The sequence below is a fragment of the Canis lupus genome, chromosome 24 (genome assembly GCF_048164855.1).
Source record: "Canis lupus baileyi chromosome 24, mCanLup2.hap1, whole genome shotgun sequence".
Taxonomy (NCBI): Eukaryota; Metazoa; Chordata; class Mammalia; order Carnivora; family Canidae; genus Canis; species Canis lupus.
This window is the reverse complement of record NC_132861.1, coordinates 37,450,402-37,522,490: the sequence shown is the minus strand read 5'-3', so window position 1 is coordinate 37,522,490 and position 72,089 is coordinate 37,450,402. Positions and strand designations below refer to the sequence as shown.

General features: G+C 44.0%; 1 long non-coding RNA gene across 2 annotated transcripts; it reads right to left on the bottom strand.

Annotated features, from left to right (window-relative positions):
- Positions 1-22,948: 22,948 nt before the first annotated feature.
- LOC140616502 (uncharacterized) lies at positions 22,949-64,719 on the bottom strand. 2 transcript variants are annotated; one of them, XR_012016972.1, is made up of 3 exons: positions 64,613-64,719; positions 63,850-63,964; positions 22,949-23,127 (listed from the first exon to the last, which is right to left on the bottom strand). It is a non-coding gene; the product is annotated as an uncharacterized lncRNA (long non-coding RNA). The 2 variants fall into 2 exon arrangements; XR_012016973.1 differs by lacking the exon at positions 22,949-23,127 and adding an exon at positions 53,923-54,180.
- Between the last annotated feature and the right edge of the window lie 7,370 nt (positions 64,720-72,089).

Genomic DNA, 72,089 nt, shown 5'->3' with positions numbered 1-72,089 from the left:
GATCGAGCCCTACATCAGGCTCCCTGCTCAACAGGGAGTCTGCTTCTCCCTCTCCCTCTACCCCTCCCTCTGCTTGTGTGATCTCACTCTCTGTCTCCCTCAAATAAATAAATAAAATCTTTTTTCAAAAAAAGACTCCCCTAGTTCCTGTCCTGCATCTCCCTGAGCCCATCTCTGGACAATAAACCACAGTCCACAGGTAGAGCCCTTTACTGAGTGCCATTTTAAGAGCTCTAAATTACTAAGGTTTGTGATAATAAGGACCATGATCTAACTGCCTTACCTATATTGAATAATTTAATCCTCAGAGGAAAGTATTATCATGATTCCCACTGTCCTTGTTTTAGATGAGGAAACTGAGAAACAAAGGATATAAGTTACAACTGAGGTCTCAGGCTAGTAAGTAGTAGACCTTGACCAGCCTTGACCATGCTGACTATGCCCCAAAACCCAACCAAAGCCAGCTCTCACCCTGTACCCACATTACAGTTCCTGAGCTTCTGACTTCTTCTGCATACCATATTTCTACGTTACAGTGCACGTTGAATAGTTGAATGCCATCCTTATTCCCTATAGCTGGAACTCTGTCTTTGTAACATGTCCAGGATCTCTGTTCCTACAAAACAGGATTGGAGTCTGCCCAATGGGGGCAGTTTCCTGTGGTCATTCTTGTACTAATCCCTCGCCAAACTGGAACTACTCCAGGCTAGAGTTGGGTCTAATGCATCTTCATTTGCAGGGGCTACTTCAGCATAGCCCAGAGCAGGTGCTCAGGTAAGGCAGCTCAAATGGCTTCTGCCTTGGTGGCACCACCATGTGTGAGCTTGCCCTAATGCTAGGGGCTCACCTGAGCCACCACCTGGAATCGACTGAGTATGAAAGCACTTTATATCCAAGCAGCAGGCTGAGTATGGCATGGGGGTCAGACACCCCTAGTTGTGAATCCTGTCTCTTCTATTTCATCTGTTCTTTCATGATTTCTCTTTTCTGGAGGTAAAATATATATATGAGATGCATGGGCCTTAAGTACACAACTCAACAAGCATTGCCAAATTCATACAGTCATGTTGACCAGCACCCCAATCAAGATAGAGAACATCTCCACCCCAGAAATTTCCCTCATGTCCTTTTCCAGTCTATCCCCATAGGCAACCACAGTTCTGAGCTTTATCACTATAGATGTTTGACCCTACTCCTGGATGTCATATAAATGGCATCCTTTTGCCAGACTTTTCTCCCTCAACATATTGTTTTTTGAGTATTATCTTTAATATTTATTTCTTTTTTTATTGCTGACTGATACTCCATTGCCTATGGGGAGATCATGCACCATTCATTTTATGATCTTGAGAAAGTTATAGAATTTCTCATGCATTCATTCATTCATTCATTCACTTAACCAGAACTTACCCTCTGCCTCAATTTACCTTCTCTAAGATCACGCCGATGATACCTGCTATTGCCTGAAGTGTTTAGTCGAGATCAGAGAGACAGTAGTGAACTCAGCAGCCAGGCAGCTAACATTCCAATCCTGGTTTCAGCCCTCATGCCCTGTATGACCTTGGACCAAGTACTTAATTTCTCTGTGCTCTGTTCTCTCCTCCATAAAAGGATTGACTGAGGATTAACCGACATAGTTAAGTTTCGTAAAGTTCTTAAAACAGTGCCTGGAAAGCAGTAAGTGCCATGTAAGAGCTCGCGATTATCACCAAATATCCAACAGGCCCTAGTACAGAGCGAGCACTCATTAAATCACAGCTGCTGTGTTCGCTATTATTATGTGAGTCTTCACAGAGACACGAGAAAGTGGGTGCACTATCACTACAGTAGTCAGCGCTGTGGGAAAGGAATCGAGTCCCTCAGCCACTATGACAAATCCACAAAGCTCTACCTGAACTGAGGTGACCAACCTGTTCTGGGACTTGTCCAGCTAGCACTGAAAATCCCAGGAATCTTCCTTAGTCTTGGGCAAACTGGACAGTTGGTCACCCTAATCCAAGCTTCAGTCTTCTTATCTGTTAAATGGGTGTTATATACAGTGCTGCTTTCCTCAGAGAATTACAGAAAAAGCCAATGAAAAGTCTGCAGAAAAAAAAAAATCTGTAGAAGTGCCATACAAAAGCAGTGGGGTGTTTGCTTGTTTGTTTCTGGGAGCACTAGAAAGCACACTGACCTTGGGCTCAACTTCAAATTCAGAACTTAAATTCAATCTTGAATTTGAGTCATGGCTTCTCTACTTCCAAGCCTAGTGGTGCCAAGTCCTGTCTGTCCTCCAGGATACAACTTCCTCATCTGTAAAATGGGAATTTGTCATAATCAGCCCCCGGGGCTGGTGTGAGGTCTTATATAGGGAAGCACTGTCTGCATGGAAACGGTGCAAATTAAATGTCAGTTAATGTGGTATGGGGGCTCTGTGTCCCAGGAAGCTACTCCGAACTGCCACCCTCTCAGCTCTAGTCCTACTGACCCTGCTGCCTGACCCCAGGCCTCTCTGGAGCTGCCTTCCTGTCAGCCCAGCAGACCCTCACCCTTGTCCCTGATTTCTTGGTGTCTGTGCAGCCCCCGACCCTGATGGCCTCGGGAGGTGGACAACCTAGGGCTCGGCCTGGCAGCGCTCCCACACGCTCCTCTACCAGACCGAGCTCAGGCAAACGACTGCTGGAATCACAGGGCCTCAGTGGTAATCAGCACACCAGGCCTGAGGTAATGGAATAACCCTGATGCAATTATATATTGATTGCAAGTATTATGGCTGTTGCTGATTGCTTCTTATTGATACAAATCCACTGGGCTGCCTATTTGGATAAAGCCAAGTGAGAACAAGGAGAGACGGGGGAGGAAGGAGAAAGAGGGAGAGAGAGGGAGGAGGGATGAAGAGAAGAGGGAAGAAGAGGAGGAGGAGGGATGGGATGGAGAGAGGGAGGAGGGATGAAGAGAGGAGGGAAGAAGAGGAGGAGGGACTACCTCCCAGTGGCTACCGTTGGTTGAGTAGCAGAGCCACGAGGTGGCCCTCAGCCTCAGCCCCCTCCCCACCACTTTTCATTTTTACCCAGTCCCCTCCCCTACCCAGTCCCCTTTCCATTCTTACACAGTTCCCTAACTCCAGGATACCTCCCTGCCTAATAAGCACACCCAGGGAGAAGCTTTGACACCCTGTTTCAGAGAACCAGAGAGGAAGGTCAGGAAGGATGGCTACTCCTGTTCCACAGCCACAGTGAGCCCAGTAGAAAAGAAATTCAAAGGCAGCCAGTCACCGGGGACACGGCCAAACCAGGGTCAGGGAGGCAGGAGGGGCCGCAATGCGCAGGAGTCAGAGACCTGCTAACACATGTGTTCTCAGTGGAGGGTGAACGGCCCAGCACCCTGCCTTCTTGTTTCAGCTCCTATGCCGGAAGTAAGTGCCCTTTCCAAAGTCCATGTAGTGCCATGGTGTTTGCATTTCTGTGCTTTCTGGTGGTGATTTCTGTTTAAAACGGCCCCCGAGTGCAGTACTGAAATGCTGTCTAGTGTTTCTAAGTGTAAGAAGGCTGGAATGTGCCTCATGGAGAAATCCTGTGTGTTAGAGAAGCTTCATTCAGGCATGATTTTTAGTGCTGTTGGCAGGGAGTTTGATGTTAATGAGCCAACAATATGTAATTCTTAAGGTGTCTTTAAACAGAAACATACCTCAAATAACATTATGTAGTGATCAGTTGATTAGAATGTGAGCGGAAGTTGGCAGGAGCCTTACCCTGTACCTCTTTAGAAGCAATGGTCAGCATTCACTGAGCCAGTGTTCACAGCGACTTTATGGTACGTAACAACCAAAGCTGGCAAGAGTCAGCTGTGCATGCACACGTAACAAAGGAAAAGAAAACCAGCATCACCCTGTCTGGCTCTAATATCAAACGTAGAGAAAGCCTTGAGCCTTCTGGTAGGTTACTGACTCCAGAACGTGAACAGCTCTGTCCCTGGCTTTCCAAAGCTAATAACTGAAGATTCGTCATCATCTTCTGCAATAGGATAATCGTGTAAGAAAACTGTGTGTGTGTGTGTGTGTGTGTGTGTGTGTGTCCATATGGAAGAGACTAACCATAAACTTGGTAACTTTGGAAAATCTTGTGCCTTCTTTCCTCTACAGAAGTGTCATAATTTGCTGTTGACAAGTCAGTCCTTTTAAAACTTTCTCTGCGGAGATCCCTGGGTGGCTCAGCGGTTTAGCGCCTGCCTTCGGCCCAGGGCGTGATCCTGGAATCTCAGGATCGAGTCCAACATCAGGCTCCCTGCATGGTGCCTGCTTCTCCTTCTGCCTATGTCTCTGCCTCTCTCTCTCTCTCTCTCTCTCTCTCTCTCTGTGTGTGTGTCTCTCATGAATAAATAAATAAAATCTTTTAAAAAAATAAATGGTTATAAAAAAAATAAAAATAAAACTTTCTCCGCAAGTAAACTTCCTTTCTTCTCAAATGCTTTAAATGCTGTGTCTCGGAGTCTTCCTTTGATTCTGACTAGCTTAGAGGAGTCCACATCAGTGATATCTGACCAGGTCTCAGACAGTAGTCACCCAGCACCCGTGGGCTGAGAGAGCCACAGGCTGGCACACTCTTCATTTTGTTCACACAGCACCCAGGGTGATGTCTTGCCCAGAGTAGGGGCTTATTATGCAGAAACCTGTCCTAGTCAAGGTCCTTGGTCACAAGCTACAGAAGCTAAACCGATTAACTCAAACACTGGGAGGTTGCCTGGATGTGGAGAGTAGTACGGGTCATCAGGACTGAGGATGACGGTGAGTTCTGAGTCAAGGAAACACCATGAAAAGGGAACAGCAAAGTTAACAGCCCAGTTTGGGACAAGTTGCATGTGAGATGCCTGTGGCTGTTCACTGGGTTCTCTGCAAACTCCAACACTCTATGTATTTGGAAAGGATTCTATTAATACTATTGATGCTATCGCTATTATTAAATATTAATGAAATTTCCATCCTCGAAGAACCTAAGACAGAATCACTCCACTGAACTGAGAACAAACTGCCTTTGTCAATAGAAAAGAAAGTGAAGATCCAATTTTTAATCCTCTTTCCCTCCCTTTGCCCTGGCTGTCAGTCACAAGGAGAATGGCCAGGCATTTAGGGCAAGGCTGCCCATACAGAATGGATAGCCACCAACAGTTTTCAGATGGGTAACTAAAAGCCAATCATACATGTAAATCAATAATCAAATTCAAAGCTGTTGTGTTTTAAGGCTCCATCTACATTGGGGGACCATCTGGTGATCATAAAGAGAAAGTAGCATTTGCTTGGATGATGCCAGGGGCCAAGGAAGCAGAAGTCCTGAGAATCTGTGCTTCCTCTGACCTCTTGACATGTCAACCTAGAGCCTCACACATGCCAGTTTCCACGGCTCACATTTGGTGGGTTCCAGCCTAGCAATATGGTATGGTTGTCTAGATAGAACACCTTAATTGGCCAGGATCGCCCTGAGGAAAATAGTGTAAATACTCATCCTGCTCAAACTGTGTGCCTGGAGTTCTGATGCAGAAAACAGGCTTCCCCCCAGTCACTGAAGAGAAAGTATCAGGAGTCAGAAGACCTGAGATCAGAGTTCTGGTTCTACTATTCCCTGGCCTTCAGCACATTTTAAATTTTTCTTAAATTGAGCCTTGCTTCCCTCATCTATAAAATGAGGCCAGTACTACCTTTCTGTGTTACAGGAGGGCTGTAAGAATTAAATGGGGGTAGAGATGTGTGTAAGAAAGCACCATATGTGTATTGCTTATCTCAGCCAGTGATTGTTGATGCCTGACACCTTCTTTACCCAGAGAACACCCTTCAGCTTCCCATAAAATTAAACCCTCCAGTAGTAACATTTTTGACAAGTACATGCACTGAACCCTCCCAGTGCAATCGTCACCGGGCTTCCCACTGCATGCCTCCCACACCACACAGGCACGCACGCTGGAGTGCGTCACTGAAGACAGTATGGCAATATAATAAATGAGGAGGGGAAGTCCCAGAAGTGCTAACATCCCACATTCCCTGCCCCCAAAGAGAGAAAATAGCAGAAGAGTGAGTGGCAAAAGGAGACTTTGCCACTTCCCTGCTCTTGTTTCAGGAGAAATGATGTTTCCCCGTTTTAGAGCTGTTTCTGGGACAAAAGAACTTATTAAATTGCTTGTAGTTTTATTTTCCTGTTAATTCTGTTAGTGTAGCCTACAGCCTGAGAGTAAGCAGAGTGTCCTTAATGAAGCCAGTAAATAAATTCAAAAAGGGGTCTGATTTCCTAGGGAAGTGCAATGATGCTCTATAAATTCAAGATGTTGCTTTGCCCTGTCCTGGCTGCTGTGGCCCCCACTTCCTTGCTGGAGGGTCGTTTCGGTACATCAGGCCATCAGTGATTTACCAGAGGATGGAGGTAATCCCCCAACTTTTCACTGAGTCCAGGCCCAGCAGCATTTATTGAGTACCTCCCACATATGGGAAGTTCCAAGATTAATGAAAGCTTATGTGCATGAAAGGACTCAGTACACAGTAGGTACTCAATAAAGACTTGTTTTCTTCCTTCTTGGCTGTCTTTTGTCTGTCTTTTGTCTGCTGGATCAAGAGTTTCACTGGCATCTGTACACACTCTCTCCATAGGCTAAACACTGAACAAATCAGCTTTAAAAAAAAAAATTACCTCCATTTATTTTGCAAGAGACTTGCTGACAAGACACCCAGCAGCATCTAAAATTCCATCTCGACAAAGAGGGCAGGGACAAGGCAGCCAGGAGCTCTATTTTCTGACTCTGGGCTTCCCACTGCATTCCTCCCACACCACACAGGCACACACATCGGAGCACATGTGCACCACTGCGATAAGGAGACGCTCAAACGCCACAATTCATCACCCTGGCCCCGGATGGAAGAAGAGTGTGCGTGCGAGCGTGCATGCACATGTGTCACACTCCCACATGCACATGCACCTGGAGGGCCTTTGTAGCTGGCCTGACAATGGAGCGAAGGCACAGAGCTTACAAAGGGGGAGGAAAACGCAGGGAAGTAAAGAAAGGCGCGCCTTTGAAGGCGCCCCTTTGGTTGCCTCCCTTTGGTTTTGGCTGCACGAGTGGGGCCAGTTAACCAGTTAACAGCATGATGAAGGACTGCAAAAAAAGGAGAGAAGCTTCCAGCCTTAGCCCTAATGCAGAAGGAACAAACATTAATCATCACAATCCCTGTGGGAGCTGGGGTTGTTCCCTAATGTGTTTTGGGAGGGAATTCATGAAGTCAGTGGATCAGGATGAGGATGCTAATGTCCCTTCCCAGAGTCCTCAGGGACCTTTGTGCTCACTAACCTCAGCTTGTCAGAGTCAACCTCACAAGGCACACATGTATGCACACATACAGACACACACTCTCTAACCCCCACCTTGGCTTTCCTCCTAGAGTCAATCACTCCTCTTTTGGAGGTTCCTGGGAAAATTGAAATTAAATGAATCCACATTTATGGAGACCTATTTGGGCCAGGCATTTCCATTTGGTTACTTAGTGTAAGCCTCTCAAGAAAGAGTACTAGGAAAATATTTTTCTAGTTATTACCAGATATCTGTACCATTTGTACAGATGCAAAAATCTAAGACGCAGAGAGGTTATATGGTTTTGGGTTTGGTTTCAGGCATACACAGCTGGTAAGTGGTAGATGGAAAATTCTAGTCTAGATTTGTTTGTTTGTTTGTTTGTTTGTTTGATCAAGTACTATGTTTCCCTTTCACAGCACAACTGGTATCCTCTTTCTGCCCCAGATTCCTGGATCCCATAGGATACAGTAGTTCTGAGGTGAGGTCCAGGAATCTGCATTTTATTACAGGCTTTTTTCATTTTTCTTGCTTTAACAGATCTGTTGAGGTGTAACTGAACTACAATAAACTAATTATGTTTGACATGAACACTTTGACACGTTCTGACATTCATAAACACCTATGAAACCATGGCACCATCAAGAGAGTGACTATATCAAACACCCAACATCCAGTCTCTCACAGCCCTCGTAATCCTTCTCCCCTCACCCCCACCCTGCCCTACCCTGTTTCCCCCATCTCCAGACCACCACAGACTTACTTTCTGTCACTATAGACTAGTTTGTATTTTCTGGATTTTACATTGATTGATCATATAGTATGTACTCTTTTTTGCCTGACTTCTATCACTGAGCGTGATTATTTTGAGATTTATTTATGTTGTGTGTATCAATGCATCATTTATATCGCATTGTAGATTCCATCTTAAGGATATACCACAATGTGTCCACCGATTTGCCTCTTAGTGAATATTTGGGATGCTTCCAGTTTGAGGCTCTTACAAATAAAGTTTCTATGCGCATTCACACTTAAGCTCGCAAACCATAATAATAAGAAAATATGTACAAACTTGTCAAATCACTCTGTTGGACATCCAAAATTAATGTAATACTGTGTCAACAATATTTCAATAAAAAGTAAAAAGAAGGTAAAGGGTTTTACAACAAAGAAAAAGAAAATAAACAACCCAGTCTAAAAATTGGGGAAATATTTGAATAGACATGTCACCAAAAAAGATATACAGATGGGAAATAATCATATGGGAAGATGCTCAACATCATTTGTCATTAGAGAAATTCAAATAGAAACCACAATGAGATATCACTCACACTTATTAGAATGACTGGAATTAAAAAGACTAATCATTCCAAGTGTTGGTGAGAATGAAGAACAAGTGGAACATTCATATACTGCTGATGGGAACATAAACTTACATAACCACTTTGGAAAACAGGTGGGTAAGTTCTCAAAACATTAAATGTACACCTACCATATGACCCAGGCACTTCACTCTTAGGTACCTACCCAAGAGAAATGAAAGCACATACCTGTTGGTGAATGTTCATAGCAACTTTACTTATAATAACAATTTAATTTTTAAAAGGATCCCAGGGGTAACTGGGTGGCTCAGTCAGTTAAGCATCTGACTTTTGATTTTGGCTCAGGTCATGATCTCAGGGTTGTGAGATTAAACCCCACACTGGGCTCTGGGCTGGGCATGGAGCCTGCTTAAGAGTCTCTCTTTCCCTCTCCCTCTATCCTTCCCACTCCTTCTCGCCTCTCTCTTTCTCTCTAAAATAAATAAATAAATAAACAAATAAATAAAAGGATTCCAGATGATTCTAAAAATGAGTCAGGTTTGGGAACCATTATGCCACAGGTTTTGGATGAACATAATTGCTCTGGAAAATTCTCATATTCTTCAAATAATTATATAAATGGAGAACATAGTTGAATTAAGAAGTCAACTACTTGGCAGAGAAATGCCTTTTAATGAACCTATGTGATGTTGAGCAAGTCATTCACCTATTTAGTTCTCCATTTTATTTGTTTGAACCATGGAGGGAGTTTCAATGACTCCCAGACTCCAGGAATCTATGCATCTGTGATCTCAAAGAACTCCAAAAAACCTACTCACTCTCCTTGAAAGAGTGGAATTAATTCCATAGACCAGTTTATGGGCCATAGCTTTCCCCTATTGGGAGCACCCGTACACCTCTCTGGTAGGTATTCAGTTGCACAAGTAGGTATGTAAGTATACACACACACTTACTTTTTAAATTTAAAAAGTTAATGTCTTCAAGATTGAGAGTACTACAATTGTCATTAAACTATTCCATACACAAAGGCTTTATGCTGCCTTGCAGCCAGTATGAGGCTGTATTTTACTTATATGGATCCTTTTTGTCTGGAATTATTTTCTCATTTGGAAAAACCCACAAAATGCAAGGCTGAGGACAGAGAATCGTCAGCCTCCCTTATTTGGAAATAGATTTGTTGTTTGCAGTCAGTACCCATACCTGGGGCAGTTTGGATCAAAAACAGTTTTCAAGCCTTCGTTTATTACCACTCTTTAAAGCATTCACCCTTTGATCAAGAGCCTGGGGATTCCATGCTTTGCCCCCTCAAAATGTGTTCCTACCCCCAAGATCCCAGTGCTGTTTTTGTTTCTTTTGAAAGCCCTGTTTACTTCGGAAATTCAGCAATTGCTCCCGAAGTTCCTTTGATGTCTATTGAATTTAATATATTTCATTGCATTATGGAAAAGCTATTTCAGCTTTTGGTATCAGCATCTTCTTGATGTGCCGAGGGGTCTTTTTGTTGGGTTTTGTGTGTGTGGTTGTTGATTTGCGTGGTTGAATTTTTTTAGAATGATTGAAGATTTTTGTTCTTTTTTTATTTTATTTTTAAAGTCTAGCCAAAGGGTAAGCAAGCAATGAGACTGACAGCTCCTAGAAACTAGGATTTCCCATTGAGTCAAGGGACAGATGACAAAAAGAAATATTTTTTTCTTCTCCCTGTTTTCCATAATTTCATTGTCCCACTACTGCCTCTACAATAAATTTACAAAAGCCACCCATTAGGAACACTGTATCCATCTATCCATAATTAATCAAGCACCTACTATGTGCTAGCTAGTATAGCAAGTGTTGTGCTAGGTATAAAAGTCAAGTAGCTTCAAGTATAATTGAGAAATAAGGCGTATATATCTGTATTGGGTTGAACAATGTCTCCACAAAATTCATGTCCACATGGAACTTATGATGTGACATTATTTGGAAATAGGTTCTTATAGATGCAGCCAATTTAAGAAGTCATATTGGATTGGGGGGGTGGGGGCTAACCCAATGACTGGTATCTTTTTTTTAAGATTTTATTTATTTATCCATGAGAGACACAGAAAGAGAGGCAGAGACATAAGCAGAGGGAGAATTAGGCTTCTCATGGGAAACCTAGTGCAGGAATCCATCCCAAGACCCCGGTATCACACCTTGAACAGAAGACAGATGCTCAACTGCTGAGCCACCCAGGCATCCTAGTGACTGGCATCTCTACAAAAAAGAGGGAAATTTAGACACGGACATACACAGAGGGAAAACAACCATATGAAGAAAAAGGCAGAGGTTGAAGTGATGTTGCCACAAACCAAAGAATGCCAAGTATTGCTGACCACCATCAGAAGCTAGAAGAGTCAGCAAATTCTTCTCTAGAGACTTTGAAGGAAGCACCACTCTGCTGATACCCTGATTTTGGTCTTTTAGTTTCCAGAACTGTGAAAAAAATAATTCCTGTTGGTTTAAACCATCTAGTTTGTAGAAATTTGCTATAGAAGCCTTATGAAACTAATATAAAACTCAATATACAATTAATAGCAGATACCCATGTATTATCAGACACTAATCTAAGAGCTTTCACATATTTAATTTTTGTAATCTTATGAGGTGGATACAATTATTATCTCATATTTAGTATAATCACATGATTTATTACTCAAAAAAAGACACTTGACAGTGAAAGGGGGCACTATTAATAATTACACTAGGACAATAGGGATTAGCCAATACTAACAGGAATGTATGGCCATCCTACCCACACTACAAATGAAAAAACTGAAGCACAGAAAAGTTAAGTAATTCACTCAAGGACACATATCTAGTAGATGACAGAGACAGATTGAAATCCAGAGCACTTGACCACCACTCAATGCCATATTGAATTCGCTCAGCCTTCTGGAATCTAGCCATAAGAACAAAGATTCACCCTAATATATGCCTCAGGCACAGATCTCACATTGTATAGGCAGGCCTAGATGTCCAACAACCACTGGCCCAGGTGTCCAAGACCTAAGAAAAATGAAGAAGATTCTCTCTGTTCCAGTATACAGGGTCATAGGAATAGAAGTTAAAAGAAGTTAAAAGTTACAACTTCAATGGTGTCATTCAATTGCCATGTCCTAGGAGCAAGTTCATTCCCCTCCTGCATCCTTGTCCTCTTCTGGTCTACTGTGAGGCTATTCTACTTGCAGCATTGCCCGGATGATCCCAACAATAACCAGCTCTCCAAAGTCTCCCCTCTGCTCAAGACCCAAACATTAACAGGAAATTGCAAAGCAATATGAACTGTTAAAAGAGAGAGAGAACATGCCCCTGTTGCCTGTAGACAGACTCTAGAGTTTTATGGCTCCTAAGCCAGGTGGTTTGGGTGATCTGGAGGTAAGCCTGGCCTTTAAGTGTAGAAGTGTAGAAGCCGTATGCAGGCACTTCCCCTTCCTAAACAGCAAAAAGTGGGGATTGTTTGAACTAAGGCTACATTCTGGGCTCTTCACTACTTCTGAATCCTGAACTCCAAGTTAGAAGGAGGTCTTGGTGCCCCCACATCCTCCCTGGGATCACCTGCAGAGCCCTGTCCTGATGCCCTGGCCTACCTCCTTAGTTCTGAGCCTATGGTATAGGCTGAACCAAGCTTGACTTGGCTCAGTCCACTTAGATCTGGCGCTTGGACCACTGTGGCCAGCCCTTCTTTGTGGATTTGCTCTGCTTGGCCTCTCCCCATGGGAGTTAGCAGTAGGCTCATGATCAGGGCTGACCAGCTTATGACCACCACCACAACCCATTAGTCACCACATCATGTCAAACTTACCTCCCAAGTAACTCTGAGTCCATATTCCCCATCATCCCCTCACATGGGCTACCGCTTCCCAACTTGTCTGGCTCCATTCTCTTCTGTGCTTTGTCTCTTTGTTTTTCCTCACGAATTCCCTTCTCACCACATCAGGAGCCATGGCTCTGAAACACACATTTGACTGAATCATTCCTCATGTGTTAGCCTTTAGTGTATTCCCAGTATAAAGACCAAACTGCCTTGCGTGGAATTCAAGGTTGCACCACTTGGATCCAAACTAGTCACATCTTCCCAGGAACACCAGCCTCCTGCTTCCTCAAAGCACCCCTGGTGTTTCAGACACATGGAATTAAGCACTGCACCCCAAACACAGTGGACATTTGGCACTTCATTTTTCACTGCCAAGAATGTCCTCCCTCCCTTTGATTAACCCAAATTCCTCTGGCCCCTAAGGCACACCTCAGGTAGCATATCCTGTATTAGTCCTGGTCGTTCCCTGTTCCTACACTCAGTCTCCATCAGAACCAGTCCCTCACTGCCCGGGGATCCCCATGCCCTTTGATAAGGCTTATTTCACTGCCCTCCTAAATTGGTAGTGCTGTTCTTACAGCCTTTGTCTGACCCCACAGAGAGGAGCTTTCCATGTATGCATCCCCCACAGTGCCAGTCCCATGTGTAGCACCTGAAATAGGCTCTCTGCATGTGCATGGATATGACCTTTGAGCCAAAAGAGCAAAGCACAACCCCTCAACTGGCCTCCTCCACCCATGACTGGTCCTGAGCCCCAGTGTCATAAGAACCCTCCATGGGGTTAGAACCAGAGGCAGCAGATGCAGACTGCAGCAGGGCACAGGAAAGACTCACAAAGCCTTTGAAGGAACCTGCTTAGAGGGGAGCCAAGGATGCTATTAAGCCCCAAGACAGAGAAAGAAAGAATAAGAAAGAACCTGCTTTGCTTTGTGCTTGTGCCCCCTCCTTTGAAAGCTTTTCCCTGCCAGCAGCCAGCCGAGCAAGCTGCAGTCTTTGCTGCGGAGTCAGTGCTGGAAGGCTCAGTTTTTCTCCTACTCCTCCCTCTCTCCAGTGCCCCAGCCCTCTTGTATTTGTTGCAATTTGGCTGCCAAGCCTTTTTCAAATACACATCATTAATTCCGCTATGCAGCACAAGTAGGATCAGGCATTTGAAAGAGAAAAGAAATATGGAATTCAGAAGCTGGGGCAGCCACATGCAAAGACCATCGGGGAACTCAAACCAAAGAGAGCCTTTATTTTTTTGTGTTTTGTTTTGTTTTTCAACAGACATAAGGTCACTGCAAGCAGCAGCCATTAGTCTAATTAGACCCTCGGAATAAGAGGGGAGAGAGCAATCCAGTGGGAAAGACGGAGAGGAGGGGGCAAAGACAGTAATTGAAGCCAAATAATGAATATTAAACTCTTGTAAGTAATGTTTAATTAACTTATTCTACGATTGAGGCTTTTTGCAAATATTACCATGGGATTCAAAGTAGTACATTAAGTGCCTGGAAAATCACTAAGCAGAGAACACAGGCTGCCTTGTCGTCCACCCTGTGATTCCTTTTTATCCGCATCACTCCATGGGCTGATGGCCAAAGGAAGGGACAGAAATACATGTGCCCGAGTCCCTGAGTTTGCCCCCGACACGCACACAGCTTCCCCAGCACACTTCATGGCACTGGAGCCTAGCAACATGTTACAGTGGGAACATTCTAATTGTCAAAAGGTTTCAACAGAAGTGAAAAAGACAAGCCAAAACTTGAGAGATGACCTTTGCAAGCCATACAACCAACTGATAATTAGTTTTCAGAATATCTAAAGGCCTACTTACAGAAAGAGATGAATGAACCGATATAAAAATGGGCAACAGATATGACATACAGTTCGTAGAAGAAAAAGATCCATTTTAAAATATGAAAAAAAGAACAATAAAAAAGATCAAATTCACTAGATATCAGAAAAATGTACAATCCTAAGTGCGGCCATGTCAGGCCCATCAGATTAACAATAATAACAAAAAATTAACATCTGACTATACTGCTAGTGAGGATGCAGAGGTTTAGGAACATACACACAACACATACTGGCTACATTGGAGAGGAATCTGGCACCATACCTAGAATCCCAGAAATTGACTACCAAGTATTTACCCTAGATTCTTAGAAATGTGTATAAAAATATTCAATGCAAAAAAAAAATATTCAATGCAGCATTATTTATAAAGCTAAAATCAGAAGCAACCTAATGTTCATCAACAAGAGAATGAACATATAAATTGAGGTATGTTCAATGAAAAACTATTCGGGAATACAAACAAATTAATATGTGATGAATAAATCTCTTAAACGTAATTCAGAGTAAAAATAAAACTGAAACAAAATTTTTAAAAGTAGAATGATACAAATGTTATGGTACAATTTACATAAAATTTTAAAAATATATAGAGCATAATATATTTTTTAAAGATTTTATTTATTTATTTGCAAGAGACACAGAGAGAGAGAAAGTCAGAGGGAGAAGCAGGCTCCATGCAGGGAGCCTGATGTGGGACTCGATCCCGGGTCTCCAGGATCAGGCCCTGGGCTGAAGGTGGTGCTAAACCGCTGAGCATAATATTTAGAGACACATATATGTGTATTAAAAATGAAATGCATGAGAATGACAAACACCAAAGTCAAAGCAGATATTTACCCCGGAGCAGAGGGTAGGGAGATGCAAGGAGAATGGCACACAGGGGAACTTTTCATTGTGAGTGTTGACTACACAGGCCTTTGTTATATTAATCTATAAACCTTTTTCATATCTTTGGTATTTAATAATATATATTTTTAAATTGGTAACAATCCTATTTTCAAGCAGAAATAAACATGCCTCAGTAAGATCCTAAGCTTTTCAAAGGAGGGACAATCAGGTAGGATTAGGAACCAAAATGCAAGGCACATTTGGAGCACAGACCAGATGAGGGGCTTCAGGAGCCATGAAATGTTGGTCTTGCTGAAACCTCCACCCAGAGAGGACCAGAATCTCAAGTGGGCCAGGGTATGGGGCCACACCCAGTCTTGGAGCTGTCACAAAGCCAGAACAGGAGAGTCAGCATGCTGGCCCACTCATCAGTCCTAACAAACAAAAGGACCCCAGGGTGGGTGATATAACCCATAGGCAGAGAATAATAAATCGGGTATTTCTTGCTGATTGATTTGAGGTTAAATTTTAACCCTTCTTGCCATTTTATATTTAATAGACTATCCAAATTCAGCTTCCCCAGAGTAGCTGGGCGTTTTCTGAGGGAACACAGAGGCCTTATTTTTTTGTTAAGAGTTTGAGAATACCCAGTCATGGAGACTCCTATCTTTGAGCAGAAGAGGTGCTGAAGACACAAAAACTGTCAGTAGAAATATTTAAACCCCTTTTAGTTGAATTTGGACCTGGAGAAGTCTTGTGGAGGACTCACAGTTAACTGCAAAGCACAGTCATGATGAACACATCTTTAACTGGACTTTGAACAGGCATAGCGTAGTATTCTTTTATTGAAGTATAATTGATATGCAATACTATATTAATTTCAAGTCCACAACATGGTGATGCAACACTTATATGCATTGAGAAGTGATCACAACTATAAATCTAGTTAACGTCTAGTTGTCACTAACTGTATAATTGTGGCCATACAAGCTGTTACATACTATTACCCATTTTCCCTATGCTGTACATTGTATCCCCATGTCTTATTTACTTTATTACTGGACTGTTATAAAATTATATAAAAACTATAACTAATTTTTAATTTTCTCATATTTCACCCATCCCTATCCCCTCCTCCCCACCCCCCACAAGATTGCTCTCTGTATAAGTCTGTTTCTGTTTGTTTTGATGTTTGGCTGCTTGGTTGGTTGGTGAGGTTTTTAGATTCCACGTATCAGTGAAATCATATAGTATTTGTCTTTTCTCTGACTTATTTCATTTAGCGTAATACCCTCTAGGTCCATCCATGTTGTCACAAATGGCAAGACCTGGGATCCCTGGGTGGCGCAGCGGTTTGGCGCCTGCCTTTGGCCCAGGGCGCGATCCTGGAGACCCGGGATCGAATCCCACATCAGGCTCCCGGTGCATGGAGCCTGCTTCTCCCTCTGCCTGTGTCTCTGCCTCTCTCTCTCTGTGTGACTATCATAAATAAATAAAAAAAAAAATAAAAAAAAAAAAATAAATAAAAAAAAATAAAAAAAAAACAAATGGCAAGACCTCATTCTTTCTTAAGGTTGAGGGATATGCCATTGTATATATACCACATTTTCTTTATCTATTCGTCTATCAGTGGATACATACGTTGCTTCCATTATCTTGACTATTGTAAATAATGTCTCAATGAACACAAGGGTGCATATGTCTTTTCAAATTAGTATTTTCATTTTCTTCAGATAAATATCCAAAAGTGGAATTGCTGGATCACCTCTTTTTAAATTTTTGAGGAGCCTCTATACTGTTCTTCCCAGTGGCTGCACAGTTTCGCATTCCTACCAACAGTGTACGAGGGTTTCCTTTACTCCACATCCTTGTCTTCACTTGTTATAGCCTTTCTGACAGTGTGAAGTGATAATTTCACTGTGGTTTTGATTTGCATCTCCCTGATAATGAGTGATAGTGACCATCTTTTCATGTGCACATTGACATCTGTATATCTTCCCTGAGGAAGCCTCTATTCAGGTCTCCTGCTCGTTGGTTAATTGGATTGTTTGGGTTTTTTGATATTGAATTGTGCAAGTTCTTTATATATTTTTATTAACCCATTATTGGCTATATCTTCTCCCATTCAGTAGGTTGCCTTTTCATTTTTGCTGATGATTTCCCTCACTGTAATTTATTCAACTATCCCCAATGATAGGCACTCCCCTTGAAACAATTTTGCATATACACTCTTACTCACCAGTGCTTTTATTTCTATGAGATAGATTCCCAGAAGTGGGACTGCTGGATAAAAAGGAATATGCATTTTTTAAATTTCACTAGCTATTGCCAGGTTGTTTTCCAAAAAGACTGCAACAGTTTACATTTCCTCCAGCAGTGTATGTAAATACTCTCTGCCCTGCATCCCCTCCAATAGTAGATATTCTTGGTCTTCTTAATATTTGCCAGTCTGTTAGGTGTAAAGTGATAACTCAAAATACTACTTTAATTTGCATTTTTCTGACTTCTAGTAAGTTTGAGCATTTCTCGTTTTTTAAGATGTACTTATTTATTCATTTATTTATTTTAAAGAGGGGGGCCACCTGGGTGACTCAGTCAGTTGAGCATCAGCCTTTGGCTCAGGTCATGACCCTGGGGTCCTGGGATCAAGTCCTGCATCAGGCTCCCTGCTCAGAAGGGACCCTACCTTTTCCTCTCCTGCTCCCCTTGACTGTGCTCTCTCTCTCTCTCTGTCAAATAAATAAAATATTTAAAAGAGAGAGAGAGAGAGAGATAGTGGGGGGGGGGGGAGTGGAAAAGGGAAAGGGAAAGAGAATCTCAAGCAGACTCCCTGCTGAGCATGGAGCCCAGTGCAGGGCTTGATCTCACAACCCTGAGATCATGACCTGAACTGAAATCAAGACTAGGATGACTAACTGACTGACCCAGCCAGGCACCCCAACTTTGAGCATTTCTTAATGTGTTTACTGGCCATTAAGATTTGCTCTTTTGCAAGCTACCTATTCATGCCTTATGCCTATTTTTCTGTTTTATTGTCTTTTTCATTGATTTTTTTTAAAGATTGATTGATTGATTGATTGATTTGAGACATAGAGAGAGAAAGAGCACAAGCAGGGGGATGGGAAGGGACAGGGGGTAGGGAGAAGCAGCGCCCCATTGAGCTGGAATGTCTCCTCAGATGCCTACATTCTAAAGCCCCAGAACCAGGTCAAGGTAATAAATGTGCCTGTGGGGCAGCCCGGGTGGCTTACCGGTTTAGTGCCACCTTTGGCCCTGGGATGTGATCCTGGAGACCCGGGATTGAGTCCCACATCAGGCTCCCTGCATGGAGCCTGCTTCTCTCTCTGCCTGTGTCTCTGCCTCTCTCTCTGTGTGTCTGTCATGAATAAATAAATAAAATCTTTATTAAAAAATTTAAAAAATAAATAAATAAATGTGCCTGTGTGGACATCTGTGAGGACAGATGCCTGCATGGCCATAAGTCTTGGCTCTATGTAGATTCCCCAAAACTTAGACAGAGAGAGGGAGGGAACCACTGACTGACTGAGCGTCGCTTCTTCATCCTAGCAGAACTGAGTCCCGCCTGATACACCCCTGGGGTCAAGTCCCATATCAGGCTCCCTGCTCAGTAGGGAGCATGCTTCTCCCTTTCCCTCGGCCCTTCCCCCTGCTTCTGCTCTCTCTCTCTCTCTCTCTCAAATAAATAAATAAAAATTTTTTAAAAAGAAAATGTAGTAGAGTGAATCCAACAGCACTCAAGACAAAGGCCCTGAGCTGGGCAGTGCTGGTTCTGGGTAAAGAGCATTTGCTGCCCAGGAGGGCTGTCATTTGCTGCCACCCCTCTACACCAGGCCTGCAACTCCACCCTGTCCAGAGCCACCCCCTTTGGCCTTATTGCCTAATCTCTTCTCAAGAGCCATAGTTAGAAATGTTCAGGACTGGAAATGAGAGCCCCTGCTCCTTCTGCTGAGTCTCCCTTGAAGGAACACATGGCAAATTGCTCCCAGACTTCTTTAACCTAACCTTCCAATTTATTTCCCATTAAGATGGTTACTCTAATGTACTTATTTGTGACTGTCAGGCAAAGTCAGAGAGACCCTCCTCATTTAGGGATGCAGTCCTCTGCTCCCCCACAGCAATGCCCAGGGCCTCTCCTGCAGCCTTTTCCCACAGCACATGCACCAGCGCCCGCCCACATTTAAGAGCTCATGCATAAACCAACAGGAAAATAGGACATGCTACATATTTGAGGTTTAATGTCTTGATTCTCAGACTTTATAACACTAGTAAGTATTGGTCACACCATGAAATGGAGAAACACAAGTGCCTTCCCACACCCCTGAATGTCCCACCAAGAATATAGCACAAGGCAGAGGACAGGGAGATCAGAGGCCAGGGGGCTGCTGTTTGGGCTCCTCTGACACACTCTATATCCATAGGACTCAATTTCCTCTTCTCAGCACGAGGAAGGCTCTTCTAGATTAGGAATCTTGGGTTTGGGGTTTTTTTTTACCCCTTAGACTAGTGTTTTAGATATTCCTTGTTTCGTTTTTGTTTGTTTTCTAGAATTGACACAGTAAAGCTCAGGTCCCTGGAGAAAGCTGAAGATGACCAGCTTTTGTTTTCTTCTGTTGGATCAAATCCACCAGAGTAATCCCTCCCTGACTTCTATTTCCTAGAGTTTTACTCCTGAGCACTCCAAAATGTTAGTGTTTCTTGGATGTGGCACCAAATATTACATCTGGAGCTGTTCTCCCTTAAGAGCCTGCCCTCAATCTGAGAAGTTTATCAGCTCTCTTGGAGAGGCCCCACTGTGCCATTAGCATTTGATATGGATGTCACAATTTGCAAACCTTTTTATCTTTGGGAAAAGCAGAGCAAGGAAAGCGGGCCAGATCACTCTGTCCCTGGCTGAGAGTTGCAAACTGATTTTATTTGTGAAAATGGGCTTAATTTAATCATTGGGATAAGTGATCCAAGCGATGTTCTCAGTATGAGCTGGTGACAGGCCTATAGAGTCCTCCCTCCTCAAACATGCACACATAGGAATGTGCATACACTCACACACACTCTCCTCCCACAACACATACACACACACGCACGCACACATATACACACACACACACCTACTCACATATGAGAAAAATGTCATGAGAGCAATAGGCATAGGGGAACACTAGAGTGAGGACATTTTTTGTAAGGGCCTAAGAGAGGAAAATATGGGGCAGACCTAAGGGCTGTCAGAGAACGGCATCAGGAGATTAATATGAATTAATATCATATTGTTGACAAGGCATTTCCTCATATATCATATCTTTTGATCTCTCACACCTCAAGGGCCCACTAGTGAACTATCCTCTCCTATGTACTTGTACATCCCTTGCCAACTTCTCTTCTTTCCCAGAGAAATCTATTCTGACAACCCATCTAAGTTAGGAGCCTCTCCCACCCTTATTCCCCATCTTAACACTCTGTTTGTTTTTATAGCACTTGATTAATTGTTTGTGTATTTGTTAATTTAGCTATTTATTGCCTGTCTCTCCCACTGAACTATAAACTCTTTAAAAGGTAGGAATCCAGTCTGTCTGACTCATCTTGGATTATTAGCACCCGACACAATGCCCAGCATGCAGCCAGCACTCAGCAAATATTTTTGAATACATCAACTGATTTTCACAACTCTACAGTTATAGCCATTTCACAGAAAAGGAAACCAAGGTTCATAGAGGTTAGGTGATTTGCAAGTTCAAATCACCCTTGGTGATTTGGGATAGCTAGTCAGTGGCAGGGCCAGAATTCAAATTTAACTCTATGCTTTTTTCCGTACATCATGCTGTTTCAGATAGTCATTCCTGGAGCTGTGAATTATCCTTTAAACATCACTATAATTCCCAGTCTCAGGAAAAGAGAGTTTAATACACACACACACACACACACACACACACACACACCTTTGACCTTACTCCAGGCCCCCGGCTTATTATCTAGGAAGTAACAGGTGATGAATTTGACTCTACTATACACGCCATTCTCATATGTGCCTGACTTGCAAATGACCATAATAGAACAATGAGCATTTCCAGGTCCGTGATGATGGGAATACATAAAAGAAAGATAACAGAATGTTATAGTTGGAAGGGACATTTTGCAGATAAGCAAACCGAGGCTACAATGAATGATGGTGACTTGCCCAAGGTCACTTATAGTAGAACCAGTGCTAGAATCCAGGTATCCTGATTCTTGGCTGCATGTTCCTTCGGTAGGATCATTCACAGCAAATACAACAATAAATTATGCCATAGGCATCCTCCAATCACTGATAATCAATGTTAATGGCTTTCTTCATCTGCCTCTTCAGAGCTTGGTCCCAGAGCAATGCATATGGGAAGTCTACTCTGATTTGGGGAGAACATTTCATATGTGAAGTTGGGCTTTAGGCAAATTTCTAAATGTTTGTGTGAAGCTATTGCTCCAAACCTATTTCTTTTCTCCACTTTCCCAGCTCAGCTTCTCACATTCAGCTAGTAAGCAGCAAGGCATTGCTCCCAAACGTGATCAGGAGCTATGTTAAGGGACACCTGGGTGGCTCAGTGGTTGAGTGTCTGCCTTCGGCTAAGGGCATGATCCTGGAGTCCCAAGATCGAGTCCCACATAGGGCTCCTGCTTCTCCCTCTGCCTGTGTCTCTGCCTCTCTTTCTCTCTCTCTGTCTCTCATAATTAATAAATAAAATCTTTTTTAAAAGAGCTATGTTAATGTTCATTTTCAAATGAAAAAGAATTTTAAGTGAAACATATGCACACACATAAACATATACACATGTTGAATAGACCCTGGCCGAGAGATACAAAGAAAATCTTTGAATAGACTTAGGTATCCTGGGTTAGATCAAAGGTTTAGGGATAAAAAAGGAAAATTCTGTAAAAAAAAAAAAAAAAAAGTCAAGATTATCAGCAAAAGAACTTCAGAAACTTCCCTTTGGAAGTATAGGCAAAAGACACTAGCAAGGTTAAAGACTGACTCAGGAGCTGAAGACAAAGTCCCACATTTAGCCCACATTCTGCAGAGGGGCTCTAAGTCAGCTTGGAGACCATGCTAAGAACTGCCATTCCTCAGCTCATGAGGAATCTAACCTGAGCAAGGCTTGCCATGCCTTACAGAGGCTGGCACAATGTACATTGATGGGTCCATGGCTCTACAGGACATCACACACACACACACACACGCACACACACACACTCATACATATGTACTCACATGCTATCCCATGTTGCTTGCCCCTTGCTCATTATGCTCCTCCTCCTGGATAATCTCTTGAAGGCTCAGCTCCTGTGGTGTCTTCTCCAGGTACCTTCCCTGGCACCTCCCACTTCTTCCTGGGATCACCTCCCTTGTTCTAAGTGCCCATAATACTCAGTGGTCACCACCACTCCAGCATTATGTCACAATTACCTGTCCATGGGACCATCTTCCCCACCAGACTGTGAGCTCCCTGAGAGTGAAGACTGTATTTTACCTGTCCTTATGCCTCAGCACAGAGCACAGTACTAGGCTCTTGGTTGCCCTCAGCAAACAGTTGTATGGTTAAATGGATGGATTCCTGCTTGGGGCAGGAGTGAAGATGGTGGGATCTTTCCACAGGTCTATCACAGTTTTATTTCGAATCCTGGTAACATTAACACTTATTACAACCTGAGGATTTTCACCTCAATAAAACAAAGTCCAGTTAAATAATAGGAGGTAAAACAGAAAAATAGTGGAGAAGGAAGATCACTATATTCATTTTCTAAGGCTGCCTTCACAAAATAGCACAAACTGTGGATTAAATGATAGAAATTTATTTTCTCATAGTTCTGGTGGCCAGAAGTTCATGATCAAGGTGTCAGCAGGGTTGGTTCTTCCTGAGGGCTGTGAGGGAGAATCTGTTCTATGCCTCTCTTCCAGCTTCTGGTGGTTTGCTGGTCATCTTCTGTGTTCCTTGGATTATGGATTCATCACCCAGATCTCTGCCATCACATAGCACATTCCCTGAGTCTCTGTACATAATCTGGGTATGTCTGTGCTAATTTCCCCTTTTACAAGGACACTAGTCATATTCACTTAAGGTCTACCCTAATGACCTTATCTTAACTTGATTACCTCTATAAAGACCCCATTTCCAAAGAAAGTTACATTCCGAGTACTAAGGGTTAGGACGTCAACATACTATTCTAGGGGACACAATAAACCTATGAGCTCCATGCTCAAAACTAGTGGACCAGGGATCCCTGGGTGGCGCAGCGGTTTAGCGCCTGCCTTTGGCCCAGGGCGCGATCCTGGAGACCCGGGATCGAATCCCACATCGGGCTCCCGGTGCATGGAGCCTGTTTCTCCCTCTGCCTGTGTCTCTGCCTCTCTCGCTCTCTCTGTGTGACTATCATAAATAAATAAAAATTAAAAAAAAAAAAAAACTAGTGGACCAAAGGCATACAACCATAGTATATTCTATAACGGTCCTCTGTTTCAGGTTCCTGTTTGACAAAATCGTGGGAAAATTTTTGATGGGCCAAACTGCATATTTGCTGATATTTATTTATGCTGCCCTTTCTTCTACCACTTTCTTTCCCTGTTTTGTGGGTTTCTCTACTATTTGTTTGCTGTCACCTAGTTGCTTACCATGTGATCCTTCCCAGAACACTTATATGTTAATTTAGACACCTAAAAATAGAATAGACTTCAAGAATCCAGGAAGTTTGCCCACTATAATTGTATTTCAGACACAATAGTAGAGGAGAGGTGTGTGCGTGTGTACTTTTGTGTGTCAGAGAGAGACAGAGACAGAAGCAGAGACACAGAGAAAGGTAAATCAGGATATACAAGGAGAGCAATAGGACAGTCCAGCTGTGTTCCCTGTCTCCTGCCTCCTGGGGACATCATGTGGTCAAGGGAATCCCAAGTGACAGTGTGTGAGTGGACCCAGAGGATCCATTGTACAGTAAGGCTAGGTGTAGTGCCTGGAGTTGCAAGGGCTACCATGTGACATATGTTCAAAGTGCACAGTGCACACTAGGCAGGTTGATGGAAACTCCTAGTCCTAGTGGATCCTCAGCTTGGGGCCTTGCTGTAAGCAAGAGCACTGTATTGGGGCCTAGACATGAACTCTGGTCCAGCTCTTCTACTGACCTATATGAAGCTGGACCCGTCTATTCCCTTCTCCATAGTCTCAGTTTCCCCATCAGTACAGTAAACGTTAGGGTGAGGTGGGGATGGAATTAGAAGGCTCATCTCCAGCCCCTTCCCATGGTGCATTCTGTGAGCACCTCTAGTGACCCCACTGTGCCAAGAAAAATCATCAGCACGACAGCAAACAAGGAGAGAGGGCACTGAGCGCCAGCCAAGCCTTCATCTGCTTGCTCACTCTAAACAGAAATCACTTACCCTAAACGGCAATCATCCCCGATGGCCTCCTTTCCAAACGCCGTGTATGACAATGAGTGATTTGTAACAACATCCAATCAGGCGCACCTAACCTTCCTGTAATTGCCTGTCCTTTTCAGCGTTCTTAAAAGCTTTCCAGTGGAACAGAACAGAAGCTCCTTGTCAGAAGAAGGCTATTATACAGAGGAGAGAGACTCCCCCCATTTTTTCCTCTGATCCAGCCCATTTCTGCACCCCCAGTCTCCATACTGGGTATCTGCCTGATGTCGCCACGGAGGCAGCACCCACCTGCTGGCATAAGTCACCTATCTGTTCCCCGTCCCCACCAGCTCCCTTCCTGATGCCAGAACCCTGGGGCCAGGCTCCTGCATCACAGTCCCAGTAGATTCCTTTGTTTCCTTCTAGGTTGGAGGAGGTGACCGCAGCAGCATTTTCAGTTCACACTGAACATCATTATGAAAACAGCAGGATTGAACACCAAAAAGGTCCAGGGACATGCTTTGAGGTCATGAAGACCAAGGCAGAGTCCCATCCCCACACCCTCCTGTGGGCTGGGATCCTGGACAAGTCATGCACCTATGTTCCATGCCCTAAACAAAAAGACAACACTCTGCTCTCTGTTGGCTAGGAGTAGCAGAAGTCGTGGGGGAGATTTCTTAGTCCCACAACCAGCCCCCCATCCCAGTATGGCAGGAAAGTGTACAACTCAAGGCCTAGATTCAGAAGCCCACCAAACCACGTTGATAAGAGGGAGTAAGAATGAGCCATGGGTCTGGAGGTTCCAAGGGCTAAAAAGAAGGATTGAAATTCTTCAGGAGAGAAAGTAGTAGGGAGACCATGCACAACACTCAGCAACTATACTATGTTTGCTCTGAAAATACTAGATAGATTTCTCACTCTCCCACACAGACCATGCTCACTGGGAATCCCTTGATTTGCCTCTGAATTTACACACCCATTCAACAAATGTTTGTTGAGTGCCTCCTGGGTGGCAAGGGCTGGGTTAGGCACCTCATCATCAAGACCAGACCAACATGTTAGGAAGCCGGACTGTATTTTCCCTCATAGAGTTACAGTCTTCAACAAGGAGAGAGACTGCAGATCCCACATTGTGAGGGCTTAGAGCAGGGCATGGCATCTACTCCCATGCCTGCTGATGGATGGACTCATCTTCCAAGAGACTGGGAAACTGCTTCCTTTAGGGCCAGCAAAATCTCTCCTCTGCCTCTGTGCCCATGGTTAGGGGAGGGTACAGAGGGAATTTTCACTGTTTCTTTTATAACAGGGCTCCTACTACCTTACTCTACCTTTCTTTTCTTGTAGGCTGCCAATGTGGCTTCATTCCAGACAACCCTGAGCATGCACACATGCACGCATATGGACACACACATGCATGCACATGCAACACACACATACACCTACTAAAGTAATAATCCCACACAGGAACATAGAAGGAAGGAGCATTTCTCATGCCTTTCTAGAGCTGGGCATTTGCACTCACTTGCCCAAGCATTAGTCTTCTACTAGTTCCATGTCCTCAAAATGCAAGGGAAATTGACATCCACAAGAACTCCCCCAAGCCCCAATGCGTGCACACACACAAACACACACACAGGCACATGTGATAAAATATGGAAAAGAACATGGAGGAGAGAGAGGATAAACTGTCTAAAATAGAAAGTGAGAGGCGACTGAAAGAAAAAATGGCTCTGTAAAGACAGACAGACAGAGAGTAGTGTGTACAGACCAATGAGAGAGGGAGAGAGACAGAGGTGGCAACTGAAGGAGTGAATGCTGCTTCTCCACCAGGGCCAGTGAGCTCCCACAGACCTTCATCCAGAAGGTCTTCATTCATGCCACCATTCAGATGATGTGAAGTGTTCCCTGAGCATGGCCAAAGGGCCATTCACCACTACACAAGACTCCCTCAGTCCTCTCTGAGAGTCATTCCCAGTCCCACATCCCTCCAGTCAAGGTCTGTTCCACCTGTGCTGGTGGTCAGTTAGCCCTGGGCCTCCTTCCCAGCCTAGAAGAGGGAGACAGTCTCTACCACCTTCTTCCTCCCACCTCTGCCTGTCCAGTGTGCATCCGGCCTCTCAGTATCTTCAGCCTGTGGGCTGGTAGAGGAACTGTTTGCTCAGCAAACTTGACCCCAAATAGCTTTTGCCCCAGCAGCCCAATCTTCATCTTCCCTCAAGGCCTACCGTACCCAAGAATCCTTCCCCGATCACCTGCTGGCCCACCTGGCCCAGCCAGCTTCCACCTCCCCCACCGTAGAGGTGGGCACTGCACTTCGGGCACTGAGCACATTGTCGAGCTCGCACCCAGCAAAGCACCTGCCTCCTCTCCCCAGTCCCCCAGTGGGCAGGGCCCCAGGTTCAGCATCTGTGTGCCCTGCCCCCAGCACATATGCAGTGCTCTTTGTTCCAAGTTTGAATAACATCTAAGAATTAACTGACTGATGAAAAGTGCTGGTATTTCCTAGAAAGGCTGTCTTGTATCCACAGCCCTTGGGATTCATGAGGGAACTGCTCTTCTCTCATGTGAAAAGTGTCCAATATCCATCCAGTTCCCTTCTGAGCCTGCCTCATGTACATGAGCACCATCTCTAACAGTCAAGATCCGTGATCCAAACTCCTCCAGGGCATCAGGTCCCTGTATCTTTGGAAGAAAACAGGCTACAGCAGGCCCAGTGTGAACTACAAGGCAAGGCTATTAAAGTCCTTTGATTTTCCTACTGCCATCCCTTTCATCCATTTTCTATCTTTAAGTATCTGCTACAGGAGGCCCACACTTCCATTCTACTAGAATCTTCATTCTATCTTGGAAGGAAATGAGCTGATAAACTCATGCGCATGTCTACATCTTCCTGACTACTCCCAAATCCTGCTTGGACTTTAAGTTCCTTAAAGGTAGAGTCTGTGCATGGTTTTTGGAATTAATAGACATTCAAGGAATGTGGAAGGAAGAAAGAAAAGAAGGGATGGAGGGAAGGAACACTGAATGTTGTCCAAGCTCCAAGTAGAAGTCTATTTATCTACATGGCACAGAACAAATATTGCTCACCTGAACAAGAGTATCAGACCCTTCCAGCTAATCTCTGTATTCCACAGTTTCCTCATCTTGAATAATAATAGTGATAATACCTCCCTTGAGGAGTTAGAGTAAAGCGTGAACAACTTAATGCACATGAAGCTCTGAGAGGGCTGCCTGTCACATAACAAGCAACCATCTCATGTTGGCCATTGTCTTCATCATTCTTGTCATCATGGGGATAGGCCTGCAGGCCACACAGGCCTACACCTGGTTGCAAGATGCAGCCTTCCCTTACTGAGTAGATTCTTCCTATAGGTGAATCTAGGAAGGGCAGGTATACATCTTTACTGTTTGTTATATTGTCTCTGATTGTGTGCACTTGAATATGTGATTTATGGGGGGATAATTGTATATGCTTTGTACCCCCCATCTTAATGACTTAGCATGGAACTGATTTCATGGAACACTGAACGACAATAATGCCTCATGCATGCCTCTTTGTCTGAAATCAAAGAAGTATTCTGGGTGAGCAAAGTTTCCAGATAACTGAAACGTATGCTTTCAGGTAGAAACTTGTATCATTTTGACCATTTTGGGTGAAAGCCATTTTCCATATATGACGACACCATTTTATCACTATGAACAAAATTATTGGCAACACCTCTCCTCTAGTGGAAATGGCACTGGACTCAAAGCCAAAAGGCTTGCAGTTGCGTCCTGTCTGCCCATTAATACTTGTGCATCTCTAACCTCTCATCTACCCAAAACCATGGTGAATCCCTCTAATTCATTCAGTTGCTGTGAGGAAGAAAGGGTGGAAGGTCTGTGAAAGGGCTTCGGAAACTCCTGAGTGCTGTGTAAGCATACAGTACTGGGGTGCTTGGGTGGCTCAGTCGGCAAGTGCTGAGTACTGCCCTCAGGAATGATCAGGGTCCTAGAGCCATTTGCCGTTGCATTAGATAGCCCCACCCCCTGTGCTGAGCTGTGATGTCTTCCAACTCTTCCATTGCTGTTAGCTTTTCCAGTTGGGTGTCTCTAGCTCCTTCCAACTTTGCTAGACAGGAACCATCATGCTTTTCCTGCAAAAGCAGAGAAATCAGGCACCCTGGAGTTGGACTGGATTTAGGGAAGTTTCCAATCCAATTTTTTCTTTTAAGATGAGAAATCTGAGATCCAGGAAGAGGAAACGACTTGTCTGAGTTCAAACAGTCATTTAGCCATGGAGCTGGAACTAGAATTGTGCTCTTTTGATTTTCAGCCCAAGCAATTCTTCCCCTCTGGTGTGAAAGAGGCTCCCCTCCAGACTGTGTGATGAAGGGATAGATGTTGTGCTTTTCATTGCTTTCATATTTACAGCCATGTTTGCAATCAAAATCCATGCGACTGTTACTGTGTAAGATCAAGAGTAATGAAACTAGAAGCTTTTTAGGCATCCAAAAGGGAGTCAAGTAAACTGAGTGAGAGAGGTTGAACTGGTATAGCTTAGGAATCCCTACCAAGAACAGATTTTGAAATTCTGCATCCATCCCATGCTTCCAACATTGTCACTTGCAAAGACCCCTGCCAAGTCTCTTATTTTTTAATGCTCATGTTTGGGTCATTTTGAGAGGACAGACCTGTGCATTTATAGCTGACCTGTTATTATTGGGAGAGAAAGTCCTTAAGTAGTAGCATCAAAGTTGAAGAACTTCAACTCCAGAGGCTGAGGGTCATCCTAGCAAGGCAAAGGGGAAGAGGAAGAGTTGGAGTGCTCAACTTCAAGACAAAGGACACCCCAGGGATGATCCAGAGATCAGGTTCACAAGTGCCTACTTGTACTTGCAGATAGGCTCAGAATCATGGAACATGCCTCTGTACCCTCCATTCTATGTGGCCAGCTCCCCATTCTGAAGGAAAAGACAATGTACTGGACTAGCCCACCATAATGACTCATTCAGCCTGCCCAATGGGCCAAAGTCATGCCCCAGCACCAAGGGATTGGCAAGTAAGGACAAAATTCCAGTGACCAACTCATCTCATTTGCTCAAGAGCTTCCTAGTTGTAACAATGAAAGCTGGACACCCCAAGAAAACCCTCAATCCCTAATCTGAGCCTCACTCTTCTTATCTGTTAAATGGGCTTAACACCCTGTGCTGCCTTCCTTATAGGACTGTTAAGCTAAACAGATAAGGGAAGATATTTGATCATAAATTCCTTATTTTTCTACTTATATGGCACTGATAAGAGGAAAAGAGAGCAAAGGAAGAGAGCACAAGCAGAGAAAGGAGAAGGAAGATAGAGAAGAAACAGAAAGAAATGAATGGGAAGGGCCCATCCAGTGAGAGGGGAAGCCACCTGCCTCTCCCTTCCATCTCTTCAAATCCTATGCATCCCTCAAAGCCCCATTGGAGCTGGCCTCCTCCTCTAAGAAGCTCTCCCTGACTACCAGGACCCAAAGAGATTGCTCTCTCTCCTTCAGACTCATGAAGAATGCAGTCTGACATTGCTATCAGCCCTGAATCATCTGTTTTTCCTTGACTATGTTTTGCATAGAAAAGTTGCATCTAAAAAAAAAGAAAGAAAGAAAAAGAAAAGTCGCATCTCCTCTTTTAATTTGTGCACTACCCATTACTCCTGTAAATCACCATAGTGCTCAGGATATGTAGGAGTTTATAAATATTTGTAATTGTCTGAGTGATTAAATAGGGGTAAAAGTACATGAACCTTGAAGTTCTAGGAAAGAACTCCAAACAACCTTAAAGGTCTTCCAGAGCCTGCCTGCAAGTGGGCAACACCTCCCTGTCTTTACAAAGAAGAAACAAAATGTAACATGGGCCTAGGATTCTGGAAACCTGTGATCCTCTTCCAGCTCCATCACCTCCTAGCTGGGTGGCTTCTGTCAAGCCACATTCTCCTCTGTAAAATAACATAGGTGACTCGACCCTCTCATACCCCAGTGTGGTCTTGGACCAGCTGCACCTACTGGGTACTCCTCCTTAGAAATAAATCTCCTTAGAAATACATACCCAGATCTACCAAATCAGGCTCTGAACAAAGTCCTCAAGTAGTCACAGGCACATCAGAGCCTGAGATCAATGTAGTCCCTGATGGCTTCAACACTCACCATCTTCCAGTCTCTTCTTGTTCTGTCCTTAAGGGAGTGCCCAAACACCCCACAGCCACTTGTGAGCCTCCTGAACCTTCCAGATCCTGCAGGGCAGTCTGTCTGATACCTGAAGCTTTCTCCCGCCTCTCCTGAGAGGGCCAAGGTCACTACTCACAGGAAGTTTTCATGATGGCAAAAAGGAGAAATTATCTCATTCTGCTGGGAAGAAAGCCATTACCAAACCACTCCGCTAAGAAAGAAGAGTTCAGCAGCACCCAAACACTGATAAGCATCTCCTTGCTTTCCTAGACTTTTTCCACTCTTTACAGGCAACACTTAATCTAGGAAAGTGACTCGATCTTCAAGTGGGTTAAATAATCTCCCTGGGACGTTGTAGGGAGATAAGGCAATGGGCAGCCAGCGCTCACCGCAGCCTCCCAGTCCACGCCTGCTGCAGGCTGTATGTGTAGCTCATTCGCTGTGGCACGCCCCTCCCAGAGGGACCTCTGGGCTCAGAGTGGGAACACATCCTCCCCATACTCTCCCTTCACCTTCAGAGGACTGGGGAGTCCTCAACTACAAAAGCTACTCAAGTGCTGCTGGGTCCTTGGCCTGGGCCAAGGTAGGCATGGCACAGTAGACTGCAGCCACCTAAGAGTGCCACCCATCTGCACCCAGCCAGGAAATCAGTCAGTCCTTCACTACCACTCTGTTGGCGCCTTCTGAGATGCTTCCAAGTAACTGAAATTCACTCTCTTATTTTTAATGTTTAAGGTGGACATTTTTCTAAATTGGATGACAATCTCCTACTCTCTGAAACAGAATATACAGAAAAAAAATAATTTTTTTGTTGTTATTCACATACATCATTATGATAGAAGCCCCGTGAGGGTGGGGACTTATGTCTCCCTGCCTCCTGGTGCATCCCCAGTACCTAGAACCATGGCTGGTACTAGCAAGATGTCCAGAAGACATAAGCAAAGCACCTTCTGGTGCAGTGCTCTAGGGATGAGGAGACAGATGGATTCCTCTCCTTCTAGGCAGAGCTCACAGTCCAGCCAGCGATGCTTATATGGGCCTGGAATGTCAGGGGTAGGGGGTTCCAGCAGGTGACGAGGTAGGACTTCTGCTAACTTCACAACACTGTCTGCCCCATACTAATGAACTTTTTTGAGCCACCACATGGACGTTTTAAAGTCTACCTTTTCTTTCTCTCTGCCAGGCTGTCAGTTGTCACTTAAAGTTGAATTGGAAACAGGACAGGAAGTTAGAGATCATTCTCGAGAACAGCTGTCTTGTCTGGCAACACGGCACTTCTCAGGCACAATATCGAGCCTTGCACACCTCTCCCTTTTCATTCCAGCTGGTGGGCACTGGCCTGAGAAAATTTTTGTGGCCTTGATCCAGTACAAAAGCCACATTTTGCAAGTGAGGAAGCTGAGCACCAGAAGTGAAGTGATTCCCAAGGTCAAGCGGCTCAGGGGCACAAAGACCAGTGTCAAGTCTTCTGACTCCCAACCCTATCAGCTGTACGCCTGCTTCTTATATCCCTGTCACAGACTTGCCTCTAATTTCCTATTGGCTGGGGTGGGGGTGGGGAAGACAGATTTTAAAAACTTATTAAAACTATTCATAAATGAAAATATATATCCTTTGTTCTATGTGTTCAATATCATATGTCATCAGGGAAATATGAATTAAAACAACAAGGGACCACTGCATCCTACTAGAATGGCTAAAATCCAGAACCCTGACAACACCAAATGCTGGCAAGAATGTGGAGTAAAGAGGAACTCTCCTTCGTTGTTGATGGGAATGCAAAATGGTACAGCCACTTTGGAAGACAGTTTGGGAGTTTCCTATAAAACCAAACACTCTTTTACCATGTGATCTAGCAATCACGCTTTTGGTATTTAACCAAATGAGTTGAAAACTTATGTCCGCACAAAAGCCTGCACATGAAGGTTTATAGCAGCTTTAGCCATAATTGCCAAAACCTGGAAGCAAACATGCTATCCTTCAACAGGTGAGTGGATAAACAAACTGGCACCTCTATACAATGGCATATTATTCGGCACTAAAAAGAAATGAGCTACTAAGCCACAAAAAGACATGGAGAACTCTTAAATGCATACGCTTTGCTACGTGAGAAAAGCGAGTCGAAAGGCTGCATGTGTCTAATTCCAACCATATGACATTCTGAAAAAGGTGAAACTATAGTAGACCCATAACGAGGTTGGTGGTTGCCAAGAGTTCCGTGGGGAGGGAAAAGAGGGATGAACGGGTGGAGCATTGGGGATTTTTCTGGCAATGAAACTATTAATCTGTATGATACCGTAATGGTGGACACATGTCCAAACCCGCAAAATACATACCAAGAGTAAAGCCTAATGTAAACTAAGGACTTTAGTTAATAACAACATTCCAATATTGGCTAATTGTAACAAAGAGACCACCCCAATGCAACCTATTAATAGGAGAACCTGCGAGAAAGGAAAGGGAATATAGGGGAATTCGTTGTACTTTCTCCTCAATTATTCTTTAAACTTAAAACCGCTCGGGACGCCTGGGTGGCTCAGTGGTTGAGCGCCTGCCTTTGGCCCAGGGCGTGATCCCAGAGTCCCAGGATCGAGTCCCACATCGGGCTCCCTGCAGGGAAGGGAGCCTGCTTCTCCTCCCTCTGCCTATGTCTCTGCCTCTCTCTCTGGGTCTGTCATGAATAAATAAATCAATCTTAAAAAAAAAAAAAAAGACAACTTAAAACTGCTCTAAAAAAATAAAGGGTTTTCATTAACAAAAAAATAAAAATTAAAAAAACAAAAAACCTTATGCCCAGAGTGAAAACATGTAGGCACTGTCCTCTCTCCAAAAGGCCTGAGCTTGAGTGACACTCAGTGCGGAGCAGGAGACCGGGTGACTGTTCCCCACCCACTCCCCCAACTGCACAGCTAGTCAGAACCCCAGCTGTTCTTGATCCTCACGCCCTGGCACTTGGCCTAGACCACCCTGCTGCTAAGCAGAGAAACCACGCCAAGGTCAAGGTGGTAGGGACTGTGATTTAAGAGCCCTTGCCACTCCATCCATGGGTGGAGGACCCTGAATCTCTCAGCATCTCGTAATCCACAGGAACAGCTCCCCACACCCAGTGTGAATCCCCAAGCTGCCAGGCTGGCCCCCCTCCTCCTCCTGCTTTATGCTTAGCCGAACTTGGGTAAAGAACCACCAGTTCTTCCCCCATCAAAACGTGACCTGCGGTGGGAGTGGAGAGGAAGACTTCAAGGCAGAACCATTCCCCACACGCCACAGCCCCTGGGCTGACAGATCGGCACCATGTCACGCGCAGGCACAAGCGATAAAAGGCTCATCATCTCACTAAGGCCCTCTTTATTCACCCTGTACTTTCCCCACACACTTCATTTCCCATCATGGCTGACTGCCTAAAGCATTCATGTGAAAATAGCAGATTTTTGCCTGTGTTACTCCCAGTCTCCTCCCTATAATGCAGTTTACTGGATTCTCCAAAATGACATAAACACTTGGCGTGTTCCAGAGGAAGAAACCAAGAGAAAAAGAACTAAAATAGCCAGGGATACAGTCATGGAAAGGGGCCGGGGCCTGTCATTTGCTAGGAATAATGAAGTCAAAAGTGTCATGATTTGCCAGAAGAGCCCTTGGAGATGATCTCACTGGTCAGAGGGGGAAACTGAGGCCCAGAGAGGTGAATTCTCTCAAGGTTTATATATGTAGAGGAGGAGGATTGCTGTATGTTCTTCATGGGGTTTCTTTCTAATCAAGCACAAAAAGCATGAAGAAGAATTCTGGGCAGGGCCTGAGAATGAGAGACTGAGTATAATGGGGCCATAACAATAGACCACTGATGTATTTTTTCATCAGGGCCTTTGTGAGTTCTCTCTCCCAGGACCCACAGAATAGAAAGCCCATGGCCCAGTGAGATGAGGCAGGATGAGAAGGGACAGAGACAGAAAGCAGCAAACCTTGAGCAACAACTGAATGCCCAGCTTGGCTGTGGGGAGCGCTAGAAACTCTACACGGGTTGATTAATGTTTCCAGAATCATCAGATCAAATCTATCTGGAAAGAACTCTGGGATCCCCAAGCAAGATAGTCCAGGAAGGTAAATAATAATCGCCAATATTGACTGAAGGCTTATTATTTTCTAGATGTTGTCCAAGCACTTAAAACACTTCAACTCACTTAAATCTCACAGTGACCCCATAAGGTTGGCGTCGCTGTTCTCCCACTTTGCAGATTACGAAATGGAAGCATCGAAAGGATATGAGGACCACCTTGAGGTTACATAATTAGTCTGCAGTGGGGCAGGATTTCAGCCCAGAAGTCCTGCCTCAGATCTGAGGTACTACATGCCTTTCTACCTTTTGAAAAGTCTACTTTCCTCCATCTGGGCAGTGGCGTAAAGCCTTACACTGATGGGGCCAGATGAGTTCTTTTCGAACTTTTTGTTGTACATCATCTCATCTAATCCTCACAACATGGCTGCAAAGTGGGTAGAGCAGAGATATTTATCCTCACTTAACAAAATAAGAAACCAAGACTCAGAAAAATGGCTAGCCCCTGGTCAAACAGCTAACAGGTGGCCAAGTACTGGTGATGGCCCACGTTGCTTCACTTTCTTGGCTCCAGACTACCCCACACTCTCTCTCTTCCCCTACTGAACCCAGGGAAGGCCCCTCAGGAGCAGATCCAAGTCTGTCAACAGTCCTACTGAATCCAAGTGGGAACCACTCTTAGATCCGGGCTCATTGAAACAACCACCCATCTCCAGCTTCATGGGTAGCCCCTCAGGATGGGCTATACAGTTGTTGCAGTGCCTGTAGACAGTACTACAAAGTGACCAGCTCTGCCCAAGGAGGCCAGTCTCCTTCCGTGTGACTCCATTTGGGCTGGTTTGGGCTTGGTGAGAGAAGCAAGCCTGTTCATCCTTCCCCTCACCTCCTTTTCTTTCTTTCTCCTTTCCCCTTCCTAAGACTTGCCTGCGCTTTCCTTTCCCTCACATCCACACAGCCTTTGAACCACCCCCATCAGCACAATGTGTTAGTGATTGTGCAGCGAGGGTGACATTTAGACTCACAGTCCTGGAAGAAATCGCATGGATTTGGAAACGCCAGAACACTAAATTTAACCAACCCTGAGGCCCCGGGGGAGTCAGGGAGGAGGAGTGAGGGCAAGGTTTCATCCTGGGACTGGTCCTGCAAAATGCAGGTGTGGGACCATCCCTGCCTGCCTCTCCCTGCTCTGCAGGAAGGGGGTAAATGGAGCTTCAATCAGCCCACATTCACCTCTCCCTATTGTCAGGTGCTTGCTCTGAAAGCCCCTAATCATTTCTTTTATTGTCTGGCTTAACACAAAGCAGAGCAAAGCAGTGTCAAAGCTGTGCCTCTCTCAGCAGAAAGCCCTGAGGTATGTTGATATATGTGTGTATAGACATATGAATATACACACGCCATCTCTTCTCCCCCTGCCTCTCTCTCATGCACACACACACACACACACACACACACCTTGAGAAGGATGTACTGAAGAGAGAGGTGCAGAGCAGAACCACCCTACCCAACCTTACCTTTCCCCCCAACTCAGAATGATCAGAAAGCCACCGGGACTCTCATTCTCCAACTCCTCAGATAGGCCCTTCCAGGGGCACCTTGACAAGACCTTGCCTTGATAATGGATGTCCATTTTGCCCTCATGCTCCTGGAGAGGGGGATGGGGGTATATATGTGATTGCATTTGCATTTTAGAATTCAGAATCACCGAGACTTTTCTCACTGCCTCAGTTTCTTATTTTGGTGAATGGATCTCAAGTGCTGGCAAAGTAACTTCAGCTTTACCTCCTTCCTCTGTTCAACAGTCTATTGGAACTCAGGCAGGTCCCTGAAAATAGAGGTTAGATCTGCCAATAAGATTTAGGAAAGTAAATAAATACTTTACAAAAATGTCCCTTTCATGTAGAAATGCTTAAGCCCTTATAAAATGTCATACCATGGGCTATTTTGCTGCTTAATAAGATACCAAGCAGGCATCAGATGTACCAGAGTGAAACTATTGTCTTAACAGCTGGAACCAGGATGCCTCTTAGAGGGAACAGTCTTTTCTTAGGAAAATACTTCTTGAAAGACATGGTATAAATGATGCATTGCACTAAGAGCCCCAGCTTCTCATGATGTATCATGGCCGTGCCTTTCTGTAGCACGCCTCCTACACTGACTCCAGGCTGGGCCATGTGGACAGCAAACGTGATACAAACAGAGGCCTAGGCAAAATGCTCACACATTTCCACTCCCTCTTTTCAATCACAGTGACAACATGAGCCACTGTGACAACCCCATTGGGGTAGCATGCAGGATAAGTCTGAGAGACACGTGGAAGGGAATTGAGCCATTTTAGACCAGTCATCCCCACCATGATCCACCAGCTGATGACCTGAACAAGCCCAGTCAAGATCAGCCCAGTCCAGCCAAGATCAGCAGGACTACCCACAGATTCATCAGAAACAATAAGGACTTATTGTTTAAGATACAGAATTTGGGGTGGGGGAGCTTTTTACACAACAATAGTCAGTTGATACACTTGGCCTAGAAGGTGAATCCCAGAGGATGCTGGTTAACAGTGATCCAAAGGGATTGTTAAACTGCAAAGAACAAAAGTTAGGAAGAGAAGAGCAAAGTAGATAAAGAATGGCAGGAAGGAAAGAGGAGGCCGAAAGAAATTCATGATTCCTAATACTCAATTCCAAATCACTTGTGTTACTTCAACATATCCATCCTTATTCAGTAAAGCCTGCCTCATACATAAAGACCTTGTGTATGTGAGTGGATGAGTGTGTACATGTGTGTATAAATCACAGAAAGAGGATCAGTTCCACATCTGAGTCAATGCAATCTGGAGCAAGGATATTGAGAGGGTCCATAACTAATTTGATAGCAGTACAACTCAAGAATAAAGGTGACCATGAGAATATAAGTCCCTCAGGAATTTATAGAAGTCTTGGGGAAAGCACTGGGCTCCCCCCTAAACTTGGAACAAGAGTTCCATGCCAATCTTATCTAGAGCTTAAAGGACAGCTGCTCCAGCTGACTTCCAGGCTATATATTCCATGCATGTTCTTAGGACCCCTCTTCATGTGAGCACCCTGCTAGACGGGGCAAGGTCCAAGAAGTACCCAGACTTGGGTTCCCTCTTTCCCTAGATCATCCTTACAAACTAATGCAGTATGTGCACACACACCATACCACGACCATATCTTCAACACACATATGCACCTTCTGGGCTTTCCAGCATTCTCAAAAGAAGAATTTATCATAAAGCTAATAAACTCAGAATTCTTCAGTGTTGTGACCCCTTCCAAAGTCTGATATCCAACTTTACATGCACAATTTTGCATTCTTTTTTTTTTTCTTTTTTTTTTTTTTTTTTTAATGATCATTCAAGCTATAAGCTCCACAAAGCTTTTGGAGCTCCTATTCCAAAAGTTCCAATCAAACATCCAGCTCCTAACCAAATTATTCTCATTTTGAGCCACACACAGGCTCTGTGCTGCTGTGAGGCTTTGCTCAGGAGTGGCACTGCACCAGGTCCAGACATCAAGAGCAATGTACCCAGACCACCCATCCCTTGCCCCACACATCTGTGAACAATGTGGAGTCATCCTCTATTGCTGCGACAAGTAAAACCTTTCCAACATCTCCATCCACAGGTGTGTGGAAGCAGACAGGATCCTATAACACTGTCAGGAGAAAGATCAGAAATCCACGGGTCACATTTCCTTTCTTCTCTCTTCCCCATTCTTCTCTTCCCTATCTTCTCTTTACCACGGTGTACATTCTCTCTGGATCATCTCATGCATCACATGTCTTCCAGCACATTTTCCTACTTAACAGATACTTAAATCTCACCATATCCAAAACTGAGCCATCCCTACACACACCTTAACATTCTCCTGCATCGCCCTCCCAGACAATGGCATCACCTGGGCACCGGACTGGGAGCTGGAGATACAACCTTCCTCTGTGCCCCATCCCCATATTCGACCAATTATAAAGTTTTTCCATTTTACATTGTTATCCAGGCCTGTGTCACCTCTCTGCTGGACTGCTGTTCCTGACTAGCCACTCTGATTCCAGTCTCACCCCCTATCCTCCATGCTGAGCCAGGATGGTTGTTCCAAAATGAAGATACTAGTCTGATCCTCCTATAAGCAAACTCTTCAGTGGTCTTCCACCAACCACACTTTGTTTGGCATGAGTGGTCTTCCATGACTCCCATCACTCCCTCTACAGCTTATATCTACAAGCTTGACTCCCATTGCTGCACTCACATCTGCTCAGGCACCCCAGCATTTGTGACTATCTTAGTGTTTCCTGTCTCCTTATTATTTCCTCCTCTTGAGGTGCTCCGTGCCCCACACTTATTCCCATTCATCTAGCAAACTCTTATCCATCCTTCAAAGCCTAACTCAGCATGGCCCCCTCTGTGAAGATTTATTTGATGCCCACTAGATCACCTCACCAAGGTGGGCCAACTAGTCCTTCACTTAAGCTCTGGCTTTATTTTATACCACTGACATTATTGCACTTGATATTCGATAAGAGTTGTGTAAATCACACATCCTTGAGGGTCTCTTGGTGTTTTAAGATTGATGTGAACCCCAGTTTGTGGCCCGTGGAAATCCGAAAACCAATCTCAAATTTCTGTGAATCCCTGGGAAGCTGCATGCTCATGGTCACAGTGATTATGAGCTTTTACATTTATTGATGGATGGATAGATGGATAAATAACGATTCCCACAATGCATTGATGAGTATTGTAGACTACTCTTTAAATGTCTTCGGGCCATCCACACCAGGACATCTTCCTTACATCTTCAGCCCAGGGAGTCCACAGATTAACACCCATTCATTAGATCCTCTTTCTACCTCCTCCCTTGCTTCTCTCCTCTCTTGTCTCACCCACATCACACCTACCAGATTCCCACCAGGAACTCCAAATTCTATGCTCTTCGTTGTGCAGAACCCTTCCTCACCCTACTTCTGGCCCATCCCTTCCTTCAACTGTGGTTGTAGTATAAAAAAGAAAATAGAACTTACTTGTAAACCTCCATCTCCCCCTTGAGACTATGTCCTCCTGTCGTTAGAAGAGGTTTTATTCATCTTTATGTCTCCTGTGCTTTCCACGGTGTCTGCCACATAGTATGCACACAATAAATGTTTGCTGCATGAATACATGAACAAACTCACAAATCACCCCACAGGCTACCCCACCCTCACCCTCTCCATGGATGGAAGCCAGAAAGTGGGAGAGGGTGGGTACAGGATGAGCAGGACTTCACAGCTGAGGAGCACTTTCTCGCCCTCCTCCCTCATGGACCACGTGCCCAGTCTTCAAGACTGGCCTCTTTCCCATCAAATGCATCACCTCAGCCACCTTCAGTGGTGGTTCAGCATATTTCTGCGTGAAATAAATGTTATTTTCTGGTGCACCCAGGTTTCATTATTTTTCCTGTCAGAGAGAATCAAAGTGAGAGGGAAGGAGAGGCTGGCGGAAAGTGGCTTCTTGCTTACACCAGGAGGAAAAGGATAAGGAAACAGAGGGAGGAAAGGAGAGGGACAGAAAAACTCACTTCCTCATTTAATCAAGTTGAAACATGGATTATCTGAGGTTGAAAAACAGCTACCTTGTTCTTGAACCAGTCTCTTGCTGTGTCTGGGGCTGTAAAACCCTTTGCGATTTTATCTTTTCATAAACTTTTATTGAATCCGATGTTCAAGGGGCCATGGAGGATCATCCAATTAAACTCCCCTCACTAATCCTACTCTTAAACCCCAGCACTAAACTGATGGGAGATTAAAAGCTAATAAAGATGACAAATGAGAGACGATCTGCAGGTTGATAAGGGAAATGGAGTCGGGTAGGGATTTGCCAGAGAGGAGCCAGGCCCGATTCTGGAAAACACAGGAAGGGAGGGAACTTTCATTGGAGCAAATCCAAAGAATTCTGAAAAGATGCACCATGGACACCCATAGAGAAGTCCTGCTCAGTGATGCTGTGATCTGGGGCTAACACAGGCTGCCCAGAGCGGCCACTCAACAGAAAGAGGGCTCACTTGGCATAGACACACAAGGGCTGCCACACCAACTCTGCTATTCCAGCCATGTCGACATGCTGTTCCTAATACAGACATCATCGTAACACCAGCCATATAGCTGCCTTTTGTGGAGTGCCAGGCACATCCCAGACACTCTCTTATAGATGTAAGTCATGTGTCAGAGGAGTGGCTATCTTAGTTCATACATTAGAAAACTAAGAGCTGAAGAAGGCAAACAATTCCCATGGGCCCATGGTAAGTGGCAGAGTCAATACGATAGCCCCGTCTTTCCTAGAAAATAATCCCCACTTCAGAATGAGGCTGTCCTAAGGATTCAGTGAGGGTTCTAGGTTCATAATGGCCACCCGAAATTCCACTTCCTTCCTTTCCTTTGGCCCAAACTTTGCAATTTTTGAGCATCTCAAAGGGATCTTTAAATTCCTTACCACCATCCCAAAATGCAATTTTTAACTATAGGGTAAGTGAGAGTGATTTTTCAACATTCATGCCAGATAGTTTATATCAATTCATTTAATCATTCCACAGGCATCTATGAAAACCTTTCTTTGCCAGACTCTTTCATAAATATGTATCAAACTAATCCTCACATCAGCCCTGAGAAGTAGGAATTATTTCCTCATTTTAATTAATGAGTACACAGAGGCTTAGAGAATCTAAATGATTCTCCTGGGATCACAAAGCTAATGGTGACAGGAACGGAATTCAGGCCCATGTGTGCCTAATTCCCAAGATCATGCTTTTCCTATGGCTCTGTCCTACCCTCATCAACATCCAGTCCAGTAATAGGAATGAGACAGATACATTCACAAATAACAAAGCAAGGATGTGCAGTCCATAAGGTACAAGATATACACACTGCTATTGTATTTTCTCCAAAGGAGGGCATTTCAGGAAAGGATTAGGGGACAGGGAAGCAGTTTGTTTTTCCCCTGGGCTTTTGGAGATGACTGGTTACAGATGTTCTAGGGAACATTCCAGGTGAAAGAACAGCATGAGAGGAAACAATGGAGCCTGTTGGGAGTGTTGAACAACCCTGTTTGGCCACACTGTGTGGGTCTGAAGCCAGGAAGATATGATATATGAGGAAGGTGGGTGAAATCAGGGCACCTTGATAGAAGAAGTGAGAAAGCAAGTCAAAAGCTATATATCACACACCATCTTTCCCTGCTTCTCAAGGCATGATTTCTCCCAAGGGACCGCATCTCAGGTGACTCAATAAGCAAACCAACAGGACAGCTCTCCTCAGTTGATAGAAAAGGCAAATTTTTGGAACTGGAATGGAACAAGCTGGGGGCTAGAACTCAGCAAACAGGGGTTGCAGTGCTGGTTCAGCAACTCCCAGCCACGCCCTCTGAGCCTGTGACCTGGCACCACTCACCTTCTTGGACATGTCTTTTTGTTCCTATGGAAAATGAGCGGTTGAAAGATGAGTGCTTATCATAGGCAATGCTATCAGTGCTCAGTGAAGAATTCACCTTGGCTTAAACTGCCAGGGGCCTGCAGTCTTCTGAATTCATCCTGGCTCACATGCACTTAAATCTTAGGAAGGGAAATGTGACAATTAATTTTATGTGTCACCCTTACTATATCAAAGGATGCCCTGTTATCTGGTTGAACATTATTTCTGGGTGTGTCTGTAACATTGCTAATCCAGAAGAGATTAGCATTTGAATCAGTAGACCTAGTAAAGCAGATTGCCCTCCCCAGTACAGGGGGACATCATCTAATTTATTGAGGGACTGAATTGAACAAAAAGGTAGAGGAAAGGAGGATTCTCTTCATTCTCTCTCTCTCTCTCTCTCTCTCTCTCTCTCTCTCTCCCCTGACTGGTTGAACTGAAACATTGATCATCTCCTACTCCCAGCTCTCCGGTTCTCTGGCTTTTGAACTGTATCACCAGGTTTTTCTGGGTCTCCAGCCTGCACACAGCAGATCATGGAACTTCTCAGTCTCTGAAATCACATGAGCTAGTACCTCAATAACAAATCTCTTTATATGTGTGTATGTGCATGGGTATGTGGGTATTCATATATACACACATATATGGAGGTATGTATGGGTATGGATGTGGGTGTGGGTGTGGATGGATGTGGATGTGAGTGTAGATGGACATGGACATGGGTGTGGGCATGGATGTAGATAGATGTGGACATGGGTGCAGGCATGGATGTAGATAGATGTGGACATGGGTGTGGGCATAGGTAAGGATGTGGATGGATATAGGTGTGGATGTAGATATGGGCATGAGTGTAGGTATGGATGTGGATGGTTGTGGACATGGGTGAGGATGTGGATATGGATGTGGGTGTCGATGTGGACATGGGTGTGAATGTGGGTGTGCATGTGGGCATAGATATCCCATTGGTTTGGTGTCTCTGGAAAATTCTGATTAATATAGATCCTGGTGCTAAGAGTGGTGCCAGAGAAACAGAATGTAAAGATGAGTTTTCTGAATTGGTTCTGGGGTTTTTGGAATTGACTTTCTCATCTGATTAAAGATGCTAATGACTCTATTCTCAGCAGTAAAGAGTACTAATCTTTCAGAGCTGCAGAAACCAGCCAGCCCTTTCTGAGGCTCCACTAGGTACCCAGCCCTTTTACTCCTTTGATCTCATTTGGTCATCACAAATATGCAATGTAGCTTTGATTAATCTTATTTTTATAGACAAAAACAAAGCACAACAAAACTGAGGCTCAGAGTGAGAGACTCAGGGACACATGGCTAGCCCAGAGCCTCATGGGTCAGCATCAGTAGTTCTCAGTCCTGGCTGCTCATGAGAATAACCAGGGCAACCCCACCCCTACAGATCTCTGGCATACAGTCCAGGCCTTTGTATGTTTTAGAAGCCCCTCAGGCAATTCTGTGTGCAACCAGTGTTGAGAACCACTATGCAAACCACTATTGCCTCTCAGGAAGACATCAACACTTGAGTCTAGCCACCTCAGCCCCCTTCCCCAGCCTCAGTCCCACCCACCTAGTAAACCCAGCCCAGGCCTCTATTTTACAAGTTAATATTCATTTCATCACATTTAATTAACATGGAGAGACTGGAGCTGTCTCAGCCTCACACCCAGCTAGCAGGAGCCCGCACCTCCCTTGGAGTTCAATCACAGCACTGTCTTGCACAATTAGCTTCCTTTCCCCAGATCTGAAGGGTCTGCGCCCATAAATATCAACCAATTTTATTGATATTTGTAATTAAAACTACCAAACGGGTCACACTCGATTGAACAAGTTTGCAACACACACATCCATAATGGGAACATGAGCATATTTGTATGTGACATTTGATAGATAATAATCCTAGGCATTTCTCATTTTCAGAACATCCTGTGGGTACCAGCTAATTAAGCCTCATATGTCTCCTGGGACAGAGGGCATTATAGACATATCCCTTTGATTGTCCTTGTTCCTATGGTTTTAGGGAAACCAAGAGCCAAGAAAATGGGGGCTGAGCCAAAAGCCACAGAGAGAAGACACCATGGGTACTAGGTCTGACCATGCCAACTTCTTAAGTTTCTTCTCACAGCTTCTATCTGCAGCCTTCAAGGACATTTCCTTAAACCAATGGACATAAGAAGGAGCTCCAAGGCTCCCCAGAGGCTCCAAGGTTATCTCTCTGGGATTCTCTCTCATGACCCAATTGGCCCTTCCATCTGAAAAATTAGGTGGACAAAGCCTGACACATCATCCCTTAGTTCAAATTTTGTGGGGCCGGAGTGATAGCTGCCACCACCCTGCAAGCACCATGATCCCATCTCTATGTTGGCACAGTTGTAGCTATATCTACAGGTTTTTTGGGATCCTAAATGGGTGGCTTTTGACATGTCCACTCAAAATACTCTACGGGTTGAGGGGAGATCCAGAGTATAGCACTGCTTGCAGATCATCAGGGGAGCAGAAACAGTTGCCATTCATGGGTCTAGCATTGGCTCAGGTTAGTAGAGCAGCCTCCTTCTCATTTTCCCTTTGAAATCTCATTGCTCACACATACCCAGAGAGATTTAAGACCTTTCTCCAAATCCCCTAACAGCATTCTTACTAGAAACAATCAGTCTTCAAGTGAGTTACAAGGAAGCCATTCTATCCCAAATGGCAGCCTGTTGAGTGCTTGAGCAGGAAGATTATTCCTCTTGTGACCTAAAATAAATCCCTTCATTTCCAAACCCCTCAAGGCTGGAAGGGAATTCCAGGGGGGGCAGGAAAAATGAGTGGAGAGAGAGAGAGAGAGAGAACATAGAAACATGAGAACAGACTACCAGGCAATGTTGGAATGAGGGCATTTTTACAAGTGTTATAATTTAGGCCACACTTGCTTCCAAAAATGATTTGAGACAGTTATAATAATAGGCACATATCCAATAAAGCCATTAAACTAGAAATAAGGAGGACACATAAACGTCTGCTGAGAGTGACTTTGAGGTGGTCATCAGTCCCATTATCCCAAGAGCGCAGGTAGGAACAGTGGGCTTAAGTGAGTACCTGGTGCTTCATTGATCATCAAGACAACTAACTCAATTATTCTGGGGCTAATGATCCAATTTGTGTTTAATCCAGCCCCATGGCACCAGCCTTTTCTCCCTTCTGCTGCCTAACTATGAAGAATTTCACTGTTGAGCATGTATCTAACCAAACATTGTCATGAAAAGGCATGGAATCAGAGACTTTCACAGTTGAAAAGGACTTTCTACATCACTTAAGAAGACTTCTTCCTAAGTCTAGGAATTCTTTTTAAAGCTGCTATTTCAGAACGTTGTGCATCATCAACTTGAATACCTCTAAAGACAGGGTCCTCACTACCTGATGAAGTATTTTTCCTAAGAGTCTATTTTACGGTCACACAATTTGAGTCATTAGAAGTCTCTTTCTATGTATCAAGAGAAAATCCACCCCCTTGAATAAATTAAGCAGTGAAACCTGGTTGATCTTCAAAAATTATCTGGGATGCTTTTGAAAGGAGATCCTGGTGGGATCATAAATTAGCGTAGCACTAGAGAAACAGTGTGGCATTATCTACTAAAGCTGAATGTACACACACTTGTGGACCTACAAGTCCGCTCTCGGATATACACCCAACATAAATATTTACACGTGGGCACCAGAAGATCAGTACAAAAACATTTTCAGCAGCATTATTCACTATAGCCTAAAACTGCAAACAATCAAAATGTTCATCAACAGTAGAATGGGTAAATCTTGATGCATTCAGAAAATTGAGCATTTCCAGAGCAGAGCTGTCCAAAAGCATTTCCTGGAATGAGAGAAATTTTCTGTTCTGCAGTGTCCAAGATGCTAGCCACTTGTCACAAGTGGCTGTTGAGCACTTGAAATGTGACTAGTGCAAAGGAAGAACCGAATTTTGAATTTTATTTCGTTTTAATCAGCTTGAATTTCAATAGCCCCATGCCCCTAGTGAGTACTATGCTGGGTAACAGTGAATTAGATAGAATAGTGGAAAAGAGTAAATTGCACCTATACACAAGGACATAGATGGATTTCATACAGTAAAAGAAACCAGACCCCCAAAATACATACTATATGATTGCATTTATGAAAAGTTCAAAAATAGGTAAAACCATACTAAATGTTCATGATGAAAAGTTAAACTACAGTGTTTAGGGGTGCATGCTTAAGTAGTAAAACTTTGGGTAGGAAGGAAAAGGTAGAGCCACAGGGGGTGCTTCTGGAGACTTACCATGTCCTATTTCTTAGCTACATAGTGATGAGACAGGCGTTCACTTTTTAACAAATCATCAAGGTATCATTTTTGTTCGGGGCACTTATCTATATGTGCTTTATATTTCACAATTTAAAAATTATTAAAATACAAATTAACTTTGCCACTTTCCTGTAAACCTAAAATTATCCCCAAATTAAATGTCTATTTAAAAAAAAAAATACAGATTCAGTGCTCCACTCCAGATTTGTTGGATCAGTCTCAGGAAATGGAACCCTGGAATTCATATTTTTCAAAAGTTCCAGGTTATTTCTCTTGCACAACCTATTGAGGAAGCATTGCTTTGCTCCTCTATGTGGAGCCTCTTCCCTGAGACTGAGTCCCCAGAACAGAAGTGTTCCTAGGATGCTCCTGTTTCCACTCCTCAACCATCCCAGAGTCCTCTGGGGGCTCACTGTAGTGTATAATCACCCATTTATCGTAGCATGGTACCGTAGCTGCATCCTATCACACAAACCAGTGCCAATCCAGCTGTCCACCATTTTGTTGGTGGCTGGAGAATGATGGAGGAGGAGAGCCACCAAGGATAAATAAAGGTGAGGTGAAAACTAATGGTTGTCATGAGTCTCATGACATGAGACTCATCTGCTGCCATTGCCCCAGGCTTCAGTTAACCACAGACAATGGTGCATGTCAGGATGCCAGTGGTTTGGCAGGTGCATGGAGTGGGGGAACACATGCAATGTGCTCATTTTTCCCGTGGCCTGCTCAACCCTTCCCACCCTGGAATGACGTCCAACCTCTATTCAGTAAGCTGCCTCCTTCAAGCCCTTCGATAAGATGCACTTTTTCCCAGGACAGCCCCAGCAAAGCCATGGTCACTGCAGGTCCTTCCACCTCTCTTTTCCTCTTGGAAACTCGAGGCTCAGGTGTCAAGAATGCAAGGTTGACTGGGAGAGATAAGATGGAGGATTAGACAGAGAGGGAGACAATGGGTTTCTACCTTAGCCGGGCAGCTCAGAGGTCACATTCCAGGAAAATAAGCAAAAGCAGGGAGCTGTAGACAGTAAATAATCATTTATCTCATGTGACCCCCATATCTGAAGCAGGCACACAGGGCCACTGCTCTGCACAACTCCAGGGGGCTCCATGGACCGCATAGTCATATGCCTCCTAGAGTCTTCGGCGGGGCAGTGCCCAGCCTGTGCAGCCATATGTGGCAGCACTGTAGGCTGGGTAGGTTTTCTTATTCCCATTTTTAGAGGACAAAACTGAGGCCAGGAGAAGCAGTGGGATTCACACTCAGATCTCCTGGCTGCAGCCCTGAGCCATTATGGCTACAACAAGGCTGCCCCAATCGTCTCTGTCAACATAACAGTCCTTAAGGTCATAAAGATGTCCCACAACACCCACTGGGAAGTGGGCAGAGACTCATCTCTAGGAATAGAGAGGACACAGATAATGCCAAGGAAGCAGGTCTTCAACCATTACAATATCCTCCATGTCTGGTTTCCAAAAACTAAAGCAGGAGGCCAGTCAGGTTTAGAGCATCAGGAAAAGAGGCTGTGGAAGGCACGGGGAGAGAAAGCCAGGCTTCACCTGCATGGAACACATTCAGTGAAGGCAGAGCAGAGCATAATTAAGCCTAATTGTGTAAGCCCTGCCATGTTTCGAGAGAGAGGGATGCCAAGGTCTCCAGTTCCCTTCCATTCTGTGCAGCCTGCATATCCCCACCCGAAGGTCACCCTCATTAGCGATGCCAAAAAAAGCCATCCCTCCGCACAACCAGTTGTTCCACTAATAGGACCTTCTACCTATGCCCAGGCACATGAAGCCAGTGTCTGCACATCTGTGTATGTGTGTCGTGGGGGGTGCAGGGGGCGTGGAGTGTGAGTGTGTGTGCCTCTGTAACTCGACGTGTTTCATTTTCTTCTGGTATTTTATGTGCTTACACAGTTAAAATTAATGGAATCAGGTTGAGATTCAGATGACATCACGCTGGTGACTCACATCTTGACAGATGGATAGATTCCCCCCCCCCCCCTGCATTCCTTTCAAGGTAACCTTGATTTGTCACACAGCCACTAGGGAATGCCAGGAAGCGGGATTTTTTTATAGACATTTGACTTGGCCATCCACGTTAGCAACCTAGCCTGGGGGGAAAGGGTAGAGAGAGGGGGCAAGGAGCAAAGGCCCAGGCTAGTCCTCCCCAGGGGTCGTAGTGTGAGCTAATTAATGGAGTCATCCCCTGGGCCAGCTGACATGGAGCAGCCTTCAGGGCTGGGGACATCCCAGGGGCAATCGCTTGCTCCCTGGAAGTAACCTGTCTTCAGCAACATTTTTCTTTCTTCAGCAACATTTTTTTTTTTTTTTTTTTTTTTTTTTTTTTTTTTCAGCAACATTTTTATTGAGCACCCTTTCCTATTGGAACGTAAACAGGTATTGAGGGGAAATAAATAGTAAGAGCAGCTGGAAAACATTGCAACAACAGAACAGGGTTGCAATTATGTAATCATTTCCGCTACTAGAATTTCTTTGAGGGAAATTTTCATTGGGAAAATGCAAAGGAGAGAGGATGATGACTCACAGTCTTTTAAGACTCAACCCGCCCCAGATTGTGTGAGTCCAAAGGTCAGACTGACATGGCTGGATGACCTCTAATTCTTAAAGTCAGAGGCACCAACAAAGACCTTCTCTTCCTACTTAGCATTTTTCCACACACTAGCTCCTTGCTCTGCCAAGGGTTTGGGGAGATACTCCTTCCTAAAACATTAACGGCAGACACCAGGCCAACTTAAACCAAGCAATCTAGGTTATTACAAGCAAGTAGTTTGCTTATTTTTCTAACAGTCCAGCTCTAAAAGCATACCCCCAGTATGCACTGACTGGCTAGCAGACAGCTTTGTCATGCTTTGTGTAGGCAAGTTTGCCCTCACCGCCAGGTCAACAGGATACAGACACTTAGACTTCCAGAACTGGAGGCTTCTTAGCAACCATCCTAACCAGTCTTCTGTCCTGACAGGTGAGGACACAGACAGGGGAAGCAGTCATATAGGTATTGAGCAGAGAAGGAAGAATGTGAGAGCTCTGAGTTCCTGAAACCACCAGCGCAGAGTTTTCTTCCTTGCTTACTGCCCTGGATTCTTTAAGCTCTCCATCTACTTAGCAGAAATGATAACAGTCAGCACTTACAAAGTGTAAGAAGCTCCCTCTTGTAATTCCAGAAAAATGCCAAAACTTGTTTTACTAATAGAGGAGGGAAATCATGTAAAGTTGAGCCCTACGTGGTACATGTAAAGTAAGGGCATGTCTGTACCATAGGCACGACCTCTGACCAAGGCAAGACGTCTCTGGGTGCCTGCCCTTGGAGAGCTGGCTTCTTCAGTCCACCCTGCATCGAAGATGTCTCATCTTTCTGAGGCAAGACCTCAACCTCTGCTCTTTCCCTAAAGGACATCATTGTCAAGAAGGCAGGTCTCCCCACCCTTTGATCACTGCCCCATTCCCAGCCCCATGCCACATGAGCCTCTGCCTGTCTGCTGCTCTGGACTTCCCATCCCAAACCACCTCCACTCCATCCTCCCTGGACCATGCTTCATCCTCAACTTATCCCATGTGTTATAATCTCACTCTTTTTTTTTTTAAGATTTTATTTATTTATTCGTGAGAGACACACACACAGAGAGGCAGAGACACAGGCAGAGGGAGACGCAGGCTCCATGCAGGGAGCCTGATGTGGGACTCGATCCTGGGACTCCAGGATCATTGCCCTGAGCCAAAGGCAGACGCTCAACCACTGAGCCACTCAGGCGTCCCAATCTCACTCTTTTTAAGACCCTGCTCAAGTGCCATATCCTCTCGGAAGCCTTCCTCAGTTTCCCAGTTGGGGCAGGTATTTCCTTCCTCCTTATCTTCTTAACCCCTTGTGCCCCCCGGCTAGCTCTCCCAGGTGAAACTGAGCCAGTCCAAGATGACATTCTTAAAGAGAAGCTCCTGACCTGGCCTAGCCATCTATAGAGGCGCCAGAAACCAGCAGCATCCAGCAAGGTCAGGTTCATATACAACAACACCCTTGCAGTTCTTGCACTTAGAATTTTATGAAAATGACAATGGATTGGTTAAAAGTCAGGTCATGCCAATTCTGAGGGGAAACCATGCTCCTGCATAACACATTCCTGTCTAGAGGAAACTATGAGGCCATATGGCAGTTCGGATATCAGCCTCCCCTCCCTCCATCCTTAGAAGCTGGGAGTAACCCTCATTGATGGTAGTTGAGGGAGAATTCTGTCCATTGAGATTCTCTTCTGCCCATAGCAGGCTGTCCTCTGAGCCCTCTTTGCTCAGAGCCCTTGATGCTGTGGCCCATTCAGGTTTGTACTTGGCCGCCGTACTTAGCCAAAGCACCCCCTTAGTGCTGCTGAGACTTCCCCACCGGGCTCCCTTCCAGGTGTGCTTTCTCTGATATTCTCTACAAATGGCTGCTGTGGGACGCCTGGGTGGCTCAGTGGTTGAGAGTCTACCTTCAGCCCGGGGTGTGATCCTGGAGTCCCGGGATTGAGTCCCACATCAGGGTACCTGCATGGAGCCTGCTTCTCGCTCTGCCTGTGTCTCTGCCTCTGCCTCTGCCTCTGTGTCTGTGTGTGTGTGTGTGTGTGTGTGTCTCTCATAAATAAATAAAATCTTAAAAAAATAAACAAATTATTGTTCATTTAAGGCAGAACAGCACTGAGCATGTTCTGCCTTAAATAGTGACAATAACAGCTATGCTAATAATAGTAAAAAGTGTCCATCCTTTCACCATTTACAGACAAACTATACTGTCATCATATCTTCATAACCACACAGTGGTTCCGTGAGGTGTTAAGGTATCAGTATTCCCATTTTACAGTTGACAAAACCAAGACCAGAGAGTTTAACATAACCTTACATATGATCATAGAATTACAAGGTCAACCCAAATCTTCCTATCTTCAAATCGTTGATGTCACACTGCGCTCTGTAGCTTCTTGAATGTCTCTTTCCCCCAAATCACAAAGTTCCCAAGTAGCACTGCACACACTGGTGCCATCTCTCCCTTATTCTCTCCCTCACAGAGTAAGAGTTTCTATCTCTTTCAACCCAATCCTAATTCTACAAACATTTACCAAGGACCTGTTAGAGGGCTGCATTGGCACGGTGGGGCTTACAACGTAGTTGTAAGGTTCCCAAGACTCTTGGGCAACAAATAAATGTATCTCAAAACATTACGGATAACAGATAATCATGACATAACCCACCCATATCTGGGGATATTTTCATTTTGGCAGAGAAACCCCCTGCACCAACAAGTCTCAGCGCCAAAGAAGGGACTCCCAATGATGGAAATTCAGACTATGTGTGGAGTAGGCCAGTTGAGGATGAGTAAGGAAAGGGTTAAGGTACAGGCAGGGAGAGATAGGAGGCCCCTGACTTCCCTGACTAGGCTCACTTAGTGGCATGTATGACCAGGTTCACAGAAATCCCAGATGTGGAAATATTAAGGCATACAAAACCAGAGAGAAGGGAACATAAGGAGATCACCTTGCTTGTCTTAAATGTTATAGATGAGATATTATCATGATAGTTACGAACTGGCCACTGAAAGTTACCAAGTCCCCTGGTCAGTTTTCTATAAAAGACCAACCATAAAAGCCCTCGGTGGCAACCCATTCAGGAGCCCTCTCACTTTTCTTTCTTTCCTTTCTGTTCTCACCTTTACTTAATAAACTTTCACTTCACCCTTTTATTCCATGAGATTCATTCTTTGACTCTTTGAGACAAGAACGCTGCAATCCTACAACAAGGAGACATTTGAGATGAGACTTGCCTTTTGGATATTTTCAAGATTTTTAAGATGACACTTTTCCCTCTCTTTTTTATGACTGGCCACTGGATACAGTCACTGAACTCCAAGCACACACACCTGCAAGAAGGCTCTGTTCCTGCAGTGACCAGCCCTAGCATTATTCATCTCTACCACATGGCCAGCATGGCCAGCTCCCCTAAAGACTATGCTTCCAGAATCTTGAAGAATCCTCAGAGGCTGGGCATCTAAGAAAGCTCCCTCCAAGGGCAAGCAGGACATCCACCAGGTGCCCTCCCTCCCTGCAGCCCCTGCCGACAGCTCAGTCTTCTGATTACAGGAAGGAGTCGCTTCCTCCTATTTCCCAACCAGAGCCCTCCTCTGACCCTAATAACAGGGCTGTTGAAATCAGCAATTCCATTTTATACAGCCAGAACCACACGAACTAAAATCAGCAGGTCAACCACAGAGCTGCATTTAGCAAGGGCAGGTAAGATTTAAGGAGAGAAGTATCAGAGAATGGAAATGGGTAGGCAGTCAGCTACAAATCTGACTTCATAATGTTCAAAGCCAATGCCAATTATCAGTGTTGTGCTCCTCAACAATAAGACCAACATTCCAGCTGATTCTATCACTCTATAGAATGATTCTGTTCTTTTCCGAATTTATCATTTACACCCACCTGCACCCACAGCATCTCACTGAATCCTCACAGCAATCCTGTAAGGCAAGCGTCATTACTATTTTCAGAGATATACAGTGCAGCAATAGGAAGAGCACAGGCCTCAGAGTCGGAGCCTGGGTTCCAATCCTGATTTTATTTTAATACTAGGCCACTCTGCCTCCCAGATAATAGAAGCCTCTAGCCGAGGTAACAGTTTCAAGGGCTATGAGACTGAGGTGTATTGGGGGCCTTGTTCATTTAAGCATGCACCTGAGTGGCTTGTCACACTCTTCCTGGATGCGCCAGCAGCAAGCCTGCCTACTGTTGAGGACATATAGGTAAGCACCATTTCCTCTGCTGATGATAACTGGCTATTGTCTGCAGTAGGCGTGGTCACAGCAGACAATCTATCTGGCAAGCTTGTTCAGGTCAGAAGGAATGACTTTAGATCAACCACTCTAAAACCAAAATCATCTTCACAGGAAAACATTCTTTTGGCATTCTATTGCCTAACAATTCTGTAGCGCACTTCAAATTGTTCAGTTACTGGGGGGGAACAAAAGGAATGTGTAAATAATGCATCTTGGAGGCTTTACTAGGAAGCTACATTGCCCAAAATTTTAAATTCTAGTGGGCACCACTTCTCAAAGTGTGTTCCAGTAACTCTTCCCAAAGGAGATCTGTCAGGGGTTGATTTGTTTCCCCTCAAAAGAGAAGTTAGGGATCCCTGGGTGGCGCAGCAGTTTGGCACCTGCCTTTGGCCCAGGGCGCGATCCTGGAGACCCGGGATCGAATCCCACATCAGGCTCCCGGTGCATGGAGCCTGCTTCTCCCTCTGCCTATGTCTCTGCCTCTCTCTCTTTCTCTCTCTGTGACTATCATAAATAAATAAAGATTAAAAAAAAAAAAGAGAGAGAGAAGTTAAAGTCTCAACCCAAGTACCTGTGAATGTGACCTAATTTGGAAACAGGGTCTCTGTAGATGTCACCAAGTTAAAGATGAGCTCATCCTGGATGGCATAGTATGGGATTCTCTCCTGGAAACTTTGAGAGCGCACAGTCCTGCCAACACCTTGATTTTGAACTTCTGGCCTCCAGAACTGTGAGGGAATATATTTTTGTTGCTTTTAAGCCACCCATATTGTGGTACTTGGTTGAAGCAGCCACAGGAAATTATACAAGGTCTGTGAGAAATGGTGCATTCACGAGAGTCTTTAACCTGAGGGGGAAAAAATGTAAAGGTTTTATTTTTAAGTAATCTCTACACTCAGTGTAGTGCTCAAACTTAAAATCCTGAGATCAAGAGTTGCATGCTCCACCAGCAAAGCCAGCCAAGCACCTCCCTGAAAAAAAATTTAAGTACCCCACCATACACCAGTGAAATTACGATCTCTGAGGGGTGGATACTTTTTTAGGTATTTCTTTAAAGCTCCCAGGAAATTCTGGTGCACAGTGAACAAAATTAAACAAGTTTCCTTACTTGTTAATTTCCCAGCCTAGTGAATACACTATGGATTACTTGATTATTGGATTATTTAGATGCAGAATTTCCCAAGCCTACATGACCAGAGAAACAATTTTTTAATTGAACCTCTTCTCTTCTCCAAGACACATGTGTAGCAGAACACACTTTGGACACACTGCTATCTTTTGTTGTGTTTTTATGGTCTCAGTGGTTGAGTGGTAACACCTGCTTTGAAATCTTTCCAGGCCAAAGTCATTGCTATGATGCTTCATATTATAGAGGTTGGCCCTTTTTCACCTACATGTGTGTATTCTAGAATAGATTAGATCTTCTCAACAGAGAAAGTGTGAAAGCACTGGGTGCATTCATCCAGTCACATGTCTTACACAGGTTCTTTTATTTTCATTTGCAGACCTTGGACCTAGTATCCATCTAGTTGATTGCTAAAGCATATGGATCTACTTTTAAATGCTAACACTGACTAGCTGAGCTCATTCTCACCAAGCCTATAACTTTAAATCACTTCAATCTATGTCACATATAGTTGCAAAAATATCATATATTTGCATGGGTACACACACCCACTTTTGTTTATACAGGATGTCCCAAACCTCATGCATTCCATTCATCCCCATTAAACAGTTATTTTTTTTTAAGATTTATTCATTTATTTTAGAGAGAGAGCACAAGTGGGAGGAGCAGAGGGAGAAAAAGAGGGAGGAGAGAATACAAAGCAGACTCCATGCCGAGCACAGAGCCCAATATGGGGCTCGGTCCCAAGACCCCAAGATCACAACCTGAGCCAAAATCAAGAGTTGCGCACCCAACCAACTACACCATCCGGGTGTCCCTAAATAGCTATTCTTAACCCATGGTTATGGATGGAGAGGGATCCATGAACTTAAAGAGAAATAAAAAGTATCTTTAGTTTTTCACTAACTTCCTTTAATTATTAATGTAGGCAAAAAACAACAAATGTAGCAATGGCAATACCTGTGACTTTGTCACTAATGGAAATCACAGACTTTCAAAACATATCACATTACAGGCGTTGCAAGAACCTCAAAACAGCACTTATAATCATCATTTCTTCAAAGCTATGTGGTTATTACATCTGCTTTTAGATCTTGTTATTTGATGCATTCATGTTGAAGTACAGGCATTATGTATCAAATGTATATTTGTTTAATATTTTGAGAGTTTTTCAATATAATCAGTTTCATTTGCAATCTTGTACATTTCATACTCTACGTTTTAAAATGTTGCTCTGATTTACAGTCTTCACCTGGATGCCAAAGTGTCCATGGCATTAAAAAAGGTGAAGAACTCCTGTTTTACATAATCTAGTGTATAGAAGGATAGCCTGGGACTATTGTTGAAAATGTAGAATCATGAAACTTATCCTCAGAGAATTTGACTCAGTTGGTCAGAGGTGGGACCCAAAAGTCTGCATTTTTAAGCATACAAGGGGATACTGGCACAGATTTTTTCATGGACTGCATTTTGTGAAAAAGTGCTCTAGAAATTCTTAACTTTACTCTTGGGTCAAATAAGAGCATCAAAGTCAAGTCTTTAGGTAATGTTGTTTTAACTTATTATCTCATTATTTTGGTGCTTTACACTTCATTATGTCATTGGCACAGGGGGAAGATACCAGAAGTAGTGGATGTAGAAAATCTGATGCTTTACTCACTGTCAAGAGTTCCTAAATGTTACCAACTTATCATTGTATATTTCTATAGAGATCGCTGGCAGAATTTTTATGGATCTCAAATCAGAAAAAGTCGTGCTACTCCTAAGCAACTTTTTAAAAATCTTTGAACATTATTAATCCTGAAATGACTTTTCTCTTCTTATTGGCCGCAAGAAGACATAAGCCTAACTTTATGTCTTATGTCTAGAATCACTGAGTATAAATGATACACATCTGTGGCTGAATACTACTTTGGATGATTTTAGTGATTCTCCATTGAAACCATACCGGAAACATCCACTTGCTACCTCTGAAAAGCTTCGTTATAGCAGGAAAACAAAAGGAAACAAAAGGTACCAAGGCTCGGCTTATGAACTTCAGAATCTACCGAGATGCACAGCAGAGAAAACAAATGAGAGAACACATTTTTAAGTCTCAAAATCCCGGTATGGCAGGATCAAATGCCACAGCTATAAAGGGATCATGGCATAAGGTTTATACTATAAATAATAAATTTGGAAGTAACTAATAAAGTGCCAGACTACCCTGTTCTGACCAGCTGATGTTTGCACAGACCAGAGGATGGGAATGTGTGGCCAGAAGCAGAGAGGAACAAAGAATACAAGACCTGCAGCCTGCTCTCCCTCCCCCTTCTCTGGTCCCAAGCCAGTAATATTATAGATCCAAGAGAAGCAGAGACCTGGGTGCAGGCCTAGAGGAGCTATGCGCAGGGTCCCCTACCTCTCGTGCCAGCATGCCCAGGCAGCACCACAGCAGAAAGGAATAGACCCTATGCTCCTTACACCCTAGAGTGTTGGAAGAGAGAGCCTCAAACGTTCCTGCTCTCCAGTCTCAAATGTAGTTGATGGAGGGCCAATGAGCCCAAAGAGGGATGGTGACGGATACATTGGCTAATCCTAACACAGACAGAAATCAGAAACTAGATGGAAACACCTCACAAAAGCAAGGATTGCTTTCTCAGGCCATAAAAATAGGGGCGCAAAGATGGAATTTTCTTAAGTTTCTGTAATTCAACTTATTTTCTATCCTAAGCCTCTGTCCTGTCTACTGGTGAGGTTCTGCTTCTGGTTGATTCAGGGTTTCCCAGCCTATTAGGCATGTTTTCCCCCTTATGCCTTTGTCTACTGCGGGGGATGGGGGGAGCTCTGCATTTTGGGTGCTGGGAGCATTGGCTGATGACTCCGCTGCTATAACAAAATATCATAGACCAAGTGGCTTAAACAACAGGCATTAACTTCTCACAGTTCTGGAGACTGCAAGTCCAAGACCAAGCTGCTAGCAGATTCCGTTCTTGGTGAAGGCCTGCTCCTTGGCTTGCAGACAACTGCCATCTTGCGGTGTCGTCACATGACTTCTTCTTTATGGAAGCATGAAAAGACAGAACTTTGTTCTCTGCTTCTTGTGAGGACACTAATCCCATTGTGAGGGCTCTACCTTCATGATCTCATCTAAATCTAATTACTCCCAAAGGCCCCTCCTCCAAATACTGTCACATTGGGGCTTACGGCTTCAATATATGAATTTATGGGAGACATAAACATCAGTCCATAATAGGCGTGGAGGGTTGCACCTGGCCCAGACCATCAATTATACTGTGATATCTCCTAATGCATCCTCACTCCTGCTGTGTTCTCTCCATCACTCAGGCCCTTCTCATGGCTTTACTCTGGTGCCTTATTTGGGATGCTCACAATGTCTCACCTTCATGCTGCTTCAGCTTCTTGGCCTGTGGAAGCTCTGTCTTTTAGGATTGGACAGTAGGGCTCCCCATTTGTTCTTTCCAGAAATTCTACCTTATGTCCTTCCGGACTTTGACTTTTGGTCCTAAGCATCTATTTTCTCTCAGTTATGATTTGCAAAGATCTGTGTTGTAATGCCAAAGCTGATGTAGGCATGAATAGTTTCTGCATTTCTATTTGTAAGGTTCCTGGACTGTGGGGGGCCAGATGAGCAGGGGTGGCCTGATGGGAGCTGGCAGAGGGATTACAGTGATAAGACACAGGACAACTAATGCTTCCACACATATACAGGTACACATCTCTGAGGGCCAGGCTTACCCTGCCTCTATTATTTTCTTACTTTTACCCTGGCCTATGTGTGCTATTCTCTTGAAGCGTGTGTGTGTGTGTGTGTGTGTGTGTGTGTGTGTGTGTGGTTGAGAGAGATTTTGTTCAAATGCTTTATAGATTTGAGAGACACAGATAATAAAATGTAACATGTCTTGGTAGGGCAAGAAATTCACTAAGATGTAGCTATTAATTATCTGCATTTTACAGATAATTAATAGTAGATGTTCACTAAATCCTGTGTATTTCATTATCTCCATGTTTACAGCCGAGGAAATGAATAATCCAAGGGTTTAAGTGACTTGCTTCATATGATACAAGTAATGTGTCAGAGAACTGGAACTCAGAATTGGCCCTCTCCTGCCACTGACCCTGTACTCTTTCCCTGTAACACATGGTTTCTTTCTAATACTTTTTCAAGTGATTTTACATTTATGCATCCAGTGGGTTCATTATACTTTGCTACCAGGGTGTTAAAATTGATCTTCAAATGATGTTTCTAAAGAACTTGGAATTTCCCAGGTGAAAATTCTCATTGAAAACAGCTGTATTGTCAGCTCTTAATTATTGGTGACAGCGAGAGGCAGGGATGGAGCAGTTGAATGAGATTCATAATTAATCCCCTTCTCTTCATCAAGAGTCTCAACCTGCTTCTTCCAAAAGTTCTCCTGCTGGAGCTGCCCACTGGGAGAAACTAGTTTCCTGAGAGGATGAACTCCCAAGGTGTGAGCTGGGGAGAGTTGTTGGGACCAGACATCTGCATTAATGTGGCAGTGAAACAGCAATTCAGAAGAACAAAGGAATGCAGGTGGCTTAAGAAAAGAGTGGAGTGATCCAAGTAAGAGAATTTCAAGAGAGATTTTTAACCAGAAATAAATGTTCAAATCAAAGTTGTGAGTCTGCTCAGATCTTGCCATTACCATTTACTATTTTATTGAGTCAACATCACATCACTTTTGTTGGAGAGGAGACAGGACCTCCTCAACTGTCAGACAATCTGAAAAGAGGTGGGAATGTGAACTGGTGCAGCCACTCTGGAAAACTGTGTGGAGGTTCCCCAAACAGTTAAAAATAGACCTGCCCTACGACCCAGCAATTGCACTGTTGGGGATTTACCCCAAAGATACAAATGCAATGAAACGCCGGGACACCTGCACCCCGATGTTTATAGCAGCAATGGCCACGATAGCCAAACTGTGGAAGGAGCCTCGGTGTCCATCCAAAGATGAATGGATAAAGAAGATGTGGTTTATGTATACAATGGAATATTACTCAGCTATTAGAAATGACAAATACCCACCATTTGCTTCAACGTGGATGGAACTGGAGGGTATTATGCTGAGTGAAGTAAGTCAGTCGGAGAAGGACAAACATTATATGTTCTCATTCATTTGGGGAATATAAATAATAGTGAAAGGGAATATAAGGGAAGGGGGAAGAAATGTGTGGGAAATATCAGAAAGGGAGACAGAACGTAAAGACTGCTAACTCTGGGAAACGAACTAGGGGTGGTGGAAGGGGAGGAGGGCGGGGGGTGGGAGTGAATGGGTGACGGGCACTGGGGGTTATTCTGTATGTTAGTAAATTGAACACCAATAAAAAATAAATTAAAAAAAAATAAAAATAAAAATAAAGAGTTTATCACCTACTTTTTGAAACCTTTTTTTTTCTATGTGGAGAGTTACTTGTCCAAACTCCATTTTTGAATTTAGGTCCTGAAGGACAAGTGGAAATGACAAAGTGACCAAGAAACTTGCTGCGCTGTTGTAGAAATTATATTCCCAGAGCTTCAAACATTTACTAAGTACCTACTATGTGACAGGTAATGAAATATATTGATTACTGCAAACACAAGGGAGGCCACACACCCTCTGACCTTTTGTATCAGAGCTTACAGAAAAGTTAAAGTCATCCAGCAGGGAAAAATGTAAGCCATGGGCAAATAAGCAGGAAGCTGCAGGGCATATTAGTCTAAAACCATATGTCTGCTTCCTTCTCTGACGGAAAAGCTCATGAAGTATCTGCCCCAGCATTAATCAAAGGCATTAGAATTATGAACGAGCCCATAACCCTTTGACAGCCTTCCAGTATGAACAGCCAACTTCAGCATATGAGACTAAGACGAAACGTACCTGAACCAATTATGACTTCATGGCACTGATATGAATGTAAGAGTAACAAAAGCAAAAAGACCCAGGGTTCACCTGACCACCACACCCCAGATAGAGTCCCACCTTTCAGCTACTCCTCACTTACTGGTCTCTGAAATTTCTAAGGCTTCAGAAGAGATCCCATTTTTTAACAAGAAAAGGAAGGAAGGAAGGAAGGAAGGAAGGAAGGAAGGAAGGAAGGAAGGAAGGAAGGAAATGACATATAAATAAAACATTGAATCAGGCAGTTATTACAAGACTTCCCCTAAAACACAACCATTTGCAAACCTCTATCAAAGAAGAATACAGAATTTCTCTGGAAGAGGAAGAGAAGGCAGATTTATACAAACTCAGTGCCTAGAATCTGGATCCCAGTGGAGCAGGTCCCACTTCTGGCTAGCTTTTTCTGGGGACCTGAGAAGTGGGGTCTGGATTAGCCTGAGATCTTCTTTCCCAAAGAAAAATGCCAAAGGCTATGTACCCTCTTATGGATGCTGATATTGTTAATTAGCGAGCTCTAACACACTGTTGTCATAGGGTATCCCCACATGAACCAAGGCTCTGGACCAGAAAAGGAGATGTCTCTCAATTATATCTCATTGCAGCAGCGAGTCTCTTGCTCTCTCTGCCATTTACTGTCACTGGTCAAAACCCTGGTGGTTCTTTCTTGGAAATTCAGACTCAAAATGAAGACTGGTTTGCAAACTCCCCAAATGCATTGGAATAGCCAGGCCTAGAGAGAAATTAACAAGTAGCAGTTTACCCAAAGGTAATCATGAACCAGTCCTCAAACTCAAAAGGAAAGGAATTCAGAGTAAAATTGATGAAAACTGAATCCAATTTTCAGAGTATCAACGGCATGAGGTGTGTTTATTTATATTTCTGTATTTCTATACCCTTTCAAAAATCATGAAAACTAGTTAATTACTCATAGTAACATTAAAATGGGATTAAATATAACCTGGTATAGCAATCTATGGTGTTGATAAACCTTTACTTCTCCACTCTGGGCTGGCTCTGGACCGGAGATCCCCAGTGGTCAGAAGTGTTATGATACTTGAGACCTATCCTGAAATAGGAAGATGAAGAGAAGGAAAAAGAGCAGGATCAAGAGGAAAAGAAGAGGGCGGAGGAGGGGAAAAAAGAGAAGGAAGAAGAGGGAGAGGAAGGGTTTCTTCTGGTGGATTCCCCCATAACCAGCACATACTGGAGCTGGTTACAAGAGCTGCTTGCTGTGATAGACCTTGTGTTATTGGTGTCCTCCTGCCTTTGAAATTCATCACATTATGAGTTTCTTCTGCCTACACAAAGCCCCTGATGTACCTTGCATATTCCCTGGCTCCTGGTAGGCCCTAGATAAATATTTGTTAAAGGCCATTGAATAGAATGTCATGCCTTTATATATCTTGCTGGTAGTAGAAGTTTCTTCCTAAACCCTGATAGTCTATATGTCTAGCTCCAATTAGATATTTTATGAGACTATCCCAGCCGGTCAAACACCATGAGGGTACTCATAAATGCAGTGCCCTTTGGATGATCCATATTTCTGAAAGCAGTTCTTCATCTTCTATAATGACCACTTTATAAAAACCCTGCTTAATTTCTGACCATCCAGTCTGCAGCCCTTGCTTTTTCTCTGACTCTTCTCTTTACCCACACTCAAGGTTCATTACCTGTATAAAGGAAAGAAGAAAGGGAAGCAGAAAGAGGACATGGAGGAGGGAGAGAAGGAGAAGAATATGTAGGTATGAGAAAATACTAAAAAGAAAAATAAGTATGCATGCATATACATATATATATAGCATTTTTGGTCTTACTGTTGTAGAAAAAGGGAAAAATGAGAGGTATTACTCTTCTTTCTCAAGAGGGTAAGTAGGGCTCCGAGTCATACAAACTATGTTTCTTTTGAGTAAGGGACAGGTAGGGCTAGGTAGGGAGAGATAGGTAGGGAGCTATACCACCAGGCTTACAGAGATCCCAGGCTCACAGATGTGAAGAACTGTTATAGATGAGATATTTTCATGATAGTTACAAACAAAACCAGAGATAAGGAAATATGAGACCACTTTGTTTGTCTTAAATGTTATAGACAAGATAGTTTCATGATAGTTACGAACTGACCACTGAAATTTACCAAATTTCCACGGAGAAGTAAACACGGTGCTACCAGTGGTGACATCAAGTTCCTCAATCAGTTTTCTATAAAAGACTGACCATAAAAGCCCTCATGGCCACCCAGTCACGACCCCTCTCACCTTAGAGAGCTTTTTTTCTTTCTTTTCTGCACTTTCACTTAATAAAATATCAGTTCACTTCACCTTTTGTGTCCATGAGGTTAATTCTTCAACTGTCTAAGAACCCTGCAACACTTTTGCCCACCGGGCAGGGTTAAAAGACCTTTGTTTTCTAAAGCATGTGATCTTTGTGACCAAAAAACCCTCAAAAAAAACAAATAAACTGGATTGTCTGAAAAGAGAACATGTGCTGGGGCTTGGGACTGGGATGGCAGAGGGAGAGCAGAGTGACAAATGTAGACCTTGGAGAGGGCTGGGAAGATTTACAGGACTAGGAGGGGACAAAGATTTATAGATTCTGGGAGTAATGTGGATCCATTTCCTACTCCTTGGTATGCCCTGGAGATATCAGGACCTCAGCAAATTGTCTCTGCAGGCACATCTAGGTGATGAGATCCTGGGCTCAGGGCAGCTGGCATTCACAAAGGCCATCCTTGCCAGCTTGCACAGAGGCAGCTAGCTTCAAGGACTGTGTGGGCTTACTCACTGGACATGTTCACCGGAACTAGAGTGTGACCAGCAAATATTCTGTACTTTTTAAGAAACTATGACTCTTGACTCAAGGAAAACAGAGAGTGAGGGGAAGGAGCCCCAGTTGCAGCTAAGATTGAGTTGTCCTTTGGCCTGGCAGGATGTGGGCTCACAATAAATTAAATTAGAGTTAGGGATGGAAAACTTCTCTTATTTCTCATGTTGTATGAAAAGTAAAACTCATACCCACTAGAGCTGAACTCTGCCCCACCCACAACCCACACCTCACTTAACCCCTTTAGGTTAAGTCCCCTCACTGCAACTGGAAGCATCCCTGTACGGTCTGACCTCAGGAAGTGCCCACCATTCTACAGCTTAGCCTCGTGCATCCCAGACTTTGCAAGGCAGATCTGCCTTTAAAATGCATGAACCAACACTAGTTAGAAGTTAATATTTCATGGGTTAATCCCTTACTGTACTGCGGCTTTACAATGTCAGAGTCTCAAAGCTTTGTCGTGAATGCTGTCCAACTTCCTAAGGCCCTCCGCTCTGAGCTGGCACTGAATGTTCAAAAGCACTTTCCCATTTCAGCCACAGCTCCTGCCTCAAAATTGCAAACTGCAGTCCTCAGAAGAGCTTTGTTTTGTCCCCGTATTTGTCATTTGCAAGGATTGAATCTGATATGTGATTATAAAGTAATGAGACTGACTTTTAAACAAATCACAGACCTTATGAATCCAGATGAGTGCTGGCCTTCAAAGATGTCACCTTGGGAGGCTGGCCACATACTCCAATGAGGCTGCCACCCAGACACCATTACTGGAATTTCTCTATGGAAACGGCCTGCAGGGACAATTAGCCAAATACAAAAGAAAATAGAAAATCAGTCCCACCACTCGGTGGCACTCATGGCTCTCAAGTATGATTCATTGTTTGTGGACCAGCCTCCCATGGAAGCCTGTGTCCTCCTCCAGGGCACGTGTCTTACTCGTTTTTGCATGCCCCAGGCAGTACACAGAGCCCAAGCATATAGGAGACTCTTTATAAATGCTTAGTAAATAAGCAAGGACCTCAGTGGCCCAATGCATTTCTCCTTCCCCTTTTCCTCCATCTTCCCCATTGGACACTCATTAGCTATCTATATCCTCACTTTTTCGCTGCTTAAGTTACAACGAAAAAATACCCAGGGAGGGAACTAGAGTTAACTATAGAGCACAGAGGGACTCAGCCTTCTGTATCCATCGGGATAGGCTTGGTAACAAATCCTAAATTTCAAGGACCTAAAGCAGTAAGGATTAATTGCTAACTCTCTGTAGGTTAGCAATTAATGTGTGGGAGCAAGGGCGGGGGCTCTGCTTCACATGGCCATCACTCAGTTGCATACCCAGACCAACAGAAACTACCACGCTCTCAACAGGGACTTCAGGGTTCACAAAGTGTGAGAGAAATGAAGAGACCAGAGGTGCACACACCAGCAATTAAGTTACCTACCTGGAAAAAATATAAGCTTTTCACCCACAACCCACACAGCCCACTGGTCTCATGACTCCACTAGAAGGAGGGACAGGAGAGTAATTGAAATCCTCCTATGTGCCTGGAAGAAGAGGAGGACAAAAATCAAGAAATGGGTAAGTGTTAGAATTCTCTACCACAAATCAAATCGGTAAGTCAGCAAAAACAGATCAATAAGGGCATCATATGTGATACATTGTTATATTAATGGCCCCTCAATGGACCATGATTCCCAGAATCTGTTCCCTTGCTTAGTTAACTCTCACATTGACTATAAGCTTGGCCATGTGACTTTCTGTGTCCAATGAGACATCAGCAAATGTGACACAAGCCAGGAATTTATAAATGCTTGCCCACTGAGGCTTGCCTTCTTGGAATGCTGCCACTACAGTGTAGAAAGTCTAGGCTTTCTGCTGGAGAGGCCACCTAGAAAGGAGCAAAGGCGCCTCTGTTGATAGCCCCAGCCAATTGGAAGACGTGTATGAGGCCATCTCCATCAGCCAGCCCCAGATGAGCTGACAGCTGAGTGCAAGCATATGACTGAATCTGGCCAGCACCATGTGGGACAGAGATAAGCCATCCAAGCTAAGCCTGCCCAAATCACTGAACTACAGAAGAGTGAGCAAATAAATGGCTCTTGTTTGAAACTGAAAAAATGTGCAGTGATTTGTTGCACAGCATTAGAAAACCACTAAAGCAGTTCCTATCTAGTACAGGTGTGCTGCTGTAACAAAAATCTACAAGATGTGGTGGCTTGAGGACAAGACAGCATATTGGAGCTGGGAAAGCAGGGAATCAATTGTTAATAAAGACTAGATAAATGGTAGACAGGCTTTTAGTGTGTGCTAGAAAGGCAGTGAGGGGATTGTTACTAGAAGCTAGAAGAAGGACAGGCCGTGTTACATAGTGGCAAGATCATTGGCAGAAATATTGCATGTTGTAACTCAAATGATATGACATTTTTAATGAACTTATGGAATTGCCTAAGTAGATTTCTAGACACAATGTTGATAGCATCAGTTAGATGCTTCCTATTGCACGATAAGATCCTTTCAGAAAGGAATAAGCTAAAGAAGAAACTGTTCAGAATTCAGGCATATTTCTGAAGAAATGTAGAGAAATTCATCCCTTATATATCCAGCCAAACAAAGATTCTCAAGTATACAATAACCTCAACACAAAGATCAAGTCAAGGACATGTCTATAAGACCTCTGAAAGGCAGTTGCCTGCAGACCCTCTCAGCTGAACAGAAAGGGAGTCTGAGAATTTTGAGGGCACTGTCCCTCAGTAGTTTGAGGTCTATGTCAAAAAGAATTATGATGAAGTATGGGGGTTATGGAGCGAATCCTGATAAGATTCGTAGAAAACCCTAAAAATTTTTTCAGAGAGTTTTGTCAGTGAAAGCACTACAAGATCAGACTACAAGTGAAAGAGATAATTCAAAATAAAAAGGAACTTGGATGTCCACTTGCTACAAGCAGGAATCAGGCTGAGAAGGTACTTAGCTATAAACATGGATAATTTCCTATGGAAAAGAAAAAAACATGCCACAGAGTAGAGCCAAGAACCCATGGGGAAAATCTAAAAGCCGCAGAGAACAACCGAATAGGTAACCCTCTCAGGGAGGAGAATTAGGCCCTAATCAAGGAATGTTCTCTTACCCACATAGAGAAGCCATCATGTGACCAGCTAGACTTCATAAGTCTTGTGGACAGTGACTGTTTTGTGGTTGCCACCTTCTCCATTTTAAATGAAAGTATCCATCAGGTCTATCCAGCTCCTTTCTTACCACTGCATTTTAAGGGTGTGGGGGCAGAGCACTTGTCTTCTGAGTTCAAGGTTGCTGGATTAAGAGAAGCTGCACCGGGAGAGCCACACTTGAGATATCTCATCTGCGGGATAACCTGATGCAGACTGTAAGATAATGGACTTCAAGTTCAATGGCATAATAAAACTTTTGGGGGTCCTGAGAAGGATGAGTGTATTTTGCATGTTACAGGGAGTGATTTGCTGAAGCCAGAAGATAAGACTATAGTATTGAGTAGGGGACAGGTGAGGCTAGGTAAGGAGGGACAAGTAGGGGTTACGTAACTAGGCTCATGCAGAGGGCTATGTAACCAGGCCCACAGAAATCCCACATGTGAAGAAATGTTATAGATAAGATATTAACCCGAGTGACGTCTGGGTGGCTCAGCGGTTGGGCATCTGCCTTCGGCCCAAGGCTTAATCCTGGAGTCCTGGGATCGAGTCCCGCATCAGGCTCCCTGCATGGAGCCTACTTCTCCCTCTGCCTATGTTTCTGCCTCTGTGTGTGTGTGTCTCTCATGAATAAATAAATAAAATCTTTTTTAAAAAATATATTAACCAAAGAGAAGGGAAGGTAACAAATCTACCATATTTGTTCAAAATACAGACAGGATAGTCTCATGATACTTGCAAATCCATCATGTTTGTCATACATGTTATTGACATCATATTTACCAATTCCCTGATCAATTTTATGTAAAAGACCAACCATAAAAGTCCTGTGGCAAGCCACTCGAGACCCCTCTCACTCTAGACAGCTCTTTTCTTTCCTTTCTGTTCTCACCTTCACTGAATAAACTTTCACTTCACTTCATTCTTTTGTGCCTGCAAATTCATGACTCTATGAGACAAGAACCCTGCAACCCTTCGACAGTATCTTGTTTCTAAAGAAGGCCCATTTCTTCCATCTGTGTTGCACACCTTTGCAATGTGACTTGGCAGCTCCTTTCATTAAAGGTGAAACCTCTTTATCCATCCCTTGAATCTCGCTGGCTTTGTGACTGGCTTTGGCCACTCAAGTGTGACAAAAGTGATGGTGTGAGACTACTGAGCCCAGGCCTCCAAAGGCTTAACAACTGCAGCTTTCACACTTTTGAAAAATGGCTGTTATCATGTGAAAGAAAAATGGATTTTCCTGTTAAGAAGGGAGAAACTATGCAGAGGAGAACCAGACACCAGTTAAAAGCTCCAGCTGAGGCATGAGAGTGAGTCCACATTGAGAAATCCAGCCCCTGTTGAGCTAGGGATGGGGCCCGTAACCACAACAGCGAGCCGCCACCAGACCAGTAGAAGAACCACCCAGCTAAACCCAGCTCTCATTTCAGAACTGTGAGCAAATAATTGATTGTTGTTTTAAGCCACAATTTTTTGGCACAGTTTGTTACGCACAAATAATAACTAAAATACTAAGAAATAGAGTAATGGTCCAGTTAGTGTATCTGTGCTATAGAAAAGCCAGCTGTTCACAAACACCTTAAGATTCACAGTCTTATTTGATTTCCTTCCTGACCTGTGTGATAGATGTTGCCATCATCTCACCTATGGATAAAGAAACAGAGACTGGGAGAGAATGAGTAACTATTCAGCGCCATGCCACCTGTAACTGAACCAGGACTCAACTTTTTTTAATTTCAAAAACCAGGTACTACTTGTCTTTTAGTGGTTCAGAGTCTCTGAATCAAGAGAGAGGACATGAGAGGAGTTATACTTGAGGAGCCTTATCTGTTTCTGAGCCTGATGCAGATCATGAGATTATGGACTTCAGGCTTGATGCCATCATGAGAACTTTTTGTCACACTACTGGTGCCTCTGAGATGCTACAGTTAGATGAAATTAATGCAATCTGGAAATGAAAACCCCTAGAACTCAGAGATTACACATAACAGCCCAACTGTGTACAAGAGGACAACTACAGAGATACTAAGTAGACGGATGTTAATGAGAACACCAAGCACAGCCCTGCCTTCAGGTCTTTGCACTCACTATTTCCACCGCATGAACCACTCTGCAAGGAATCCACAGGGCTTGCTCCTTCCCCTCCTTTAAATCTCTGCTCTTTGCTGCCTGGTCTGCAAGGCCTTCCCTGGCTGCCCAATCACAATGTATTCCCCTTCCAGATTTGCTTTACTCTGTAGGACTTACCACCCTCTGACATGTTATTTTCCTTACTGGTTTACTTATTTGTCTGCCTCCCCCGACTAGGATGCAAACTCCATCAGGAGAGGGATTTTTCATCTGTCTTATTTAATAGTGTATCCCCACTGCCTTGAATAGTTCCTAGCATGTGGTAGGTACTCCACAAATATGTGCTAAATGAATGAATGAACAGAATACAGTTTCCCCCACCTTAGTAAGAAATTGTGGATTAAAGATAGCTAAACTATAGAAGTTTCTGTCCAAATATCTGTTTTCTCTAGCTTTCTGGTTTCTGTGTCTCTGGTCAAACTCACCTTTCCTCACCCTCTGAATTCTAAAGGAAACTGCTAGGCTCTTTGGCTCCTAAGAAATGGAGCTTTTCAGTTCCATTTCAGTCCCAATACTCTGAGCCTCTGACCCCAGAACTTCAAGGCACTCATTCTTCTTCTGTTCCTTTCCCTGCTTTTCATGTGCTCTCTTGGACTTCCATCTGGCCTTGGCCACTGCTTCTGCACTTGTTGAACAAGAATTCTAGATACACACAGAAAGACATGCAGTGAGGTGAGAGAGGGGGAAATGATGAAGCTTCCTCAGGGATTCCAGGCAACGAAAATGGAGAAATGAGCATTTTAATGGATTTCCTTCTCTTAGGAAAGTTGGAGATCCTTGGGGAAAAGTGTGGACTCTTGGAGAAATCATGTCATAGGTTCTTGTTTCTGCCCCAATACCTTTGTTTATGCTGGGCATGCACACACACACACACACACACACACTCATACCCCTGTGTGGAATGCCCATCTCTAATCCCAGATTGATCCCATATTTCAGAATCTACTTCTCCTTTGCTGCTTATTCTCACCACACCATCTAATTTCTCTTCTCTGAAACACTATGGTATTTATGGTCTATAACAATCTATATCAGTCAAGGTCCTAGCAGAAAACAGATGTCACCCTTAGCTGGGATGTTTGAAGAGATGTTTAATAAAATGTCTATTTACAGAGGTATGAGCAAAGGTTAAATGAACTGCTTTTTCTGGGCCCTCTGGGAAGAAGATGCCAAGAGAAGATTAAACTTGCAAGAATTTTTTTATGGGAAATATCTATACGAGAAAATGGGAGGGGACTCTGGGAAGGCTGGAAGAACAGTCAAACCATGATGCCAGTTTAACCCTAAAGGAAGCCCAGAGGAATAGAAGGTAGAAGCATCCTAAGGATGATACAGTCTTAAGAAAGTTCACGAGCCCTCAAGTCAATGGCAGTCATCAGACAGTTCTGTGTCATCCAAGAATTGACCTTCTTTACCATAGCTACCACACTCATTCATTGACTGGAAGTGGCTCATGGGAAGTGGGTCCTCAGTATAATGTGATGGTAGATTTTATAGCACAGCAATTGGCATCCTTGGTCATCTGTGCTTCCTGTAGTTGGGGATTCAGTCCACCTCTACACTACAGTCCACCTCTTGCACCAAACAAATTTACTTCATACTGATTTGGGCAGCATCCCTTAAAAGGCTCCAGTGGACTTTTCTTCCTGAGGGGGAATCAGAAGAGGGAAGTTGGTGCCCCATCTCTGGGACTATTGTTCTATCTTTGCAATTGACCATGAGGCCACAGCTAATTTCCTTTCCACTACCCTTTTAAAATTTTTCTCAACTTCAGCTATGCTTCGCCAAGACTTTGGCAGGTCTTGGTGCCTTTCCAGGTGGTGTAACCCAAACTTCCATTCCTGAGGGTTAAGAGCCCATGATAGTCATTTATCTCAGGGTAGGGCAATTGCATATGTTCATTCATACTTAAGATGAGGAAATGGAGCTTCAGGAGAGACCCAGGTAGATCACCTGAAGTGTTTGCTCAGGCTGATCTAACATAACACCAGATTGGGTGGCTTAAAAAAAACATAAATTAATTTTCTCACAGTTCTGAAAACTGTAAGTCTAAGATCAAGGTACCAACAGGGCTGGTGTCTGACAGGAGCTCTCCCCTTGGGTTGTCAGCAGCTGTCTTCTTGTTGTGTGTTCACATGGCCTTTTCTTAGCTCATGTTCACAAAGAGAGAGAGAGCTCTCCGATATCTTTTCTTATATGGACACTAATCCTATGGGATCAGAACCCCGTTCTTATGACCTCTTTTAGCCTTCTTTGGAGGGCTCATCTCCAAATATAGCTACATGGGAGGTTAGGGCTTCAAAACAGAAACTTGGGAGGAACACATTCGTCTATAACACCCAGATTCTTTCCTATCATAATTGTGTAAAAGTAGATAGGCATCTTCTTGTTGCTCACTGTCATTTGGCCCTGTAAGTATAATGGCTCCTCTCCTTGCTCATTGTCTCTGGGCACAGTGAGTCCGAAGTGCTTTGGCAACATTCTATAACTTGTTCAATGGTGCACTTGTTGTGATGCCTGGCAAGTATACACCCTTCAGCAATCTGAACCTCCAACCCTGCAGAAGCCAAAGTTGCAGGGACAGGGCATATAATATCTCCTCGTGGGTCATGATGGTTAATGGGGCTGCCCTTACTTCTACTCCTTCATTCCTAGAAAACTGCGTCTTTCTTGTGGGATATAGAGCATCATATAAGGGTTACTGATTTAGTAAATACTGCATCCTGAATGATGACCCAATCCCTTCTGAATGTTCCCTCTAAGCTAGGGCTTCCATTGTGCCTACAGACATTTGTTCCATCATTCCATTAGCATGACTGCCTCTGAGTGATGCAGTATTTGATAAGACCATTGTATCCTCTAGTCTTGGTCCCACTCCAACACCTTCTTTAATTTGAAGTGGATCCTCTGATGAAATGCTGCACTGTGTAGGATTCCATACCTCAGGATCAGGCATTCTGTAAGAGCCTAGATAGTGATGCAAGCTGAGGTTTTGTGGGCAAGAAAGGCAAACCCAGCCCCAGAAAAAGTATGCTTATGACACTTTCAGGATGGAAGGGGGCCAATATAGTTAACTTGCCACTAAGTGGCCCATTGGTTTCCTTGAGGAATAGTGCCTAAGTGAATTGATTTCTGTGATAACAGTTTAGACATTCAGAATTAGCAGTGACTAAGTCAGCCTTGGTAAGTGAAAGTCCATGCTGCTGGGACCACAGATTCTTCCTTTCTGACACTGTAACTACTCTACTTGTGAGCCCAGTATATGCCAGTCTGGGGTGACTGATGATGAAGGTTGGATAATGTCAACAGAACAAGTCCTTAGACCTACCTGGTTTTCCAGCTGATGATGGATGCTTGCTGGTGAGAGTTAATGCAAATACACTTACTGGTGAGTGAAGTACAAAAATCTTCACAGTTTATGCCCATATGTCCACCACATGCCTCTACTCCACACTTCCTTGTTTATGGCCCCCTATTCCTTTTGCATTCTGACCCTGGACCAGACCATTGGCCATTCAGCTTGGGCCACTTTTCCTTCCCTACAAAGAAAATAATCAGGTGTATCACTTATAGCTCTACCCTTGGGAACACTTTCTTTCTCTACTGCCTATTAAGGCCACCCCT